Source organism: Chiloscyllium plagiosum, unplaced genomic scaffold (genome assembly GCF_037043375.1).
Source record: "Chiloscyllium plagiosum isolate Xiang-an unplaced genomic scaffold, Cpla_swu_hap1 HiC_scaffold_1, whole genome shotgun sequence".
Classification (NCBI taxonomy): domain Eukaryota; kingdom Metazoa; phylum Chordata; class Chondrichthyes; order Orectolobiformes; family Hemiscylliidae; genus Chiloscyllium; species Chiloscyllium plagiosum.
Genome location: NW_028270139.1, coordinates 15,708,522 through 15,780,610, shown reverse-complemented (window position 1 = coordinate 15,780,610; position 72,089 = coordinate 15,708,522). Strand labels below are relative to the sequence as shown.

The 72,089-nt window shown below is 41.3% G+C and overlaps 1 long non-coding RNA gene across 1 annotated transcript; it reads left to right on the top strand.

The window, feature by feature from the left end:
* Positions 1-38,809: 38,809 nt before the first annotated feature.
* On the top strand, positions 38,810-69,081 carry LOC148152076 (uncharacterized). Its single transcript, XR_015757168.1, has 3 exons — positions 38,810-38,911; positions 61,433-61,530; positions 68,956-69,081. It is a non-coding gene; the product is annotated as an uncharacterized LOC148152076 (long non-coding RNA).
* Positions 69,082-72,089: the final 3,008 nt, after the last annotated feature.

Sequence of the window (72,089 nt, the reverse complement as noted above, 5' to 3'; positions counted from 1 at the left end):
GAACCACACATTAGTTGATCTATTAGCCTTTCATCTTAGACTTACATTTTCTGGTTGGCATCTTCCAATTTTGTTACAAGATTGCCAATTGGCCCATCTGGGACACTAGCTGCTATTTTTGCAGCTAATTTTCTCTTCAGAAACTTTTCCTGGTGTCTGCACTCAGTATACACAACTCCTGCAAATGGCATCAGACGTGCCTGATTTCCAGCCTTTCGGCAGAGATACAGCCACTGAGTAACATAAGTAGAATATTAGGTGCTGTTTGGAGACCACTCGCAGGCATATGCAGTGCTTACCCTGGCATTTGGATGTCCACTTCTCTACATGATCAAATTTCTATGCCGATGTATTCCTGAAAGTGCCTTTACTATCAGGTTTAAACAACCTAAAGAAGTAAAAGGCGTCAACTTTGCAGTGCTCCTGAAAGAGCCAATTAATTAGAAATACTTATGACAAAGAAGGAGTTATCTATCAAGTTTCTTGATACATGAGGTTTCATTGACAGTTCAGACTTTGAAGTATTTACGAGAGCAGGATGCTTTTGGAGGCCACTGGTGAGGTAGGGATTAATCCACCATCAATCTGCTGGTTAAAATTACAATCACAGGATCCCCTCTGGGCAGCCATTAGGGAGGCACAGCAGAACCTTGCTGAAGTTAAAAAGAGTAAAAGCATTTCACCTTCAATTGTCAAGGGACCACTGCTAAGTGAAAATCTGATTTAAGCTTTATTAACAATCAACAGCATTCTCTCTACTCCATTTCCTTATGATTATATATGTTAAGTAGACCTGTAAAATACTTGGTTAAAAACTAAACATGCAAATATATATGTCAAACTGACTCTATGACAGGTATAGAATAGTCAGGTAATCCTATGAGAAACAGGACTAACTAGACAACACAACCCTTAGTAGCCAGACAGTCACCAGTAGAACTCTATAAACTCAATAAAATACCGACACAATGCAGGGAAAAACTTAATCTTGTGACACTCCCCTCAGACCCCTGAAATTAATCAAAACGTAATATAAAAAAGAATAGGAAGAAAGAGTTTCCCTGCATTCTGTATGCCTGCAGTGATGCCAGTTGAGTCATGGAACTTATCCAGACGCCTTGCGAAAATTCATAGCAAATTCACATGAACTGCAGAAGCCTCCTGACACCTAATCTACACCTTCATCAGTTTTTCTGTCAAGCCCCACATCCTCGCTAATGCATCCTCAATTCAAATAATCTGCCCAGGTTCACAAGGATCAATCTCTCCATCATTTCAACTGTTTCAGTTAAGTCTCCCCAAAGTCTACATTCTTCTGGTGTGAAAAGATCCAGCTTGTTGAGTCTGTCACAATAAGTTACGTTTTAAACCAATTAATTTAGGAGGGGTCAGGGTGGGTGGGGAACCAGTGGCATAGTGGTAGTGTCACTGGACTAATAATCCCAAGAGTTAGACTAATGCTTTGGGGGACATTGTTAAAATAATTGTTCATGGAGTATGGCATATCTGGCATATTTATGACCCATGCCTAATTGTCCAGGAGGAGATGGTATTGAACTGCATTTTTAAACCGCTGCAGTCCTTAGGGTGTAGGGACCTCCACAGTGCTGTTAGAGAGAGAGTTCAACCCAACAACAGTGAAGGAATGGCAAATATTTTCAGGTCAGGATAGTGTGTGGCTTGGAGGGGAACTTACATGAATTTGAATCCCTCCATGGCAGCTGATGGAATTTTCAGTTCAATTAATAAGTCTGGAATACAAAGTTAGTCCCAGAAAACTACCCATACAATGGAGGCCTGGCTGCTTTCTGTATTTTCTTACTAATGTGTTTTTTAAAAAGTGATTGAAAAGGCACCTCCTTGTTGGGGAGCCAATAGATTACCTTGTACAGCAGCTAAGTAAGTGCTCCTCTGAAGGCGTGAGGCCTCTGTGAGCCCAGCTGTGCTTAACTGGACAGGAAACCCACTCTAGGCCAATTAGTGGCACTGAAAAATGTTAACTTTAATCCATCTCTCATGGAAGTGAGATTCTGACCTGAAAGCAAACTTGTTCCTGTTTTCCAACACTGTGGCACAAATTCAGCTCCAAATGGATAGAGGCACAAATAGAGAAAGGGAGCATGTTGGGCAAAAAATAATGGGTCAAAGAGCAAAGACCTTTTGTTGGTTTTTGAAGGTCAGAGAGAGAGGTGATAAGAATGAGATACTGAAGGATGAAACATAGGAAGAACAGAGCAGAGTTCAACAGTATAGCCAGAAATGAAGCTTGTAGCTTCATTACTGCTGGTTATATAGTAAATTGGAACAATCTGAGATAAATCTCAGGTCAAGATTGGAGATCTTACGCCATCGAAGGTTAATAGTCATTGCTGATGCTACCTCTATCAGTGTAATACATGGATGGAGCTCCACTCTTCAACTGTCAAACCTTGAATAGTTTGAAAATGCAGGAAATAGTACCTGCCTTCCCAAAATGGGTGGCACGGTGGCTCAGTGGTTAGCACGGCTACCTCACAGCGCCAGGGACCAGATTCACTCAGGTGACTGTCTGTGTAGAGTGTGCACATTCTCCCTGTATCTGCTTGGGTTTGCTCTGGTTTCCTCCCACAATCAAATGATGTACAGGTTAGGTGAATTGGCCAAGCTAAATTGCCCATAGCATTCAGGGATGTGTAGGTTAGGTGCATTAGTCTGGGGTAAATGTAGGAGAATGGGTCTAGGTGGGTTACTCTTTGGAAGGTAGGTGTGGATGTGTTGGGCTGAAGGGCATGTTTCCACATGCTACAGGCATTCTATGATTTAAATAAACTATTGTTTCTGTTTCTGCCAAGAATGCAGTAAACCCCGAGCACTATCTAAACTCAGTTTGGTGCTGCTCGAGAGTTCTGACACCATCTAATGCAATACAAGTCCCTGCAGCACAAGACTTCCTTCTTCAGTAGAATCACATGAAGGTATATTTCAAAGTCAGATCAGAGAATATAACTATTTTAGGTTACATCTAAACCTCAGACCTGAAAATCCCTAGACCTCAGGGTTTGTGATTTCAGAAATGATTTGATGAGGGATAGTCAACATGGCTTTGTGCAGGGGAAATCATGTCTCACTAACTTGATTGAGTTTTTTGAGGAGATGACAAAAAGACTGATTAAAGCAGAACAGTTGACATTGTTTATATGGACTTCAGCAAAGTGTTTGGCAAAGTTCAGCATGGTAGACTGGTTAATAAGGTTAGACACATGGGATCCAGGGGAGCTAACCAATGGGATACAAAATTGGCTCGAAGGTAGGAGACAGAGGGTAATGGTGGAGGGTTGTTTATCAGGATGGACATATGTGACCAGCGGTGTGCCAGAAGGATCAGTGCTGGGCCCACTGCTTTTGGTCATTTATATAAATGATTTGGATGTGAATATGGGAAATATGGTCAGTAAGTTTGCAGATGATACCTAAATAGGTGGTGGCATGGACAGTGAAGAAGAATGTCTCAGGGTACAACAGTAATTTGATCAGATGGGCTAATGGATGGAGGAGTGGCATTTGGAGTTTAATTTAGATAAATATGAGGTATTTCATTTTGGTAAGGCAAACCAGGGCAGGGCTTATACACTTAAAGGTAGGGCATAGAGAGTGTTGCAAAACATAGAGATCTAGGGATATAGCTGCATAGTTCCTTGAAAGTGGGATACCCACCCTCCCCTCCCAGCACCTTCCTCTGCCACCGCAGGAATTGCAAACCTGTGCTCACACCTCCCCCCTCAACTCTGTCCAAGGCCCCAGAGGAGCTTTCCACATCCATCAAAATTTCACTGCACTTCCACACATGACATTAACTGTAATCATTGCTCCCGATGTAGTCTCCTCTACATTGGGGAGACAGGACGCCTACTCGCAGAGTGCTTCAGAGAACATCTCCTGGACACCCGCACCAACCAACCCCACTGCCCTGTGGCCCAACACTTCAACTCCCCCTCTCAATCCGCCAAGGACATGCAGGTCCTGGGCCTCCTCCATCGCCGCTCCCTAACCACCTGACATCTAGATGAAGAACACCTCATCTTCTGCCTCAGAATCCTTTAATCCCAGGGCTTCAATATGGATTTCACCAGCTTCCTCATTTCCCTTCCCCCTACCTTATCCCAGTTCCAACCTTCCAGCTCAGCACTGCCCTCATGACTTGTCCTACCTGTTCATCTTCCTTCTCACCTATCCCATCCACCCCCTTCTCCGACCAATCACCATTACCCCTTCCATTCACCTATCGCACACAGCTACCTCTCCCCCAGCCCCACACGCCCTCCCATTTATCTCTCCACCCACTAGGGTCCCAGCCTTATTCCTGATAAAGGGCATTTGCCTGAAACATCGATTTTCCTGCCTCTTGGATGCTGCCTGACCTGCTGTGCTCTTCCAGCACCGCACTCTTGACTCACAGGTCGACAGGGTGGTGAAGAAAATGTTTGGAATTGTGCCATCATTGGTCAGAAATTGAGTACAGGAGTTGGGATATCATGTTGCTGCTGTACAGGACATTGGTTAGGCCACTCTTGGAATACTGTGTACAATTCTGGTCACCCTTCTATAGGATAGATGTTGGGAAACTTGAAAGGGTTCAGAAAAAATTTACAAGGATATTGCCAGGGTTGGAGGGTTTGAACCATAGGGAGATGCTGAATAACCTGGGACTATTTTCCCTGGAGCATCGGAGGCTGAGGGGTGACTTTATAGAGGTTTATAAAATCATGAGGGGCATGGATAAGGTGAATAGCCAAGATACTCTTCCTAGGGTGGGGATGTCCAAAACTAAGGACATAGATTTACAGTGAGAGGGGCTGGATTTAAATAGGACATGAGGGGTAAAGTTTTCATGTAAAGAGTGGTGTGTGTGTATGGAGTGAGCTGTCAGAGGAAGTGGTGGAGGCTGGTACAATTACAACATTTAAAAGCCATTTGGATGGGTATGTGAATCGGAAAGGTTCAGAGTGATATGGGCCAAATGCTGGCAAAAAGACTCGGTTAGATTGGGATGGCAAGTCGGTGCAGATAAGATGTTGTATGACTGTATGACTCTCCTCGTGCTTTTTTGATTAAGGAAGGTTCCTCATTTAGTGGAATACTGGTGTGTGTGTCTGTATAGCTTAGGCATTTCTTATGTGTATCTTTGAGTTGTGGACAATAAAGCAAGTGTCTTACGACTAGATACCATCTGAAAAGATTTAGGAAAGGAATTAAAGCCATATGGGCCCTCTTCTTGCCATTTAATCTGGGGTCATGGAAGGATCCAAACCATGCCTTCTATCAGGCAGCTGGTCTGCATTTCATGTGATGGATTGGCTGCTGCTGGATGGGCTGAGTGAACTCCTTATGTGGGAGACATTTCCATTGGCTGGCCTTCAATGATTCAGGTTGACCAGGTTTGGAGCTGGCAAAGGTTCCACCCTGACCTAACTCCTTGAAAATTACCAGTTGAAACTGGACCTATCCAGTTTCTGGACTGTGGGGTGGCACAGTGGCTCAGTGGTTAGCACTGCTGTCTCACAGCACCAGGGTCTCAGGTCCAATTCCAGCCTCGGGAGACTGCCTGTGTGGAGTTTGCACATCCTCCCCGTGTCTGTGTGGGTTTCCTCCGGGTGCACTGGTTTCCTCCAAATATGTGCAGGTCAGGTGAATTGGCCATGCTAAATTGCCCAAAGTGTTAGGTGCATTTGTCAGAGGGAAATGGGTCTGGTGGTTTACTCTTCGGAGGGTTGGTGTAGACTTGTTGGGCCGAAGGGCCTATTTCCACACTAGCGAAACTAAATCTAAATCTAAATCTAAACAGGCACCAACTTAATTCTCCTGTCATCTTACGGTCTACTGCCCGAACTAGGTCAGAATGCATTGGAAGGTGCCTGAGTTCTGAAGCTTCTAATATCGAAGTCAATACCTTCACTACTGGTTATTATGTAAACCCATGGTGCTAATGTTTGACTTCCATACTGATCAATCCTGCTGTTCTGTGATTCAGTTGGGAGAAGAAGCACTGTCTATCAGCGATACTTACTTGCACAGGAATAACTTCTTGCAAACTTGGATATAATGATTTTGTTTGGCTTTCTGGTCCATTTACTGGAAGCAATTCACTTACATGCAAATATTGGACAGCTGCCCGATTGCATAGGAATTAAAGGGATAAGTGGTTGGTGCCAAAGCCGGAAGACATTATGAATGACCTGTGACATTCCTGAACAAGGATACACACAGCAGAAAATACAGGACTGGTGAATAGCCATTTCCAACTTTTGTTTTCAAATGGCTTTAACTTAGGAAATATAAAATGCAGAAGGCAAAATTATGAGAGAATGACGTGATATTTTGTCTGTTAAATTGAATGGCTAAAAGAATTGCGGGAGACATGCTTGCAATTTCCTTGAATATGCTCCAAGTGATGAAAATGACAGAAGCTTGAATCGATAAGTTTTACTCTCTTCCCACTGGGCATGGACTGGTGAATTGGACAAATCTTATTGAGGCATCAGAAATGTTGTGGTGCCTCATTGGCACAGTGCTTAGTACTCAGTAAAAAAGGACTATAAATTAAGTACTTTAAAGATACTTTGTATTCTCATTCTGGACTTTTTAAACACTGTATTCCCATGCTAGTTTGTTTTACTATATCAATTCTGTAACAACACTTAAAGTATCTGACCTCGGTATTCTGCACCTAAGATGGTACCGAGAGGCGACATTACAAATGTTTCACTGCACTCATTCGAGTGCATGTGATAATAAAGGCTATTCTATTCTGTTCTGTTCTATTTGACTGCCTCACAGAATAAGGGACCCAGGTTTGATTCCAGCCTTCAGCGACTGTGAGGAGTTTGCACATTCTGTCTGTGTCTGTGTGGGTTTCCTCCTACAGTCTGAAGATTAAGTGGATTGACCATTTCAAGTTGACCCGTAGTGTTCGGGGATGTGCAGGCTAGGTGGGTTAACTATGGTAAATGTGCGGTTACAGAGATTGAGTGGAATCCTCTTTGGAGGGTCGGTGTAGACTCAGTGAGCTGAATGGTCTCTATGTGCACTGTGGGGATTCTATGATTTCACCTACCAACTGGAAAGGTTGTGAAAGACCCCTCTTTGATGCCACTTTTAAGGTGGCACAGTGGCTCAGTGGTTAGCACTGCTGCCTCACAGCACCAGAGACCTGAGTTTGATTCCAGCCTTGAGTGACTGTCTGTGGAATTTGCACCTTCTCCCTGTGTCTGCGTGGGTTTCCTCTGGGTGCTCCAGTTTCCTCCCACAGTCCAAAGATGTACAGGCTAGGTGGATTAGACATTGTCCTTGGTGTGCAGGAATCTCCAGGCGAGGTAGAATGGCTATGGGAAATCGGGTTGAGAGTTGGATCTGTGGGACACTTCAGAGGGTTGGTGCAAACTTGATAGGCCCAATGGCCTGCTTCCACACTGTCGGGAGTCTGCGATTACATGTCTGGGAAGGCACAGCAAACCGTATGCCATTCAGGTGTAGCCATCGGGGGTTTCCCCTGGAATCCTGCCCTGGGAGGTGGTGGTGGAGATCAGGTGGCAGCTGAGGCAAAAGTCTTGCCTGCCAAGAATTATCAACAAATCAGAGGTCAAAAGCTCTTATGCTCAGAAAAATAAACTTCTGGGAAAGCTACGTATGCTGCCGAAACAACAGGTACCAGAATCGAGAAGCAACCTGAGCTCTTGAACGATGCAATCCATCCTGCTGTTCAGTGCCTTGATCAGGCACAAAGTGTTTTCAATGAAGTGGCATCCTCAGCCCTAGGGAGGTAAGCTGGCCACAGGTTTATACTGCAATGCCATGCTATCCATCAACAGGCCCACCGAGAGCTGGGTCAATTCCAGTAGTTGCTGGGGAAATAGTTCCTAAGGTGTTAATAATTAAGGCCTTCAATCAGAGGTTGACCTGGGCCTTCCTTTGCAGTATACTACCACCTACCAAAGTGAATGTTCTTCCCACATTCAATTTCACCATCAACTGCATAAAATCCTGAACAATGTCCTATATTCATGCCACAATCAGTTACATTGATTTAACTATTTAGATGTATTCTTTACAATTACTGCAAATATGTGCTGAAAGCAAGATTTAAATGCAAGATGGGAAACATATACTTTTCATGCAAGGAATACTTCAGGTCTGGAATACACTGCCTGGACATGTGGTGGAGGCAAATTGAAGATTTCAGGAGCTGATTATTTTTCTTTAAGTGATGTGCAAGGGTTGTGGGGAAAAGGCAGGACAATGGCACTAAGTGTTATGGTTAAGTGATGAGCTGGTGCAGACAAGATGGGCTGAATGACTTCCTTTGGCACTCTAACACTTCAATGATTATGTGAATGCATGCCGAGAGGCCTCAACTTTCAAGATAATATTCTGTGAAATACAGTTTACCAAGGAAATTATTCAGTTGCTCATTTTCCATAGGTTTCTGGGGTTACTGAAAGATACTAAGCTTTCAATGAGGCCTTCAGAGTGTCATTGAAATTTTTTACCATCCACCTTAAGATCGGTGCCATTATTAAACTGTGAAAAATGGATCAGCTTCGGCAGTCCATGATTCCTGGCATGTAGATGCAATGCCCAGACCAGCAGAGCTGATTTGGCCTGAACATGGTTGGCAGTGAGGATGTTGGAGTCAGTCTTTCCATTTGACTTTGAACATCCTGTGGAAATACTTTCAAGACCTCATTGAAAAGGGGACCAATTGACATTGGTGCACAGGAGCAGCTTGCTGTGTGGCATCACCTCATCTATCAAGTTGCAACCCAGTCAGAAAGTGATTGCGGTGGAGAAGAGATGAAAATAGAAGGAAAGGAAGCAGAATCGTGGCTCAAGCACATTGCTTTCCGGGAAGCCATCTTGTCACCTCCGCCCAAAGGCCAGGAGCTTATGGCTGCCCCAACAGATTCACCGTAAGCTACACAAATTATGAAGGCAATGATGTCATGCTCATTTTGAGAGACAGTAACAACAATAAAGACTTACCTTAATCTTCGTGAAAGCGAATGTTTTTCATGAGTTATGTAGGCAGCAGGGGGACTAAACTAAAAAGTGGCCTTTTTTGGGGGGGCACAGGGTGGCTCAGTGGTTAGTACTACTGTCACACAGTGCCAGGGACCCAGGTTCAATTCCATCCTGGGGTGACTGTCTGTATGGAGTTTGCACATTCTCACTGTGGCTGCATGGGTATACTCCCACAGTCCACAAGATGTGCAGGTTAGGTGGGCTGGCCATGGGAAATGCAGGGCTACAGGGATAGGGTGGAGGAGCTGGGTCTGGGTGGAGTGCTCTTCAGAAGGATGGTAAGGAATAAATGGGCCAAATGGCCTCATTCTGCACTGTAGTGATTCTATGATTCAGATAGCAGTTGGAGAATATTGATATTATTGGTGAAAAAAAAATCTGCTTACCTTTCAAATTAATACCTATTGATGGCAATAGCAGTTATTCTGATTTTCTGTATATTAGCTTGTTTATGTCATAAAGATACTTGTTGCATTGACTTTACACTTTAGTCATAGATTCATACAGTGCAGTAAGGGCGCTTTGGCCAATCGGGTCTGCACTGTATCCATATCCATGACTGTTGATATTCAAGTACTCATCCAAATTTTTTTTTACGGGTTGAAAGGTTACTGGCCTCCACTACCTTCCCAGGCAGTGCATTCCAGAATCCCAACATTCTCTGAGTGTAAAAGGTTTTTCTCAAATCCCCTCCATAATTTGGGAGATGCCGGTGTTGGACTGGGGTGTACAAAGTTAAAAACCATACAACACCAGGTTTTAGTCCAGCAGGTTTATTTAGAAGCACTAGCTTTCGGAGCGCTGCTCCTTCATCAGGTGGTTGTGGAGTATAAGATTGTAAGACACAGAATTATTAGCAAAAGTTTACAGTGTGATGCAACTGAAATTATATATTGAAAAAGACCTGGATTGTTTGTTAAGTCTCTCATCTTTTAGAATGACCATGTTGGTTTCAGTTCTTTCATATGCTTTTAGAATGACCATGTTGAACTGAAACTATCATGGTCATTCTAAAAGATGAGAGACTTGACAAACAATCCTGGTCTTTTTCAATAAATCATTTCAGTTGCATCACACTGTAACTTTTGCTAAAAATTCTGTGCCTTACGATCTTATACTCCATGATCATCTAATGAAGGAGCAGCGCTCCGAAAGCTAGTGCTTTCAAATAAACCTCTTGGACCATATCCTGGTATTGTGTGATTTTTAACTTTGTACCTTGATAGTGATGGATTGACCTGCAGCTCAGAGCAGATTATCACTTCTATTCACTATGATTCAGAATAACAAGTTTATATATGTTTACATATGTAAATTGTAAAATATCATAACTTAATGTCATAATATCTTTTTCCTTTGTTATGATAAACACATGAACTCTCCAATTCTCATAAGCTCAAAGCCATCTCTTTTCAAAAAATATAAGACCATACGATATAGAGGCAGCATTAGGCTATTTAGCCCATCGAGTCTGCTCCACCATTCAGCTGTGGCTGATATGTTTCTCAACCTCATTCTCCTGCCTTGTCCCTGTAACCATTTATCCCCTTACGAATCAAGAACTTATTTATCTCTGGCTTAATTACACTCAATGACTTGGCCTCCACAGCCCTCTGTGGCAATGAGTTTCACAGATTCACCACCCTCTGGCCGAAGAAATCTCTTCTCATCTCAGTTCTAGAGAGTCATCCCTTCACTCTGAGGTTGTGCACTCCTGTCCTAGTTTCTCCTGTGAGTGGAAAGATCTTCTCCACATCCACTCTATCCACGCCTCTCGGCATTCTATAAGTTTCAATCAGAGCTCCTCTTGTCCTTCTAAACACCACTGAGTACCCATTACAATATGCAGTGCCTTGCGTGCATGTGTAAAAGTAATCCTGAGCTGCAGTGGCTTTAACTGTTGAACAATTCAGTTTCTTGGTTTTAATTTTAGTTTCCAGAGTCTTTACATGTAACATATGAACATACAAAATGAACAGTATTTATTGTGTTAGCTATGAGTTGATGGTGAAACTGTTACCTTTTTTGTAGGTTCAAGTTCCACACCTTTATTGGCCAGAGTATTGAGTACAGGAGTTGGGAGGTCATGTTGCGACTTTACAGGACATTGGTTAGGCCACTGCTGGAGTATTGCGTGCAATTCTTGTCTCCATCCTATCGGAAAGATGTTGTGAAACTTGAAAGGGTTCAGGAAAGATTTACAAGGATTGGAGGATTGGAGGATTTGAGTTATTGGGAGAGGCTGAACAGGGTGGGGCTGGTTTCCCTGGAGTGTCGGAGGCTGAGGGGTGACCTTATAGAGGTTTATAAGACCATGAAGGGCATGGATAGGATAAATCGACAAAGTCTTTTCCCTGAGGTGGGGGAGTCCAGAACTAGAGGACATAGGTTTAGGGTGAGAGGAGAAAGATACAAAAGAGACCTAAGGGGCAACTTTTCTCATGCAGAGGGTGGTACATGTGTGGAATGAGTTGCCAGAGGACGTGGTGGAGGCTGGTACAATTGCACCATTTCAAAGGCATCTGAATGATTAGATTAGATTAGATTAGATTACAGTGTGGAAACAGGCCCTTCGGCCCAACAAGTCCACACCGACCCGCCGAAGCAAAACCCATCCATTTACCCCTTACCTAACACTACGGGCAATTTAGTATGGCCAATTCACCTGACCCTGCACATCTTTGGACTGTGGGAGGAAACCGGAGCACCCGGAGGAAACCCACGCAGACACGGGGAGAACGTGCAAACTCCACACAGTCAGTCGCCTGAGGCGGGAATTGAACCCGGGTCTCTGGCGCTGTGAGGCCGCAGTGCTAACCACTGTGCCACCGTGCCGCCCATGGGTACATGAAGAGGAAGGGTTTGGAGGGATATGGGTCAGGTGCTGGCAGGTGGGCCTAGATTGGGTTGGGATATCTGGTCGGCATGGCCAAGTTGGAGAAAAAAGGTCTGTTTCTGTGCTGTACATCTCTATGACTCTATGACTCTATGACCACAACATTAGCACAAAATTTTGGCTGACAATTCAATGCTGTACTTTTGGAGAAAATATCTTTCAATTGAGGTGTTAAACCAGTCTTTCCACTTAGTTTCACATGAAGGATCATGACTCTATTTTGAGGAAGAGCAGTTAGGTGCTCTCTAGTACCCCAGACAACTTGTACAACAGGACTAAAACAACGATTGCTACAATAACTTGCAGTTATATATTGCATTTAACATTGTAAATGGTCCCAAAGTGTTGAACAAGTGTGGTGCCGAAAGAGACTGATTTCTTTTCATACTGACCCATCGAAGAAGAAATGAGGAAAGATGACCCAATGCTTGGTGAATGAGAGACAAGGAGATGCAGAGATGTTTAAAGAGGGAATTCCAGAACTTAGGCAAAGATAGCTGAAAACATAGTGAAATGATTCAAATCAGGGATGCACAAATCCCCAGAGTTTGAGAAGCGCAGAAACTGTCGAAGGCTTTGAAGAGAGTTACAGAACATAGAACATAGAACAATACAGCACAGAACAGGCCCTTCGGCCCTCGATGTTACGCCGACCTGTAAACTATTCTAAGCTCATCCCCCTACACTATCCCATCATCATCCATGTGCTTATCCAAGGATTGTTTAAATCTCTCAAATGTGGCTGAGTTAACTACATTGGCAGGTCGGGCATTCCACACCCTTACCACTCTCTGAGTGAAGAACCCGCCTCTGACATCTGTCTTAAATTTATCACCCCTCAATTTGTAGTTATGCCCCCTAGTACAAGCTGACATCATCATGCTAGGAAAAAGACTTTCACTGTCTACCCTATCTAATCCTCTGATCATCTTGTATGTCTCTATCAAATCTCCTCTTAGCCTTCTTCTTTCCAATGAGAACAGACCTAAGTCTCTCAGCATTTCCTCATAAGACCTTCTCTCCAGACCAGGCAACATCCTGGTAAATCTCTTCTGCACCTTTTCCAATGCTTCCACATCGTTCCTGTAATGGGCGACCAGAACTGTACACTATATTCCAAGTGTGGTCGCACCAGCATTTTGTATAGTTGCAGCATGACATTGTGGCTCCAGAACTCAATCCCTCTACTAGCGAAACCTAACACACCGTATGCCTTCTTAACAACCTGGGTCGCAACTTTTGAGGGATCCATGTACATGGACACCAAGATCCCTCTGCACATCCACACGACCAAGAATCTTTCCATTGATCTAGTACTCTGCCTTCCTGTTATTCTTGCCAAAGTGAATTACCTCATATTTAGCTGCATTGAACTCCATTTGCCACTTCTCAGCCCAATTCTGCAGTTTATCCAACTCCCTCCTGCAACCTGCAACATTCGTCCACACTGTCCACTACTCCACCGATTTTAGTATCATTTGCAAGCTTACTAACCCGTCCACCTATGCCTGCGTCTAAGTCATTTATAAAAATGACAAACAGCAGTGGTCCCAAAACAAATCCTTGTGGCACACCACTAGTAACCAGACTCCGTGCTGAATATTTTCCATCAACCATCACTCGTTGCTTTCTTTCAGAAAGCCAGTTTCTAATCCAAACTGCAAAATCACACTCAATCCCATGCCTCTGCATTTTCTCCAACAGCCTACCACGTGGAACCTTATCAAAGGCTTTACTGAAGTCCATGTACACCATGTCAACTGCTCTACCCTCCTCCACATGCTTGGTCACCTTCTCAAAAAACTCAATGAGGTTTGTGAGACATGACCTGCCCTTGACGAAACCATGTTGCTTGCTTGCTAGATGATTATAAGTCCTATCTCTTTTAATCCTTGAGATCGAAAATGACCATAATGTGAAGGAAACTGAAACAAATTAGAAACATTATGAAATAGAGGTGTTGTTTGACAAGGAGCCAGTGAAACTCATCAAAAAGAGGGACAATGGGAGATTATAATTTGGAACAATTTACATATAGACAGTGGAGTTTTGGATGAGCACCCAACTGTGCGGCAATGAAAATAGTGTCAGAGGGCAAGCAGGAGCGCATTGGAATAACCCCATTTGATGTAACAGGGAAATGGACCAGGGTCTGAGCAGCTTATGAGCTGAGAGTAAGTTAGTATCTGACTATGAAGAACAGGTTGGCTTCCTTGTGCGTACATCTTAATGTAATCACCAGCTCAGACATACTGTAATCAACAAATAAGCTAATCGTTTACTTCACTCTACTGCTGCCTGTGAGAGCTTGCTGTGCACAATGTGGCTGCTGCATTTCCTATCTTACAACATTGATGACATTTTAAAAGTATTTAATTGGCTGCATCGTACTTAGAATTGAAAGAGGGAATGAAAATGCAAGACTTCTTTTTCAAATCGGCTCCTTTTATCATTCCCAATGACTATGTGTAAGGCTCCTCAAATTGTGGGAACGCTGGTTGAACCCTTTCTCCATATCTTTTGATGCTGAGGAAAACATCTGCAAAACTGTGTAAACTGAAATTTATACTTGATTTTGTTGGATGGACATTTAATCCATCTATATGAGATTCCTCAGTTTACTAATTATTTTAGTTGATGTATTAAACATTAAAATTATATGAGTTGACAGCAGAGTTAAATTAACAGACAGAGAAGTCTATATGTCATTAAAGTCAGTAAGAACAGACCAGACTTTTCTGATTGGTGTTTTTCTGATAATGTGTTGCCATGGAGAAAGCTACAAGGAAATATAGACTCTACAAGCCCCAAGCAGCTTGAATTATTCAGGTTACTGCATCTTAGAGACTAAGATGGCGGAAAAACCTGCCCTGGGAATTGTGTCCAATGTGCAGGGAGAAGGGATAGGGCTAGTACCAGTGGAGTTCAATGAAGATGTTGATGGCTCAGGTACAGAAGAAAACTGTTATAGTCACAACCAAAGACGTGGTACACCAGAAAGACTGTCAGAACCTGCACTTTCAAAGTGTTTGAAATTGTCCAAAACCAAATTGTTATGGGGTTGAATAATGAACACATCTTTTCCAACATGGTATCAATAGCCACTTCCATCATGTACTTGTGGAACGCATCAAGTTACAGTCCAATGTCCAATGTCAGAGCATTCATTTTAACACAGTTTCTAATGCAGCACTCAAAACTTGGAGTGCTGCAGTGGAAGCTCAAATTTCAACAATTAGGAACACGGATGATACTGTTAGCAGGAGTTTCCAGGTCCCATCAGCAATTTATCAGCAAACTGTTAAGTTTGTTGGAGTTCTGCCCTACAGGAATGGCACAGGTTTCCATGGATCACAAGCCTATTGTACTCACTCAGGATGACAACATTCTTGCTCCCACCACGCCACTTCTGCAGACCCTCATTTTTGCCTGTCAATGCAATGGTCAATGATAGAGGGAGAGGAAGGTGTATAAAACTATTGGTGAATAGGGAGGTGAGTTTGAGATTAAGCATATCGCTCATGAATTGTTTGATAACATAGATGCAACTTGACATAAAGTAATTTCAAATGTTACATCCAATTTTCCTGGTTGTGTTCTTCCATTTGCTTTTGCACCTCTTCTTCAATTCCTCTTCTTCCTTTCCTTCAAGGGACAATCCCTCATAATGGCCAGACTGAGCAGCCTGCAGCATTGACCACAAATCTTGATGCCCATTCAGCCAAATATCACAGGGCTCCTGCAGTCCATCCAGGCATGTAAGCCTTTGCTCCAGATCACAGAGTGCGTGTTCTATAATGTTACTTGTGACAGCACAGGGTGCAGTCCTGCTGAGCATGTTGAAGTAGGGCATGAGTGGGTAACTCTTGCCAAGATTAGAGTGGGACTGGAAAAGCACAGCAGGACAGGCAGCATCCGAGGAGCAGGAAAATTGACGTTTCGGGCAAAAGCCCTTCATCAGGAAACTCTTGCCCCAATGTAGGCAGCGATTGATTGGCCTCAGTGGTTCAAATGGCACAGAGGACTGTTGTATAAAAGAGGAAGCACGTTTATTGGCAAGATGCTAATCATTCACTTACCAGTGACATTCGCTGCCAGTGATCGTGCACCAACTGCACATTGATGGAGTAGAGTACCTTTCGATTTAGAAAAATGATCCAGTTCAGATGAGGCATGTTCAAGGCAAAATCATTGGTAGCCCACACCAAGGGAAAACCTGCCATGTTTGAAACCCCAGGGTTTGCTCTGCCTGCTTGGCTCTTGCCTTAACAAATGATATGAAGCAGTCTCTCTGAATATAGGAAGCCTCGGTGACTTCCCTTCAGCAGAGGTGCTAACTATGACGTGTTGCTTACATCTCCAATGCAGCCCTGTAAAAGCTGGATCAACGAAATGTAACCTTGACATCCACAGAATGCAGTTCCTGTCCTGCTCGGAGGTAGCAATGTTCTTTGCAACATTTAGCCAGCCACTCTTGGTCACAACCTCCTTCGTGAAGCAAAGGCATTTCGAGCATTGATTCTTGCTGGAGTAGAGGTAAGAAAACTGCTTCGTAAAGACCCTCTGTGGATATGGCCTCTGTTGAGAGCTCTTCTCCCCATTCTCGTCCTCCTTATTCTAGCAGTTTGTGGAGCCTCCCTTCATTTGCTTGGTCAACCATATCTGGGAGCGATTGTGTCAACACAAGATTTTAAATCAACAAAAATGTATTTCAGCACCAACGAGCACTTTGGTCATCAAACAAGTCTAATACAGCTCTAAAGATATGGGTCTGTTTCCATGCTGTACATCTCTATGACTCTATATGTACATTTACAGTAGCAGCTGGAAGAAAGAAGGCAGCAACTAATCAATAAGTAGTTCACAAATTTTTAAATAATCTGACAGGAGACTTCTTAAAATTATTCATTCGCAGGACATAGACTTTCCTGCCAATGCCTTTAACTGAATAGCTTGTGAGGTCATTTCAGAAGGCAGTTATTAGTCAGCCACATGTACATCTGCAGTTATGTATGGACCAGATTGGGTAGGGACTGAAAATTCCCTTCCCTTTACTGAAGCAGATGGGGTTTTATAGTATTCAAGTGGTTTCACGGTCACCATGACATAATGAGCTTTTCATTGCTAACTTACTTATTAAATGAATTTTAATTCCACAGCTGCTCTGGTGGAATTTGAATTAATGTCCCTGCATTATTAGCTCAGGACTCTCAATTGCTTGTCTAATGATATAACTGTTATTAAATCACCAGTTAGCAACTTGTCCAATCTGTTGGAAGTTAACACAGGGCTAGAGCATTGTGTTTGTAAATGACAGCACTGATTTTAAAGCACTGTACACTTATTCGCCTTTGCAATTTGCAAACTCAGCTTCTGTTGGCAGTCACTGGCTGTAAGTGCAGGCAAACTACCTTTGCCAAGTTTTCAATTGGAGCATTTGCCACCATTTTTATTAGACAGCACACAACGCCTTAAAAATGGATAGCAAATAGTATAATTTCCCTCTGCACTTCATGTCTCATCAGAATATTTCGCTGGTTGGTAAAACAGATAGACAGTTGTTTGCCATATTTGCACAGGTCCCAGACTTCCTGTAAAAGACATGGTGCCCAAATAGTTTATGATCATTTTGAGTTCTTTTCCAGAAGCCTTCAGAAAAAATACCTGTCGGCAATATACATGTAGCAAACGGGTGCTCTACGTTCACTGCTGACTTCCAAACCCAAGTGAATAACTTTTGCATTCAGGTGTGGGGGCATTAACTGGGAGGTAACGACTAACTCCCAGTGAATTAAGACAGAAAACGTATTGTAGGTCAACATCTGGAAAGAGGAAGATCGCTCAAAATGCATAACCATTCATCAGACCACAACATTAAATTCAAATTGCAAACTTTTAGCTTCACTTCAGCAACTTGCTAACTAATGCTCAGTTTGGGTTCCATCAATGCCACTTAGCTCCTGAACTAATTACAGTGTCACAGACAATATGATATATTTTGTAATGAAAGCTAATGTGCTTTTAACACATATCATACATGACTTCTGTTGTGGATACCACTGCAGCTAAAATCAGGCAATCGCATTATGTGAATGAAAGGCATACACAACAGATCATTATATAATTCAAGGATTCATTGTAATTTAAAATAATAAGGGGAATCTTATAGAAACATATACAATTATGAAAGGAATAGCTAAAATCGAAGCAGGGAAGTTGTTTCCACTGATGGGTTAAAATAGAACCAGGAACATAATCTCAAAATAAGGGGCATCAGATTCAGGACTGAGTTGAGGAGGAAATTCTTCATCCAAAGGGTTCTGAATTTATGGAATCTCCTGCCCAGTGAAGCAGTTGAGGCTACCTTGTTAATGTTTTTAAGGCAAAGTTAGAGAGAACACTGAATGAATTAAGCAATATGGTAGGACAGTCCATTTCACCCTCAAAACGTGTGAAGAGGAAAGGGGAGGGCTGTCATAATTGTCGTTGCTTTGTGGAGCAATTATTCATCAATGTTAAACATTTTCAGTCATTGTGTCTGACTGTTCTAAATTGTGTGGGAATAGTGATTCTGTAAGAATTACAAATTTGCTGGTCACACATGGGCCAATCAGCTGAGGAGTGGCAGATGGAGTTTAATTTAGATAAATGTGAGGTGTTGCATTTTGGAAAGGCAAATCAGTCCAGGACTGATATGCTTAATGGTAAGGTCCTGGGTGTGTTGCTGAACAAAGAAACCTTGGAGTGCAGGTTCATAGTTCCTTGAAAGTGGAGTCGCAGGTAGATAGGATAGTGAAGAAGGTGCTTGGTATGCTTTCCTTTATTGGTCAGAGCATCGGGTTTAAGAGTTGGGAGGTCATGCTGAAGCTGTACAAGACATTGGTTAGGCCACTTTTGGAATATTGTCTGCAGTTCTGGTATTCCTCCTGTAGGAAGGATATTATGAAACTTGACAGGGTTCAGAGAAGAGTTACAATGATGTTGCCAGAATTGAAGTGTTTGAGAGATAGGGAGAGGCAGAATTGTTGGGAGCTGTTATCACTGGAATGTCAGAGGCTGAGGTGTGACCTTATAGAGGTTTATAAAATTGTGAAGAGCCTGGACAGGGTAAATAGACAAAAACATTTCACTGGAGTGGGGAGTCCAGAACTAGAGGGCATAGGTTTAGGGTGAGAGGGGAAAGATTTAAAGGGGCAATGTTTTCATGCAGAGGGTGGTGCATGCATGGAATGAGCTGCCAGAGAAGTGGTGGCGTTGATACAGTTACAACATTTAAAAGGCATCTGGATGGGCATATGAATAGGTAAGGTTTAGAGGGATATGGGCCAAATACTGGCAAATGGGAATAGATTAGGTTGGGATATTTGGTCAGCACGGACAAATTGGACCGAAGGGTCTGTTTCTGTGCTGTACATCTCTATGACTCTACATAACTCTTTCTCAACAGGGACTCAAGGAACACGTTCAGTATTGCCACACTAAAAAAAGACTACAGAGAGATAAACCAGGCATGTATTTACCTCAATTCTATTCAAAAGCTACTTGATGAAGGAGAAGCACTCTGAAAGCTTTTTTGTTCAAATAAATCTCTTGGACTATAACCTGGTGTCGTGTGATTTTCAACTGTATTCAAAAGGTAGAAGAGGTTCAACAGCAGAAGCCAGAAAGAATACTTTGAGAGAACATTATAGTGGCTCAGTGGTTAGCACTGCTGCCTCACAGCACCAGGATCCTAGGTTTGATTCTAGCCTTGGCGACTGTCTGTGTGGAGTTTGCACATTCTCCCCGTGTCTGCATGGGTTTCCTCTGGGTGCTCCGGTTTCCTCCCACGGTCCAAAGATGTGCAGGTTAGATCAATTGACCATGTTAAATTGCCCATAGTGTTAGGTGCATTAGTCAGAGGGAAATGGATCGGGGTGGGATACTCTTCGGAGGGTCGGGGTGGACTTGGTGGGCCGAAGGGCCTGTTTCCACACTGTAGGGAATCTAATCAAATGTTTAGGAAAGCTTAGGACAGAACACAACATTATATTTTGAAAAGGTACTAAACCCTTTAGCCTTCAAACATCCAAGAATATACTTCATGAAAATAGATGAGAACCAACCAATAGTGGTGACATGATTGGGAGTCATTTCCCTAGTTACGTAAACAATAGAGTGGTGTTTGATTATTGCACTGAAGTCTAACAATACTATTCATAGTTGCATTGTTCTTAACAGCCCAACAGGCAGTCATGAGAGAAATTCACCTTTTCTCCATTGTTACTGAGAATCTATCTAACCCATCTAAGAGCAGAGTTTTTGCAAAATTTGACAGAAATAAAGGATTCTGGCAAGTGCCATTGGATCAGCAATCAAGATTGCTTACCACATCTATAACTCAATTTGGAAGTTTTTCTTTTAACAGTTTGGAATTGCAGCTTTTCCAATGGACAATGTAAAACATCTAATAGGGAATCATCTGCCACATGGACACTATAGTGATCTATGGGGGAACAGTTGAAGAGCAAGTTCAGAGAGTGTGCATGTGTTAAAAGGCTTACAGAAAGAAGATCTCGCACTTAATAACATAGTATGAATTCTCCAATTAATTTATTCTGTGAAACATTGCCAACAATTAATGTAAGTCCCTCAGAAAACTAAAATCATCACAGAATTCTCAACTTAAAAATGAGTCCAGGATCTTAAAGATTATTGAATGTTCTGAATTGGTGGAATAATGTTTTCCTAACCAAGCAAATATTAGCGAGTCTTTGAGCTAACTGATCAAGACATAATTATGACATTAGAATTTGCATCTAGAGAATGTTTTTCAAATGATTAAATAAATCTTGATGTCTTAGCACATTATAATCTCATTTCCAACAACAACAGTGAATGATGCTTCAGCCAAAAGCCTCCAATCAGTACTTGTCCATGAAAGCCAGTTGAGTTGCAAACCAGTCTGTTATACAGTAAGAGCATTATCCGATACAAAAACACGATCTTGTTGTGTTTGCAAGAGATTTTCAGTCTACGCCTTTGGTCTGAAAGTTCACATTGAAATGAATCAAAAACCTTAAATTTCTACTGGAGACAAGGAACTTGCAAGAATGCCTCCTAGAATGTAAAAAATTTGATATTGCTTGATGATATTTCATCACAAAGTAGTCCACATACAGGGTAAACTGTGAATAATGTATTCTCTGGAACAATTGATGTCAGCCTTACCAATCTTAATTGAATCTTTACCCAAGAAATTGACATACACAAGTCACAATTGCTCAGCCAAATTTGACAAGAACAAATGAGAGACCAGGAATGTCTCAATATACCCCGATATTGCACTGAGAATTAGCCTCAACATAGGCCCAGTCATGAGGCCATGAAAACTTATTTCAAACACAAGAATGATGTCACTGCTGCTGATGTCATACTGATGTAGGATAAACAACTGGTCATCCCAGCTTCACTCATAAAGGCACCTTGGAGAAGTAACACCCAGAACTCTTGGGAATCAGTCAGTGTTGGGTTAGAGTTCAGTCATCAGTATAGTAGCCAGGGATCTCCAGGGCCTTTGAGGAGCGTATTGTCAATTGTTAAAATGTGTCACCATAAACCAGAACAAAGAGAAATTTTAATACCTAAAAAATCTCATACTAGACCCTGGGAGCAGATAGGGATGAATTCATTTATTTTCAATGGAAAGTCTGACTTCATTATAATTGATTAGTTCTCTCAGTAACAAAGTTGCAAATAACAACTATGGAAGTAATCATGAGGTTTTTGAAAAACATGGCATCCTTAATAATTTTGGACAATAGGCCGTAATTTATGAATGAGAGCTTCAGCCACTTTTCTGCTAGTTCTGGATATGAGCATGTTATATGCTCACCATGATACCCGCAACAGAGGAGCTGGGCACATGGGGTCAGGGTGCCAAAGTCAATCTTGCATGGATTTATGAATGAATAATCATGTTTGACAAACTTGTATGTTACTTATAAATGACACTGTTGAATTATTGGTCCATCCCAATCAGTGGGGTTCAACACTGTCAGATTTACTGATGAACAGCAAGTTGAAGATTCAATCCCTATCCTAGAAATTGATTCCATAGTCATGATTACTGAGTGGAGCAGCATAAAAAGCAACCCTATCATATACAACAAGTCACATGTTACAATAATCACTGCCATTTGAGAAAGCTAACAAAGCTAATAGTGGGGTAACCAAGTTGATTAAGGATTTAAGCAGAAAAGGCATGATCATTCCCTATAAAAGGCGATCAATGGAGATCACACGTAGTAAGCGCTGCTGAAGGGAATGTGCAAAGGAAGAGCAGGAGCAACATGCCATTTGGGTCAACCTATCCATAGATTATTTATTGTGATGAGCTGAATGGAAAATCTGGGAAAAGAGGAGGTATACATTGTCAGATTGTCAGTATCACAGTCCAAGCTCACTATGTTCTAGTCAACAACCTACCATTCTTTTAAGTCTGAAGAGAAAATGTTTTAGGAGAACTCGAAACTCTGGGCAATCTGATTTTAATAAAGTCAAAGACCTGGTGGAAGATTAGGTAGTAGTAGATGCAAATATATACGCAAATGTAGAACAATAATAGCATAAGAGAAAAGCAATCTGGGGGGTGGTTTTGAGTTTGAAAGGGTCTACTTGACTGCAGTAACCACCAAATACTTTGCTGATGTCACAAGAATTTGGTGAGAATAAGGCAGGAGAATCTAATATTTGATTTGATTTGATTTATTATTATCACATGTACTGAGGTACAGTGAAAAGTATTGTTTTACATGCTATCCAGATAAATCATGATTTGGAGGTGCCGGCAGATAAATCATACCTTACATAAGAACACAGCACAGGGTTATAGTCCAACAGGTTTATCTGCACCTGCAAGCTGTTGGAGCCCCTAGTCCTTCCTCAGGCAGCTAGTGAGAGAGAATACATCGGACACAGCATTTACTATATAGTAAAAGATCAAAGAGTCATATAACTTATGCAAAAGTTAAAACCTAGATGGCTTTTAAATCTTTAATCAGTTAGAGTGGAAGTGCAGGTTTGATTGATTAATATGTAAATTCCTGCCCCAAGAGAACATCAAGTTTTATCAAGTTTTATAAAGGTGACACCTTAGGTTAGACAATGTATTTTAGGTGTGAGGCCATGTTTCACGTTTGTCTGTATCTCATCCTGGAGACAAACCGATTTTGTTTCCAAAGAAGGAATTTATAAAATGCCATATTGACTGATTGGCTACAGATTGTGTGCTTTTTGAACAAAATAGAACACACTTGAAAATTCAAGATTTGGAGATGCCTGTGTTGGATTGGGGTGTACAAAGTTAAAAATCATACAACACCAGGTTATAGTCCAACAGGTTTAATTGGAAGCACACTAGCTTTCAAATTCAAATCTGCAAATGCAACCTTTTACTATAAATTCTGTGTCCGATATATTCCCTCTCATCAGCTGCCTGAGGAAGGAACGGGGTCTCTGAAAGCTTAAGTTTTCAAATAAACCTGTTGGACTAGAAAACTTTTGTATGATTTTTGACTTTGTCACACCGGCACCTCCACATCATTACACAAGCACATTAGGGTAATAAAACAGAATTCAAAATATAGGGAAGATGACAGACTGAAGGCTGGTGTATATGGGATTGTGTTCAAATAACGACCGAAATCGGTGAGGGTGAAAATAGCCTACATTATTCAGCAACTGCAGCAGCACAAGTCTGGGGTGGCAATAGAATCCCAAAATACAGTTCATACAGTAGCCTCTTAATTCACAGTTCTTAGAGATATTAAAATTCCATCACTAAGATAATACATTGTTTTATGTATAGTACACAAAGGTTTGAGGAAACAGGAGCTGGTGTAAACATATGCTAAATGCTAGCTGTTACTCCTGATAGGATTAATTAAGAGGTCTGTCTGGTCTGCTTACATACTTAAGAGGTGTTTGTCCTTTTGTTTCTTAAGTTAGTAAATGTTCATAAAATAATACTAGGCCTACATACTCTAAACAAATTAGAAATTATACCTGTACTTAATAAAAGAATAGAGGATATTAAACTAATTACTGCAACTGGGTAGTAAGATTTGTTTACCACTTGCCATGTGAGTTTCATTCATTTATGCACTTTCACTTTGACAACTAGTTTCTTAAAGGGATAGTGGCCTAGTGAAAAGGTACATACTAACTGGGGAAGCTGTTTGGTCTTGTGCAATCTATTTAGATATGAGATACAGTTGGTAAGGGCTGATTAACACTATGATGTTTTGTGGAGACTTGATGGGGATGGTATTGTTTATAATACTGACACCTATTCAGAGGCAGCATTTGATGTAGAAGTAGGTCTGATAAGGGCCTACAAATGTGATGCTGGAAAAGCATAGCCGGTCAGGCAGCATCCAAGGAGCAGGGGAGTGGACATTTTGAGCATAAGCACTTCCTCAGGAATGTGGGGTTGATAGCCAAAGAGGCTGGAGATAAATGGGAAGGGGTTGGGGCTGGAGGGAAGGTAGCTAGGAATGTGATAAGTAGATGAAGGTGGAGGATGATGGTGATAGGTCAGAGTGGAGGGTGGGAGAGAGGTGCGAAGAAGCAGTAATGGGTTTGAAAATAATGTTGCAATAGTAAAATGTACTACAAAACCACGGTTTTATGAATGAATGAATGAATGAAGCCATGTTGTAGTAAGGAGTTATGAATGAATGAAATGGGAAAACAGTGTTCGCTTGTGAGTGGGGCAGTAAAGGAGTTATGAATGAGTAAATGTAAAGTGCTTGTGAGTGGGGTGGCAAACAAACCTGTAATACAATATGTACTTTCAATAATCTCACATGTACTTTCAATAATCTTTGTGAGAACGTGGGTCACATTTATATGTAATTTGTAAATAGTTCCAAAAGGTTTATATTATTCACTCAACAAGACTATTCTAGTTAGACCATAAAGACCCGAGTAAAATTGAGCTTGAAGAAACTTACAACTTACATCAATAATATAGATATTGCTAGAATCTATCATACAAGACATGATAAATAGACACTTCGATAAAAATAAAGTCTGATTTAGCCATAACATACCATGGATTTGTGAATGGACAATCATGTTTGACAAACTTGTTGGAGGTTTTTTGAGAATGTTACAAATAAAATTGGTTTAAGGGGAGTCGATGGATGTAGTGTCTTTGAATTTTCAGAAGGCTTTTGATAATGTTCTCCACAGGTGTTTGGTTAGCAAAATTAAAGCACAAGGTGTAAATACACAACAAACTGGCATGGATTAATGATTGGCTGACAGAAAGCAGAGGGTAGGAACCACTTAGTTATTCTTACATTGGCAGGCTGGGACTAATGGGGTATTTCAAGGATCATGACTTGGGCTTCAACAACATATATCAATGAATGGGACCTGGGGAGCAAATGTAATATTGACAAATTTACAGATGATAGATAGCATGGTGGTTCAGTGGTTAGGACTGTTGCCTCACTCTGTCAGGTACTTGGGTTCGATTCCAGCCTCGGGCGACTGTCTGTGTAGAGTTTTCACATTCTCCCCGTGTCTGCATAGGTTTCCTTTGGGTGCTCTGGTTTCCTCCCACAGTCTAAAGATGTGCAGGTTAGGTCAATTGACTGTGCTAATTTGCACATAGGAATATGTAGGTTAGGTGCATTAGTCAGGGGCAAAAATAGGATAGGCGAGTGGGTCTGGGTGGGCTACTCTTCAGAGGGTCAGCGTGGACTTGTTGGGCCGAAGGGCCTGTTTCCACACTGTTGGGATTCTATCATGTAGATACAAACTAACTGTTGCAAAACATTTTTGAGAGGATTTGGACAGACTTCATGATTACGTAGGGGCATGGAATACAGATAACATGCAAATTCTATGCAATATCACGTGAAAACAAATGAGTGTATCTGTTTTGCAAGGAAGAAACAAATGTCGAGAGTATTTCTTAAATGGTGAAAGGGATTAGATTGCCTACAGTATGGGGACAGGCTCTATCAGCCTAACAGTCCACATTGACCCTCTGAAGATTAACCCACCCAGAACCATTCCCCTGCTCTATATTTACTCCTGACTAATGTACCTATCACTATGGGTAATTTAAGCATGGCCAATTCACCTGACCTGCACTTCTTTGGATTGTGGGAGGAAACCCATGCAGACACGGGGAGAACGTGCATAATCCATGCAGACAGTCACCTGAGGTGAGAATCAAACCCAGGTCCCTGGCACTGTGAGGCAGCAGTGCTAACCACTGTGCCGCCCCTAAGTGCTTTTGCTAATAAGACATTGAAAACTAACATGCAGGTGCAGCAAGCTATTAGGAACACTCATGGATTGTTGACCTTTCCCTCAAGAGGATTTGAGTACAGAAGTGGTGAAGATCTTCTGTAATTGTATATGGACTTGGTTAGACTGGACCTGAAGTACTGTGTGCTGTTTTGGTCTCCTGAGCTCAAGAAACATATTATTGTCACAGAAGAAGTGCAAGAACTTGTTTCAGATGTCTTCCAGACTTGTTCTTGGGATGGGAGGACTGTCCCATGAAGAGAGATTGGTCAAACTCTTCTTGTATTCTCTAGAGTTCAGAAGAATAACAGGTGATCTCATTGAATCCTATTAATTACTTAAAGAGATGGACAGAATAGATGCAGGTAAAATATTTCTCCTGGTTGGGGAGTCGGGCAGAGTTTGAAAATGAGGGGGCTGCCAGTTAGGACTGAGATGAGGAGAATTTGTTTTACTTTAAAGTGGTGAATCTTTGAAATTCTCTAATCCATTGACTATAGAAGTTCAGTCTTTAAGTGTGTTCGGAAGCTGGTACATTTTTGATAATAAGCAGCATAAAAGGTAATGTTGATAGGGTGGGAAAAAGGCACTGAAATGTTTGATCATTTAATACATGATTGTATTAAATAGCAGGGGTAGGCTTGACAGGCAGAATGGCCTATTCCTGTTCCTATGTGACAACATTCAAATGTTCCTACAACACAACAGTGACACCAAGCAGTCAGTTTCTGATTCATTATGGTAGTTTAAAAGACAGCAGTGGAGTACCCTACTACCTCAGGATGAGGGCCATGTGGCTGCAGTAAGGATACCATATGTTTATTGATAGCATAATCACTGTCCGTTTACTGTTCCTGTAACTCATCCCTTTTACATCTGGGCCTCACTGAATCATGTGTGTGCAGTTAATAACTCACTGCACAATTGGACATCATGTTAATTTGGCAAACTAGGTGAGGAAATGGCTTAGTGATACTATTGCTCGATTATTAATCCAGAAACTCAGCTCATGATGTAGGGACCCATGTTCAAATTCTGTCCTGGCAGATGCTGAAACTTGAATTTAATAAAGAATCTGGAATTAAGAATCTACTAATGACCATGAAACTATTGTCAATTGTTGGAAAAACCCACTTGGTTCACTGAAGTCCTTTATGGTAGTTTAAAAGACAGCAGTGGAGTACCCTACTACCTCAGGATGAGGGCCATGTGGCTGCAGTAAGGATACCATATGTTTATTGATAGCATAATCACTGTCTGTTTACTGTTCCTGTAACTCATCCCTTTTACATCCCGTGGAAGTAAATAGGTGACACAGTTCTGTGGACACGTCCATGGTAAAAATCACAGGCATCTCAGGCATTGTGCCTGGGTGAGGTGGAGATAGGAGAGCTACCTAGAAGTTCTTGTAGAATCTTCCATGCAGAACTCTCTTTCTCCCTTTTAACACTGGCCCACAACTCCTGCAGCTTCAGCTCCCTCTCCCTGTTGTGTTGCAGACCAAGACATGAAAACTGTAGTTCTCCTAACAATCTTCCTGCGGTAAGGATATAAACCTCCTCTGACCTCCCCACCATGTATCTTTGAAAATCTAGCAAGTTGCCATAACTCCTCCAAACTCTGCAAAGGTGTATTCACATCAAAGCACCTCACTTTCAAGTTGGATGGTTGATCCTTTAAGAGAGTTCCTTGTCCAGCTAAATAGGTTGTTGAGCTGCAAGTGACTACAAAAGAGTGTGAACTTGACCTACCCATTCTGGTTTGGTAGGATGATGCATCAAATCAGCTTTAAGGCAGCATAATCTGCCTATTATGAATGCTTTCTGCAAATGCCCATGCTAGGAGCCTTCAAACCAAGGTGTCATGCTGGTCACACTGAAAAAGTCGAGAAGCAATGCCCCTGCTGTTTTGTGGGCTTGTGAACCTCTGTAGTGTCAGCTCCTGCCATGCAGTTGACCATATTTTGTATTCCAAGAGTGATCAAGTGGAAACATTATTCAAGTTAACCTTGCACTTGTGAAAAGGGGATCTTGAAAGAGATAGGTAGGTAGGATAATAGCAGAAGCTATTCGGGCCATAGTATTTAAACACTTAAAAAATATTGACCAAATATCCATCAGATAATGTTCAGACCTTTGCGGAATGAAATCTTACACTAGAAGGTGTGGCCTTCATAGCACAGATTGGTGACTGACATTTAGTGCGTGTCTGTGATAGTTTGTGTGTGAGTGAATGTGTAAGAGCGTTACCCGCATTAAGGAAGGGATGTACTTGTTCCCGAAAGGTTCAAAAAGTGTGTAAGTGAACAATGAAAGTAGTTTAATAAAAACGAATGTTCCCTTTTTCCTCCGTTACTGAAAAGTTTCCACAGTCACTTTACAATCATAAAATCCATCAGGCTGCATGACAGAGCAATACTAATGTATCTGATAGGTTCGTTACTCTCAATCTGAGTTAAGAGAAAAGCTGATGAAAAACTTTGTAACCTATAAATAAAATGATTTCCTTTGGCTTCACAACCCATCCAACACGAGACATTTCTGACAAATAAATTTTAGATTGCCATTTACATTAATTAGTGTTGTAGCGACATCAGAACTGCCACAAAATGACATTTCTATTGACTTGATTCATGTCATTGACTTGATATATGAAGACAGGATGGTCTGGTTATTCTGACAATAGTGACTCCATACACAATCAATTGGAGATACATTCTTAATTGAAATTGATATTTCATTGAAACAGAGTTTCCTGATTAAAGTTTCAGTATTTAGTGTTTAATTGTCCTCAGGCAGAATTTTGGAGGAGTGATAATTATAGTCAAATTGCCATCCCATTGCCTGGACCTCAGCATGGCCTGGACATCAAGCTTTTTGAGAAATGTGGGGTACATCTGTCTCTAGGAGCCTTACTTTGCAGTACAGGATCAGCATTGCAGACAGGCCTTATGTCATTTTAAAGCACTATCATACCGTGGGAAATTTTTAAGATCCCAAAGGCACATTGACAAGCTACAGAGAAAAAGGAAGTGGGTGAGGGAGTACAGTGGTAGGTAAATGTAATGTAATTTGATATTTAATAAGATAATAAAAACAGAAATTGCTGTAGAAAATCAATGGGTCTGGTAGCATCTATGTTAAGAAAGTTAACACTTTGAATCTAATATGATTCTTCAGAACTGAAGGATCTGGAAAATGAAAGTATTTATGCTGCTGACTGATGAGGAAGAAGAATCACTGGATAAGATGATGACATTGCCCAAAGTAAAAGACAAAGGGATAGAGGAGATTTATAGATGCAAAATAGGTGTTTATAGTAGTTGCAAATAGTAGAACATAGATCAGTTTTGCAAAGAGCAAGCCCACACAAACAAAGGACAACAGAGGCAATGGAAGTGTATAATCAAAATAGAGAGTGGGGTTCATACTCTGAAACTGTTGAACTCAATGTTGAGTCCTGAAGGCTGTGAAATGCCTAAGTAGAAAATGAATTGCTGTTTCTTCAGATTGCGATGGACTTTGCTGGAGCACAGCGGCAGGCCCAGGACAGAAATGTTAGCATGGGTACAAGTTTGTACTAGAGTTGAGAAGCAACTGGAAAGTCAAGGTCATTCTTATGGACAGAATGGAGTTGTTCTTCAAAGTGGTCACCCACTCTGCATTTAGTCTTGCCATCGTAGATGAGGCAGTGAATACAGTAGGTAATGTCCATTCTTCTGAACCAGATAGTCTGGGTTCAAGATGCACCTGCCTTGGATGTGTGTCATAACATGTCCTAGGTCAGAACACTGAGTATAGAAGTTAGGAGGTCATGTTACAGCTCTACAGGACATTGGTTAGGCCACTTTTGGAATATTGTGTGTAATTGTGATCTGCTTCCTATCGGAAGGATGTTGTGAAACTTAAAAAGGTTCAGAGAAGATTTACAAGGATGTTGCCAGCATTGGAAGATTTGAGCTATAGGGAGAGGCTGAATAGGCTGGGGCTGTTTTACTGGAGCATCAGAGGTTGAGGGGTGACCTTATAGAGGTTTATAAAATGATGAGGGGCATGGATAGGGTAAATAGATAAAGTCTTTTCCCTTGGGTGGAGGAGTCCAGAACTAGAGGGCATAGATTTAGGGTGAGAGGGGAAAGATATAAAAGAGATCTAAGGGGCAACTTTTTCACGCAGAGGGTGGTACATGTATGAAATGAGTTGCTAGAGGAAGTGGCAACGTTTAAAAGGCATGTGGAAGGGTATATGAATAGGAAGGTTTTAGAGGGATATGGGCCAAGTACTGGCAAATGGGACTAGGTTAGGTTAGGATATCTGGTTGGCATGGACCATTTGGACCAAAGGGACGGTTTTCGTGGTGTATTTATCTATGACTGTACGACTCTATGACTTCAGAACAAAAGAACCCCATGAAACAGTGACCATAACATTGTAACATTCAGAATTCAGTCATTGGGAGAATCTTGGATTGGAAACAATTATGCTAAATTTAACCAAGTGCAATTACAAAGGAATGAGTGCAGAGCTGGCTGATCTGGACATGGTGAAGCCTTTAGGAGCATAGACAATTCAGGAACAATGGCAGATGTTTGAAAAAACTGTTTCAAAATAAGAATATATAAGAATATATAAAACTTGTAAGCTAGAAAGAGGATACACCAACCATGAACAACCAGGAAAGTTAAGGATAACATCAAATTGAAAAAGAGAAAAAAAAACATACAATGTGGCAAAAATAAGTGATAAGGCAAAGGACTGGAAATGTTTTAAATATGAACAAAAGAATTACCAAAAAATGAAAGGTAGAGAAAATAAACTTTGAGTGTAAATTTGCAGGTCTATTTACCCTATCCATGCCCTTCATGATTTTATAAACCTCTATAAGGTCACCCCTCAGTCTCCGATGCTCCAGGGAATACAGCCCCAGCCTAATCACCTTCTCCCTATCGCTCAAATTCTACAACCCTGGCAACATCCTTGTAAATCTTTTCTGATCCCTTTCAAGTTTCACAACATCCTTCATTAAATAAACCTGACTCATTGAACACCAGATCCCAAATAGCCTGAGCCCTGGTAGGATCCACAACATATTGTGAAATATGTAAATTTGACAGAAGTCATCTGTGTAAATTGTTATCCAACCAAATGTGCGTTTGTTACTGGTGTTGACATTACAGTTATCTCGATGGTACCCTATGGTTAGCTAATGTGAACACATCACCATGTGATTTAAAACTGCATGCAGCCAGAATTACTATGGCTTCAGTCAAAGTGATTCTGCATGTTGTACTTTCATTCAAAGATCAAGTGAGGAGGAAGCACTAATCATCAATAAGCAGCAGTCTTCAATAGACAATAATAGACAATAGGTGCAGGAGTAGGCCATTCTGCCCTTCGAGCCTGCACCACCATTCAATATGATCATGGCTGATCATCCTTAATCAGTATCGTGTTCCTGCCTTATCTCCATAACCCTTGATTCCACAATCCTTGAGAGCTCTATCCAATTCTTTCTTAAATGAATCCAGAGACTGGGCCTCCACTGCCCTCTGGGGCAGAGCATTCCACACAGCCACCACTCTCTGGGTGAAGAAGTTTCTCCTCATCTCTGTCCTAAATGGTCTACCCCGTATTTTTAAGCTGTGTCCTCTGGTTCGGCACTCACCCATCAGCGGAAACATGTTTCCTGCCTCCAGAGTGTCCAATCCTTTAATAATCTTATGTGTCTCAATCAGATCCCCTCTCAGTCTTCTAAACTCAAGGGTATACAAGCCCAGTCGCTCCAGTCTTTCAGAGTAAGGTAATCACGCCATTCCAGGAATTGACCTCATGAACCTACGCTGCATGCCCTCAATAGCCAGAATGTCTTTCCTCAAATTTGGAGACCAGAACTCCAGGTGTGGTCTCACCAGGGCCCTGTACAGCTGCAGAAGAACCTATTTGCTTCTATACTCAATCCCTCTTGTTATGAAGGTCAGCATGCTATTAGCCTTCTTCACTAGCTGCTGTACCTGCATGCTTACCTTCATTGAGTGGTGTACAAGAACACCCAGATCTCGCTGTACTGCCCCTTTACCTAAATTGATTCCATTTAGGTAGTAATCTGCCTTCCTGTTCTTGCCATCAAAGTGGATAACCATACAATTATCCACATTAAACTGCATCTGCCATGCATCTGACCACTCACCTAACTTGTCCAGGTCACCCTGTAATCTCCTAACATCCTCCTCACATTTCATCCTGCCACCCAGCTTAGTATCATCAGCAAATTTGCTAATGTTATTGCTAATACCATCTTTTATATCATTAACATATATTGTAAAAAGCTGCGGTCCCAGTACTGATTCACTGCTGAGTTTAAAGGTATGCTGTTTTCCTCAACCTCCAACATGCACTTAAAAACACAGCAAGAAGGTCTTTGAAAGTCAGTCTCCCAAATTGTTTACAGACTAGAAAAACTTGAAATGCCTTCCAAAGTTTCATTCGAAGCTGGCGCCAGACCAAATGTTTCAATAAACAGCGAATGACTCACATCCACTAATAGAAAGCACAAAAGCAACTGGATGACTTTGTTCATATGGGGGTAATCTCTTTGGTGACTGATCCTACAGAATGATGCTCAGCAATGGTCATTGTTCCCAAAATCAGTATTGGGTTGAATCTCATTGAACTCATTAAAGTAATGGCAGAAGAAAGTCACCCAATCTCTGCATTTGGTAAAAGTTTGGATTAGTTTTCTGCTCGTAGGACATTTATGAAGTTGAATGCCATTAATAGGTTTAGTAGATGCCTTTGGATGAGATGTTTCAATTTATACTGTTTTGATAGACTACATAGACTACATGATGTCCAACATTCTGCAGGGCCTAGATGGCATTATTTATCATATGGATGATATCATGATACATGCTGAAACTAACCATCTCTATAAAAGGAGATTATATAATGGTCCTGAAGTCGAGACTGTGGTGCTGGAAAAGCACAGCGGGTCAGGCAGCATCCGAGGAGCAGGAGAATCGACGTTTTGGGCATAAGCCCTTTATCAGGAATGAGGCTTATGGGTCAGGGTTGAGAGATAAATAGGAGTGGGATGGAGTTGGGGAGAGGTAGCTGGAAAAGCAATAGGTGGATGAAGTTGGGGAAGAAGGTGATAGGTCAGAGGGGGCAGTGATCGATGGGTCCGAAGGGTGGTGCTAAGTTGGAGACTTGAGACTGCAATAATGTAGGGGGAGGGGAAATGAGGAAGCTGTTGAAATCCATGTTTATCAAGGGTGGTTGCGGGGTCCCAAGGCGGAATATGAGACGTTCCCCCTCCAGGTGTCGGGTGGTAACGGTTTCTCCTAATGTCCTGAAGTGTTTATATTCAGCAAGTCTTACATTTAATGTCATATTAACCATCACATCAGACAATTATTGCAGCTAATACCTAAAGTATAGGCATTGGGGTGACTCACTTCCAAGACCAGTTGAAAGGGTTCACAAACCTACATATTCTGCTTCTGTTTCCTCATCCTGATCAATTATTACTCAAGTTGGTTTGAGATCAATGAAATGACATTTACCCTTACTGACACGGTTGTGAGATCTCTCAAGGGATGTTTGCTACCCACCATACCCCAAATGTTGTTGTTTCCAACAATGGTCCAGTTTGCTAAGGAGATGTGCAAAATCTTTACAAAGGCTTTCAACATGTCACAGGTTTGCTTAGATACTCTCAGTCTATTGGAGTGGCAGAACCAACATTTCAGATAGTAATAAAATCAACTGAAGAATAATCCAGATTATTTTAGTCTTCTGCTCATGTACCACTCCACCTTCTCTTTCCCTCAAGGCTGTGCCCCCAAGAACTGTTGATGGGGCATAGATTGAAACCTCAATTTCCTATGTTGCCAACAACTTGATTTCAAGGGACAATGTTAGGACATTAAGATCATTTTCTAGAAGGGAAACCAACTCTGGAGGAGATAGAAAAGTGGAATAAAGGGCTTTGGGGAGCAGGCAGGAAAGTGGAGTTGAGACCAGGATAAGATCAGCCATGATCATGTTAAGTGATCCTAATTCCTATGCCTAATTCCTATATTTAGTAATAATAATTGCTACCACACCAAACGTTACCTACTTAGGAACAATGAACAGTCAGTCTGGATAAGAGACCTTCACTGGAAGTGTATTGTCAGAGACAAGCTATTATGGACAACCCTTGTCATAATGTTTCAATACAATTGAATATCTTATTTGTTACAACTGCTGTCACCTCATTTCACTGTTCTACAAAGTTACCTTCCCCACTGGAGGACTCACCTTCTCCCAATGATCAGACACAACAACCAAAGTGCCACAAAGTACTACTGCCTTGGCCTGATCCCTTGGCTTGGGCTATTTGTCCAAGATATGGGGGGCAGACTGTCAGACTGAATATCTGTCTTATTCAACAGAAGTGAGCATTAACAAATAAATGTGCACAAACTGGAGTTATGAATCCAAAACTGATATCTCCAAACCAGATCATTAAGGGTTAATTGGACATGGAAATAAGCAATTGATGAGAGTGGAACATTATGAGAGAACAGGCTATTTTGCAAGAAGATGGACTTGGCATGATAACAGGCTGTTTTGCAGCAATATCTGGACTTTTGTTTTTGACTACCAAGTGCAGAGGAAAGTTTGAGAAAGATACTCATAACATCAAATCTAGTTTTTTAAAATTCATTCACAGGATGAGAGAGTTGCTGGCAGGGCCAGCATTTATGGCCAATCCCTAATTGCCCAGAGGGCAGTTGCGAGTCAACCATGTTCCTGTGGGCCTGAAGTCAGATGTAGGCCAGACCATGTAAGGATTGCAGATTTCCTTCCTTAAAGGACATTAGTGAACAAGATGGGTTTTTCTGACAACTGATAATGGACTCATGGTCATCATTAGACTCTTAATTCCAGATATTGATTAAATTCAAATTCCATAATCTGCTGCAGTGGGATTCAAACCTGGGTCCTCAGAACATTAACTGGGTCTCTGGATTAATAGTTTAGCAATGATGTCATTATACCATGCCTCCCCAGTGTTGGGGAATTCTCCCAATTTGTTGGAGTTCATCATTGGACAAGGTGCACAAATGTGCCATGGAAATTGAGATCGAATTCCAAGTACCAGCCATTGCTGAGGGGCCCCTGATAAGCGAATATGTTGGAAGTAATTTAAGCTAACAGATTCATTCATTAGTTTGCATATGTCAAATGTAGTTTAAGCTAATAGGTTTGCTTTATATCAGAGTATACATGACCTCTTGTATTCATTTTGGTCAGACATTAAAGACCCAGTTAAGACACTTTAGCCCAATGTTACACCAACTTTACCACAAGTGATTATGTACACTGTTACAAATCGTTCTTACCTGCCTTTCAATACAGATGAATCAAGTGAAAGTTGTGGAGAAGAGTTGGGGGGTGGATAAGGAATAAATTGTTCAGTAAATGTTGTAAAAGGGACAAATCCAAGTGAGTTACGTCAAAACGTATATAAGTATTAATCAATTTTACGATAGGGAAATAAAGCTTGTGGAGAGATGTTGTGCAAAAACTTTAAGACCTTGGAGCTGCCTTGGAACTGATCCTCACTGGGCATAATTACTACAGTGTGGATGTGATCTCGTCCACATCGGGGAGACAGGATGCCAATTTGCAGAGTGTTTCAAGGAACATCTCTGGGACACACGCACCAAACAACCTTACCGACCTGTGGCTGACCACTCCAACTCTCCCTCCCACTACCGCAAGGGCATGCAAGTCCTGGGCCTCCTCCACTGCCAAATGCAAGCTTCCTGACAACTGGGGGAAGAATATTTCATCTTCCATCTTGGGACCCTCCAACCAAACGGCATCAACATCGGCTTCACTAGTATTCATTTCTCCACTCCCTCCACCTCATCCCAGATCCAACCCTCCAACTCAGCATCGCAATCTTGAATCTGTCCTACCTGTCCATCTTCCTTCCCACCCATCCACTCCATGCTCCCCACGGACCAAGCACTCCCCAACCTGGATCCACCTATTGCCTTCCCAGCTACAACCCCTCACGCCCCCACCCCACCCTCCGATTTATCTCTCAACCCCCCCCCCCCGACCCAACATTCCTGATGTAGAGCCTATACCCAAAACGTCGACTCTCCTGCTCCTCGGATGCTGCCTGACCTGCTGAGCTTTTCCAGTACCACACTTTTCGACTGTGTGGACAAGCTTGTGTTAGAATGAAGTAAGGTGCACATAAAGAAAATAATATTTCAATTATGTGATGTAAGATTAGAGTATGGTATAGGAGAAAGTGAGGTCTGCAGATGCTGGAGATCAGAGCTGAAAATGTGTTGCTGGAAAAGTGCAGCAGGTCAGGCAGCATCCAGGGAACAGGAGAATTGACGTTTCGGGCATAAGCCCTTCTTCAGAGTATGGTATACCTCAGATTATCATGTTTAAAAATATAAGGATAAATATGCAGTGTTCAGATTTATAATGAAACTAAGGCTGGAGACAATTAATGCCCTTGCCTTCTGTCTCAAATCCAAGCTCATGTTTGTGGACAGAAAACCTCCTGACAAAAGACTTTGTATACAAGAAATACAATTGGGATACTTTCCAAATGTGGAGAAACTTGGAATAGTAGAAATTTAAGCATCCAGGCACAGAAATCATTAAAATCTATTGGGCAACTATAAATAACAATTAATAAATATTGTACAAAGTTGGTTTTTAGTACAAGGAACCTTGAGATCAAACGGGAAGTGGAATAGAACCTTAGTCAGAACCCATTAGCACTGCACCTCAAACTACATTTGGAGACGGTGCAGGATAGGCTCACTAAAATGATAAGGAGAGATAAAGGATTAAAATATGAAGTGATATTTCATAACTTTGGCTTGCAATTTTTTACTTGATTTAAAGTGCGAAAAAGATTTGATAAGATAAATACAGGAAAGCTTTTTTCTCTTCTGGGGGTGTCTGGAAGAAGAAGAAAAATCTTCAAATTAGAAGAAAATCATTTAGCAGCAAAATCATGAAGAAATCTGAAAAATAAATCAGAAACTGCTGGAGAAACTCAGCAGGTCTCGTAACATCTTTGGGGAGAAAGCCATTTAATGCTTTGGGTCCAGTGGCCCTTCTTCAGAATTATTAGCATCAAGGAAAAGGTGATACTGACGACATGGTGTGGGCAGGGGGTGTGGTGAGGGGAGTGGAAGGACTAAGACAAGAGATGAACACAGAGCCTAGAGAGAGAGAGAGAGAGGCAGTTAGGCACACAAAAGAGTGGATAATGAGAAGCCAGGGAGAAAGAAAAGCTGATGATAGGGATGATGGTGATAATGGGTTGGCTGTGCCGAAAGCAGCCCAGGAATGACAGGTGAGGGTGGGTGAAGGATGTAAAGGAAGGTTTAAAATTATTGAATGCAATATACAGTCATGAAGCAACCTGTACAGGATTGTAAAAATCTGAATTTTTCTCTTCCAAAAGCTCATTGTCATGTCAATTCAAGGTTTTATGACTACAATTGATGGCTTTAATTAGTAAAATTATGAAGGGGTGTGAAGCAAAAGAGGGTACATGGAGTTCATGAGCAGCCATTTATGTTTCATTAGACTGGAAGAGTTACTCATAAATTCCAATCCTGTCTGGACTGCTGTCTTCCTACCCCACTCAAAATTCTACAATGATTATACAGTTGCTCAGTTAGAATTTTTCTTTCAGTTCTACTAACCCTGAATAGACAAAAGATTGAGCTTTTCTGGAGGATAAGACCAGACATAGATCAATTTAAACAAAATTGTGAAGCACTTCTTTTAAGTAACTTGTTCAAGTCACTCATCTATGACTGATCTTGTTTATGCAAAAAACACACCCTGGGGGAATGGGGGGAGGTGTTAACGCGATATTAAGTGAAGGATTAGTTGAAGACATCAACCTCTTAAACCGACATTCCAGGCTGCAGGTTAGGACTGAGCAAACTGTCTGGAGCAATTTGTCAAAAAAACTGCACATTTTTGTAATACAATGTGGAGAAGTCTTATTATTTTCAGATGACTACCTCATTTATCACTGGCAGATCTTGCATTTACATTTTTTTTGATACTTATAAAGTCAATCATTTAATAACTTGCTCTCTAATAAATTCAGCAACAGTTAATCTGAATTTAAATATTGCAAAAACCATTATACTTGCATTTTTCTTAACTATAGCATAGAGCATTTCCACTGATTAATCATATGATACCATGTACTTTAATTAACGAACTATGGATGTTTTATTGCAAGAGAACAGTAAGGTTTTGAATCACATTCCTGGGCCTCATAATGTTTGACAACAATATAAAAGCTGTCAAGGGCCGAGATTGGTTCACACTGTGTCACGATCACTGACTGAGAATTAAAAGCTTTAAATGGAATTAAATGGGATTTTTGATTGTCAGTGTGGATACATCTGTCAGCAAACTGAGCAATTATTACTTTGCACCATTTATCTTCAGTGAAGCACATCAGGCAAAAGTGAAGCAGACAGCATTAATCTGGCAAGTTCACCTCTGCTGAAGAAAATCGGAAATCATAACTCAAGCCTGAAACCTGCCCTAGGGTGCATTCATAACGTATTATGTGATCATGGTCACTGATTTGGTTGTAAGTATTTTTTAATTTAAGACACTTTCCTGGATTTGATTCTCTTCAATAAGTCTTTGGCAAGGGCACACCCCTCTACAAGTGTCCAGATGCAGCATCTGGTGACCTCTGACTCTGACCTTGCTTCACTTTGTTTGGTGAGGGGGAGTTTGCCCCATGATTGGACAGATTACTGTGACCTTGAGAATGCCAGAAACTCTGGGACTGCTTTAGGACCTAGTGGGAAGGTGTGCTGAGTCATCAACACCTGGAAAAAATAAAAACCGCGCTGGCAGAACCCTTCTTTATAAGTGGACTGCATTTTAAAACAAAAACAAAATTGACCCATTTTTTCTTTGTGTCCAGGCTATTATCTGAGCTGGACCCCAGATGGGGTGTATGTGCGCTTTTGGCAGACAATGATGCATTTTCTCACCGGATATGCCAGCTGGCATGCCTGATCAGATCAATCTGTTCCTGGGCCACACTTGTGGAGGCTACACATGTGAAAGGATGTCCCGGGAGTGCCTCGAATCTCGCCTCCACCTTCATTGTTAGTCTCATAAGGGGCAGGCTGGGATTCAACGCATTTGATTCCTGGTCTTTGACCAGCCTTTCTGCCCAAGTTCTAGTGGAAGTTAATCAGAAAGGCCCAACATTTTCAGACAGTACTACAGCAGTGCTGCCCATTCCACAACTGCTTCCTGCTGGGAAGGCAGCAGATGAAAGTGCAGCCTCTTCTAATGTTTGACATTAGTTCAATAGCTCAGCAAAGAGGCAACTAATATGACGAAAAAAAACTTCCTCCCTGACTCTCCTGAGTGGTCAAAAGAGGGCAGGAAATCATATTGTCCATGTTTGCATTAGCTATTAAATGTTATTGTGTCACTGTACAAAAAAAAATCCATATCTCTTTTAAAGACTTGCAGGGTGTTCATCTAGTATACAACAGGTAAAAGCAACTTTACCATATGCCTGCTTTCTCATTAGAAGGAGAGAGAAATGGATGATTGGTGATGATTTAACTTGAGGGTCCCCACACCTAAGGTGAGGGGAGAGGCTGAGAGTCCTTTGTGGTAACTGCACCATTGAACCCATGCTGCAGGAGCTACTCTGCATTTCAAACCAGCCGTTTGACTAATTGAACTACCTGACCCCAATTATACAATAGCAATGACAATCACAACATTGGATCATAGGAACAGTAGTTGTTCATTGAGCCCAACACACTATTCAATATGTTCATGGCTGATGAAACATTTCACTGCCAGACAAATAACCTTTTACATCTTGTACTTTAATATAGCAAATCATTCTCAGGTACTTTACAGAAACAAAATATGACAACTAGCTACGTAAGGAGATATCAGGACAAGTGGCATAAAGCTTGTTCAAAGAGATGGATTTAAAGATTGTCATAAAGCAGATCAGAGAAGTTGGGAGGCTGAGGGAGAGGTAGCTGCAGACAAAAACACACTATTTGTAGCAAATGGACTGATGAAGTTTGTTGATGGATTTCCATTATTTATCAGGCCTTGCGGTTTGGACCTGCATTGGTTGGTCCAGAACAGGTCCGACTCCAGAGAAGTCAAGGGAACGTGATTCAACTTTATAAGATGCAAGAAGAAATGTCATGGGTAAATCACGAGCAATTTAGGGGAGAAATTTGACACATTTTGGTTTATATTCACTCATGGGATATTGGTTGTCACTAATTTCACAGAGAGCAGTAAGAGTCAACCATTTTGCATCACATGTCAACCAGACCAGGTAAGGTTGGCAGATTTCTAGGATTTTAGTGAACCAGATGGGTTTTGCTTAGCAATCAGCAATGATTTCATTGTCATCAATTGACTCTTATTTTCATATTATTATTGAATTCAAATTCAATCTGCCAACTTTACCTGGTCTGGCTGACATGCGATGCAATTTGCTGTAGCAGGATTTAAACCCAGAGCATTATCTGGGTCTCTAGATTAACAGTCCACTGCTGATACCACTAGGCCACTGTCTACCGCAAGAGTTTAAAGTATGAAAATGGAGAATTGGTTTTGATGTTAAGATGTCTTTAATCATCATGGATAGTATTGGGATTCTAAAAGGAGTTGGACAAGTTTCTGGCAATGGGAGACAGTTCCAATGAGTGGCATTAGGTGTTGCAGCTAGAATTGAATTAAGGTATGTGGACAAATTTCCCAGAAGTTGTTTCTTGAAATTCACTTTTTTTTTGTGAAAGCCATTCCTCATGGGCGTGCCAATGTGTTTTGAAAAGTTTGAACCAAGAGGTCTTATGGCTTGAAATTCCCACTCGTGGCTATACAATCTTTGACACAAATGACCTTGCAATGGGTGGACAGAAGTCTTAACTGTTACTGTATTCAAAGCATACTGGTAACAAAGGCTAGGACCTGATGTATGTATGTCCTGGTCTGTGTGTGAACCCTATTGTAATACCTGAAAGAACAACGGAATTTGGGCCCATTTATTTCCCGGTCGAGAGTGTGGTGCTGGAAAAAACACAGCAGGTCAGGCAGCATCTGAGGAGCAGGAGAATCAATGTTTTGGGCATACGCCCATCATCAGGAATCAGAATTTCTCCTGCTCCTCAGATGCTGCCTGTCCTGCTGTGCTTTTCCAGCACCACACTCTCGACTCTGATCTCCAGCATCGGCAGTCCTCACTTTCTCCCATTTATTTCTTCTCGTGATTAACTTGAAATGTATGTACAGGGTAAAACTTCAGAATATACTAAAAGGGGTGGCTCAGTGGTTAACACTGCTACCTCACAGCACCAGGGTCCCAGGTTCAATTCCAGCCTTGGGCGACTGTGTAGAGTTTGCACATTCTCACTGTGCCTGTGTGGGTTTGCTCTGGTTTCCTCCCACAGTCCAAAGATGTGCAGATTAGGTAAATTGCCCATAATGTTAGGTGCATTAGTCAGAGGGAAATGGGTCTGGGTGGGTTACTCTTCAGAGGGTTGGTGTGGACTGCTTGGGCCAAAGGGCCTGTTTCCACACTGTAGGGGTATCAAATCTAATCTATTGACCGGGAAGATTGAAATGTTTCACTGAAATGAATTCCATTTGTTTTGCCCTACTTTGTCTCCTGCAAAACATTTTCAGTGCATACAATTTTTAAATGCTATCATAATGACATATTTCGAATGAATGAATTGTTTTTGTTATCATGTGTATTTTACAGTGGAAAATATAGTGGAAAATACAATGAAAAGGTTCCACTGTTGCAATGAGCCAGCACCATTTTGAATGGATTAAGAATAATAAAAAAAGGAAAATAAACAATTTCAAGAGAGTCCATAACCCTTCCACCACTGCCTTGCCGTTGTCAGTGCTGGAACCAAACCAGGTGCAGCTCCTGAGCCACCATCTTCCGCTTCTGGGCCTACCCCGTTGACAGCGCCTCCGCCGATGTAGCAGCTGATCCCGTGTCCCATACCTGCCCCTCCGCTAGCTGCCAGAGTCCCACTCCGGCTCACCAGATGCCACCTCGCTCTGGCTCACCAGCTGCCACCTCGCTCCGGCTCACCAGCTGCCACCTCGCTCCGGCTCACCAGCTGCCACCTCGCTCTGGCTCACCAGCTGCCACCTCGCTCCGGCTCACCAGCTGCCACCTCGCTCTGGCTCACCAGCTGCCACCTCGCTCTGGCTCACCAGCTGCCACCTCGCTCTGGACCCCGACGAACCCAACTTCCTATCGCCTTTCTTCTTCTGTCTTCGTTGTCGATGCCATCACCGCCGATGCCGCCAGGCCCGATTTCTCCCCAGAATGTAGAAGCAAAAATTAAAAAAAGAAAGAAAGAAATGAGAAAAGAAAAGAAAGAAGGAAAGGAAAGTGGTGGAGTAGATGGGCGGGCCCTGGGTGCAGGTGTCCGCACTGTACGCTGCCTGCTGTGCTGCTGCCATCTTCTATTGGCTTCTCAGTTGGGAATTGTTTGGGAATTTTCTGAATTGTTTGCATTTTCTCAACACCATTGAAACCTCGTTAACTGTTCATGTAATGATTAACCAATTCTTTTTTTTTAATGTAACTCATTTAGCTGCACTAAACACGTTTCACACATGATTCCTTAGCTGTTGTTTTTGCCCTTTGATGGTACAAACATGATAACACACACACATATGTCTCTCTCTCTCTCTCTCTCTCTCTCTCTCTATATATATATATATATATATATAAAACTTTTCAGGTTAACTTGTTGAAATCTACTTTTGGAAGAAAAACTTGAACATTTTCGAAACAACCTGTTTGGAGATGTTCTGATATACCTCTGGATTTGGTGCAATGTGAACATAGGCCTCCTGGCTCAGGGAGAGGGAGATTATCACTGGGCCACAAGAACCCTCAGAGACAGTTTATCCTATCCTAAGCTGGATACAATAGGTTAGAATATGTAATACTTCTGGTACAAGTATGTGATTGTTATTGAAAAACTGTGCGCAGTCCCTTTCCATGACAATCTGAATATCTTCCCTTTTATCTCCTATCTGCAGTGCTTGAATATTCTTGTCTTTTATTTTCCTGCAACTACTTTCCACACTTTTGGCTGTCACTTACAATTAAATTTGTTTCCCTCAAAGCTAAGCAGATATATCTCACATGGTTCAGATTACAATTGGCAAAGGCCCAAGTTTCACTTCACTCTTCTACAGCTTCCGATGTGTTGTTGGATCATCCATCTCTGTAATGAGAAACAACAAAGCCAAAACCATCGATGTTTTTCCTGTCACCTTGATTACTGAAATTGGCCTTTTCATGAATATCTTTGCATATATGCTATAACCAGCTTTGTGTCAAATGTTGCAAATATTTACTTAACTCCTTGTCGAGTTATGACTTTGCTCAAGTTTTTAAAAGGGGCAAGTTATAATGGCACTAACATTTCCCTTTTCTATTGTAAAAAAATGGGCCGATAAATTTCCTAACTGTTCAATCAAAAACTGTAGGTTTCGAATTGGTCAAAATTACCCAATTAAGTTCCTAGTTCATGACAATGAGTCATACAATGTGAATGTTGTTTATTTCAAATCATTTTTGGAAATTTACCCTGGAGAAAACAGGACCCGATAAGATGAGAACTTGTCTTTCAATTAGTATATCCAATTCAAGAAATATGAAACTACTTGGCTTTGAATTGATACAGTCAAGTATAACAATATGAACAATGTGTCATCTACTGCTCATGACTTTTAAAGCTGACTGTTCAGTGTGAGGATAATTAATGGCCCATTATGTTCAGTTAGAGATTGATAATCCCCACAGTCTCTGTGATTTTAGATTGATGACCCTTTCTTTGTCCACAATTACACTTTGCTAATTTGTCACATGTGTACTTCTGAACAAGCATACTTTAAAAGAGATGAAATCAATGCCAGTACAAGCTGTACCTTGGAAGACTGAAGCAACAGAAGCAATTTTTTTCCATCTCAGATATGCCTTCTGAAAATATTGTGGATATTTGATCCTGAATCTAAAATCAAAAGCCAAAAAAAAAGTGTGCCTCACTTCATCGCTATGCTTTACCCTTCACTGAATCAGCAACATTTACTTAGAATTAACCTATGTACCTCTGACTGAATAAAATGTAACATATAATGGGGTGCAACTTCTGTGGAGTTGCCCTCATCATCTGTTACACGTTTGGCATAAAATGATTAGAAGTTCACTACATGGGTGTGAAGAACCACTTGCCCCACTTATAGTCATAGAGTCATAGTCATAGAGATGTACAGCACGGAAACAACCCGTCCATGCCGACCAGATATCCCAACCCAATCTAGTCCCACCTGCCGGCACCTGGCCCATTTCCCTCCAAACCCTTCCTATTCATATGCCTTTTAAATGTTGCAATTTGACCAGCCCCCACCACTTCCTCTGGCAGCTCATTCCATACATGTACACCACTCTCTGCATGAACACGTTGCCCCTTAGGTCTCTTTTATATCTTTCCCCTCTCACCCTAAACCTATGCCCTCTAATTCTGCACTCTCTCACCCCACAGAAAAGACTTTGTCTATTTACCCTATCCGCGACCCTCATGGTTTTGTAAACATCTATAAGGTCACCTCTCAGCCTCTGACGCTCCAGGGAAAACAGACCTAGCCTATTCAACCTCTCCCTATAGCTCAAATCCTCCAACCCTGGCAATATCCCTGCAAATCCCCCTCAACCCTTTCAAGTCTCACAACACCCTCCCGATAGGAAGACCAGAATTGCATGCAATACCCCAACCATTGTCCTGTACAGCCGCAACATGACCCCTCAGCTTTACTTCTTGAGTCTTCTACTACAGTCTTGCCAATGGGTGGCGAAAGTATCAAAGAACTTAATGGCACAGAAGCTTCTGATGTCAGGATGCAAAAAATGGATAACAAGTACAATTAGTTCTTGGAATGTGACATACAAAGGAGTTTGATTAGACTCCCCACAGTGTGGCAACAGGCCCTTCGGCCCAACAAGTCCACACCGACCCTCCGAAGAGTAACCCACACAGACCCATTTCCCTCTGAATGATGCACCTAACAATATAGGCATTTTAGCATGCCCAATTCAGCTGACCTGCACATCTTTGGACTATGGGAGGAAACTGGAGCACCCATAGGAAACCCCCACAGACACTGGGAGAATGTGAAAACTCCACACAAACAGTCGCCCGAGGCTGGAAACAAAGTTGTTTCTTTGATTGGAAGCTGCAGGGATTACTGCCTAAACATACCTGGTTCATCGACACCCGGAAAGATCAGTGATGTGCTGACTGATTGGATATGTATTTTTCGACAAAAGATATCTCAGACTTTCAGAATTTGCAATTTGTCATCTTGAGATGGATTTTCCGACTGGAAGCTATTTGAATCATAAAATGATAGCATGGGTGCAGCACAGAAAAATACCATTTGGCCATGTAAGTTCAACTCAGCTCAAAACTGCCCCTGCCTCTTAGTCTAGAATTTCCTTTTCTCATCAGGTGCTTATCTAATTCCCCTTTGAGAGCTCCAATTGCATCTGTCTCCACCACTCTGTCATATAATGCAGTCCAGATGCTATGCATTCGGTACTGAGAGACCTTGTCTTTATGTCGTCATCGGTTTCTTGGCCAATCATTTTAAATTGATGTCATCTGTTTTTCAGCCTTTCTGCTAATAGGAATGGTTTTTCACTCTCTGCACTACAGATTTCTCAACTTAAACACATCTATCAAATTTCCTCTCAATCTCCACTTCTCTAAGGAGAACAGCCCCAACTTCTCCAATATCCCACAGAATCGAAGACACTTATCCCTGAAGCCCTACTCATAAATCTTTTCTGCACATTCTCCATCATTTTCACTTCCTTCCAAAAGTGTGGTGCCCAGAATCAGACTCACAACACTGTCTGAGATTGAACCAGGTTTATAGGAAAGTTCATTGTAACCTCCTTGTTTTGTATGCTAGGCTTAAGTTTATAAAGTCCAGAATTCCACATGGCTTTTTCACCATTTCCTCAATCAGCACCACCACCTTCAGTGATTTAGAGACTCAGATGTTATAGAACAAAAGGAGGCCATTTGGCCTATCATGCCTTTGCCACCATGGCAACAAATATCTGACTGTGCTAAACCTATTGAGTTGTTGGCCCTTAGCCTTGGAGGCTATAACAACACAAGTGAATATCTAAGTATTGCTTAAATGTTAAGGATAGTTCCTGGCTTGACCATCCTTTCATGAAGTTTCAGAATTTCACCATCCTCACCCTGAGTGAATAATATTCTCAAACTCTACTCTTACTTTCTGCCTCTAACTTTAAATCTACATGCTTTGTAAGTGCCTTTATATCAACCATCTCTATACGTCATAATCTTTTTAAATATCCTCTGTATCCTCTCTAATGCGATCACATCCTTTGAGCTGCCAAGGGAAGTGGTGAAGGCTGTTACAATTACAGCATTTAAAAAGCAGCTGGACGGGTATATGAATAGGAAGGATTTAGAGGGATATGGGCCTAGTGCTGGCAAATGGGGCTAGCTTGGGTTGGGATATCTAGTTAGCATGGACAAGTTGGACTGAAGGGTCTGTTTCTGTGCTGTACATTTCTATGATGTATGACTCTACGACTGTAACTGCACACATGTGGCCCAACCAGCATTTTAGTTAGTTTCAGCCTCATTTCTGTGCTCTGATATTCTATGATTCAGCTTACAAGGTATCCCATTTACCTTCTTAACTGCCTTAGCCAACAGCACTGCTATCTTCAGGGATCAGTAGATATGTTAACAAAGTTCCTTCCCAGCCTCAGTACTTTTCAGGGTCTAACCATTCATAGTATAATTTCTTGCCTTGTTTACTCTCTCCAAGTGTATTATCTCATAATTTTACATTTTAAATTCCGTTTGCTACTGCCCTGCCTAGCTGACCAGTCTGTGGATATCCTCCTGCAGTTAACAGCTAGTTCCCTCACTATTGACCACCCTTCCAATTTTTGTGTCATCCATGAACTTCTTAACCCTACCTCTTACACTTAAGTCCAAATCACTAATGGGCACCACAAAATGCAAGAGTCCCAGCACTGAGCGGCCCAGAACCCAAAGAGAATTTCGGTCACAATGACATCCCTCTTTTATTGCACTCTGCTTCCAGCCTCTCAGATAATTTTGGATGCAGCCTGCTACTTTGCCTCGGGTCCCATTGGATCCTACTTTCTTGACTGGTTTACCATGAAAGATCTTATCTTCATGCTAAAGTCGATGAAGATCCCATCAAATACATTACCCTCATCAAACACTTCTGGTTATCTCCTCAAAAATATTGAATACATTTATCAAACATAACAGGCCTTGCAGACTATCGCCAATTAATTCCTATCTCTCCAAGAGCAGATATATTCTGCCCCTCAGAGCTTTTCTAATACCTTCCCACCACTGAAGTTAGACTAACTGGGCTATAAATTCTTGATCTTTATTTTTGCTCCCTTTTTTGGAAATTGGAACAATGTTAGCAATCTTCCAGACCCCTGGCTCCTCATATATGGCCGGAGATGATTTGAAAGTTACTGGTAAGCCCTTGAAATCTCCTCCCTTTCCTCCCTCAACAGTCCAAGTTACACCTTTTCCAGATCTGATGACTTCATCCACTTTTCAGGCTAATGAGCTCTCAAGCATCTCCATTCTCTCTATGTTAATGTTTTCTAATATTTCACAGCCATCCAAACTGATGTTGAGTTCTCCATTGTGTTTTTCCACTAATCTTTCCCTAGTTATTCTTTTACCCTTCATATTTTAAAATAAACTTAGGGTTTTCCTTTATTCAACTTGCCATTGCTTTATTATGCTCTTCCTTTGCTTTGTTTATTAAGATCCTCCATTTGCACTTCTTACCCAGCCTTTGGGACTCTGCGGTACTGAGCCCGAGATATCTGCCATAAACTTGCCTTTTTTTCCTTAATCCCAACCTTTGTTCCCCTGAACATCCAGGGTTCTCAAGTTTTGGTCCCACCCTTTGTCTTTTCAAGAATATATTTGCCCCATACTTTAGTTATTTCCTCTTTTGAATGCCTCACACACAGTTTTAGCTATAAATAGTCCATTTGGGCCAAATAATTTTTTATCTTAGTAAAATTAGCCATTTTACCCATTTTGGAATTATTTATTCCTAGCCCACCCTTATTCTTTTCCATAATTATTCTAAATCTAATTGCGTTATGGTCACTATCGCAGAATCACAGTCCAGCGACAATGTAGAAGAAGGCCATTTGGCCCATCATGCCTACACTGTTTCTACTACTTAGTGCCAATCTCCTGCCTTTTCCCCATACTCTTGCACACCAGTACTTTCCAAATCCTCATATAAAGCCCTCTTGAATGCCTCAATTGAACCTGCCTCCACCACATTTCCAGGCAGTTCATTTCATATTTTAACTACTTTGCTGTGTGAAAAAAGATTTTTCTTACATCATCCTTGCTTTGTTTGCGCATCACTTTAAGTCTATACCCTCTTGTTCTTGCGCTGTTACAAACAGAAACAGCTTCACCCTATCTACTCTGCCCAGCCTACTCATCATTTTGAAAATCTTTATTAAATATTCTCTCAGCCTTCTTCTCTTCAAGATGAACAGTTTGATTTCTTCATCTAACCTCTTAACTAAAGTTTTCCATTTCTGGACCAATTCTTGTAATTTGTTTCTGCACTCTCTCCAATGCATTCATGTCATTCCTATGATGTGGAGCTCACAATTCTCTAGTTGATGTTTAAACAAGTGCTTTGTACAAGTTCAACATCACCTACTTGCTCTTGTACTCGATGTCCTTATAAATAAAGCTGAGAACGCTGCGTGTTTTATTAAGTATTCTCTCCACTTGTTGTGCTACCTAAAATGATGTATCTGGCCCCTCAGTTACTGCATCCCTTTTAGAATTACACCCCTTTTTAAGTTGTCTTTCATTGTTCTTTTTGCCAAAGTACATCACCTCACACTTCTCTAGATTGAACCTCGTCTGCCATCTATCCACCCACTCCTCCAACTTGTCAATGGTGTTTTGGAGTTCCACACCATCTTCATAGTTGACAAGTCTTCCAAGTTTTGTGGTCATCTGAAAACTCTGAAATTACAAACCTACCTCCAAGCTGAAAAATATCCACTGATCATTACTGTCAGCTAACTTTATATCTGCCTTGCAACCGTCTCTTTTATACTCTGACCTCATACTTTCCTCATAAGTCTGTTGTGTAGCACTGTATCAACTCCATGTACACCACATCAACAGTATTAACCACATCGACCATTCCTTTACCTCTTCGAAAACTTCCAGGAACCTAACTAAATTACCCTCAAAGTGCTTCACTGCTGACACATCTTCCACCTTCCTGAGCTTATTTTCGAATGTAAGGTCCAGAAATTGGCCCTCCTATTTTTAGACCTTCTACATACTAGCTTATAAAGGTTTCTTGGATGCACTATAAGAATTTTGTTTCCTCCTTACCTTGCACATTAAAACTATTTTGGTTAGTATTTGGGTAGTTAAAATTCCCGACTGTATCTGCCTTATTATTCTCAAACTTTTCTGAAATTTAATTACATATTTGATTCCCTATCTCTCCCGGACCAGGGGCATACAGTACACGTACGTGTTTATCCCTTTTGTGCTTTTTATTCCAACCACATGTCCTCATTTGATGATCCTGCCAAGATATTATCCCTCCAATAAGTTTTGCAACATCCCCCTACCCTCATCTTCTACCCCACCCCAGTCTTAACCTTAATAGTGATCTGCCCACTCTGTCTATCTTTCAATAAGGTCTTGTCTAGAGCCATGGTATTATATTCCCACATACCTATCTGTGCCCTCAGTTTGTCTGTCTTTATCCTCAGGCTCCTCACAGTCAAATATATTTCATTTAGCCCTGCTAAGCACACTCCTTTCTTAGGTATCTTCTGTTCCCTTTGCCTTCCAGACTTACTTACTCATATTTTAACAGAATCTGAGCTGCTCCAGCCAGAAGCACAACTTGCACACATAGTCTTGCAGATTGCTTGGAGTGTCTAGGATTTCCTATATAGTGCAGGATGTGTAAATCCTATTCACTGACTGTAGCTCTGACTTCAACACGATTATCCCCTCCACACTGATCTCACAACTCCAAGACCTAGTCTCAGCTCCACCCTCTGCAACCAGATCCTCAGCTTCCTGACTCACAGACCATGATCAGTGAAGGTAGACAACTGCACCTCTTCCATAACAACCCTCAACATTGGAGCCCCACTGAGATGCATTCTCAGTCCCCTACTGTACTCCCTGCCCACCCACGACTGTGTTGCCAAATTTCGAATGAACGCCATCTCCAAGTTTGCTGATGACACTGCCATGGTAGGGCAGGTATCTAACAACAATGAGTCAGATTATAGCAAAGAGATAGAGGGTTTGGTGACATAGTGCAATTATAATTTTTCTCTCAATGATGGCAAAACTAGAAAACTGATCATTGACTTCAGAAAGAAAGGAGGAGAACATGCCCCCATCCTAATCAATGGAGCTGAGGTTAGACAATAGACAATAGACAATAGGTGCAGGAGTAGGCCATTCTGCCCTTCAAGACTGCACCACTATTCATTATGACCATGGTTGATCATCCTCAATCAGTATCCTGTTCCTGCCTTATCTCCATAACCCTTGATTCCATTATCCTTGAGAGCTCTATCCAACTCTTTCTTAAACGAATCCAGAAACTGGGCCTCCACTGCCTTCTGGGGCAGAGCATTCCACACACCCACCACTCTCTGGGTGAAGAAGTTTCTCCTCATCTCTGTCCTAAATGGCCGACCCCTTATTTTGAAACTGTGTCCTCTGGTTCGGCATTCACCCATCAACGCAAACATGTTTCCTGCCTCCAGAGTGTCCAACCCTTTAATAATCTTATGTGTCTCAATCAGATCCCCTCTCAGTCTTCTAAACTCAAGGGTATACAAGCCCAGTCGCTCCAGTCTTTTAACATAAGATAGTCCCGCCATTCCAGGAATTGATCTCATGAACCTACGCTGCACTCCCTCAATAGCCAGAATGTCTTTCCTCAAATTTGGAGACCAGAACTGCACACAATATTCCAGGTTCGGTCTCACCAGGGCCCTGTACAGCTGCAGAAGGACCTCTTTGCTTCTATACTCAATCCCCCTTGTTATGAAGGCCAGCATGCTATTAGCTTTCTTCACTAACTGCTGTACCTGCATGCTTGCTTTCATTGACTGATGTACAAGAACACCCAGATCTCTTTGTATTGCCCCTTTACCTAACTTGACTCCATTTAGGTAGTAATCTGCCTTTCTGTTCTTGCCACCAAAGTGGATAACCATACATTTATCCACATTAAACTGCATCTGCCATGCACCTGTCCACTCACCTAACCTGTCCAGGTCATCCTGTAATCTCCTAACATCCTCCTCACATTTCACCCTACCACCGAGCTTTGTATCATCAGCAAATTTGCTAATGTTACTATTAATACCATCTTTTATAACATTAATATATATTGTAAAAAGCTGCGGTCCCAGCACTGATCCCTGCGGTACCCCACTGGTCACCGTCTGCCATTCCGAAAGGGACCCATTTATCACTACTCTTTGTTTCCTGTCACCCAACCAATTTTCAATCCAATACCCCCAATACTATGCACTCTAATTTTGCTCACTAACCTTCTATGTGGGACTTTATCAAAAGCTTTCTGAAAGTCCAGGTACACTACATCCACTGGATCTCCCATGTCCATCTTCAGAGTTCATTCCTCAAAAAATTCCAGAAGATTAGTCAAGCATGATTTCCCCTTCATAAATCCATGCTGACTCTGACCTATCCTGTTACTGCTATCCAGATGTGTCGTAATTTCATCCTTTATAATTGACTCCAGCATCTTTCCCACCACTGAGATCAGACTAACTGGTCTATAATTTCCTGCTTTCTCTCCCGCTCCTTTCTTAAAAAGTGGTACAACATTAGCCTCTCTCCAATCTGCAGGAACTGATCCTGAATCTATCGAACTCTGGAAAATAATCACCAACGCATCCACGATTTCTCGAGCCACCTCCTTCAGTACCCTGGGATGTAAACCATCAGGCCCCGGGGACTTATCAGCCTTCAGACCTAACAGTCTCTCCAACACCAATTCCTGGCAAATATAAATTCCCTTAAGTTCAGGTCCTTCAGCCACTGTTACCTCTGGGAGATTGCTTGTGTCTTCCCCAGTGAACACAGATGTGAAGTACCAATTCAACTCTTCTGCCATTTCTTTGTTCCCTGTAGTATATTCCCCTGTTTCTGTCTTCAAGGGCCCAATTTTAGTCTTAACCATTTTTTCCCCTTTCACATATCTAAAAAAGCTTTTACTATCCTCCTTTATATTTTTGGCCAGTTTACTTTTGTACCTCATTTTTTCTCTGCGTATTTCCTTCTTAGTAATCCTCTGTTGTTCTGTAAAAGCTTCCCAGTCCTCTGTTTTCCCACTCATCTTTGCTATATTATACTTTTTCTCTTTTGACTTTATATGTTTCTTAACTTCCCTCATCAGCCACTGCTACCCCTGCCTCCTCATAGGATCTTTCTTCCTTTTTGGAATGAACTGATCCTGCATCTTCTGCATTATACACAGAAATATCCGCCATTGTTCCTCCACTGTCATCCCTGCTAAGGTATTGCACCATTGAACTTTGGCCAGTCCTCCCTCATAGTTCCATAGTTCCCTTTATTCAACTGAAATATTGTCACTTCCGATTGTACCCTCTCCCTCTCAAATTGCAGATTGAAGCTTATTGTATTATGGTCACTACTTCCCAATGGCTCCTTCACTTCGAGGTCCCTGATCAATTCTGGTTCGTTGCACATACCAGATCCAGAATTGCCTTCTCCCTGGTTGGCTCCAGCACCATCTAAGAATCCATCTCGGAGGCACTCCACAAAGTCTCTTTCATGAGGTCCAGTACCATCCTGATTCTCCCAGACTACCTGCATGTTGAAATCCCCCATAACAACTGTAGTAACACCTTTGCGATAGGCCAATTTCAGCTCCTTATTCAACTTACACCCTACATCCATACTACTGTTTGGGGGCCTGTAGATAACTCCCAAGAGGGTCTTTCTACCCTTAGACTTTCTCAGCTCTATCCGTACTGACTCTACATCCCCTGATTCTAGGTCCCCCCGCGCAAGGGACTGAATATCATCCCTTACCAACAGGGCCACCCCACCCCCTCTGCCCATCAGTCTATCCTTACGATAACACGTATAGCCTTGAATATTCATTTCCCAGGCCCTGTCCACTTGAAGCCACGTCTCAGTTATCCCCACAATACCGTATCTGCCAATTTCCAAAAGAGCATCAAGCTCATCCATCTTATTTCTAATACTTCATGCATTCATATATAGTATTTTTAATTTGTTACTGCCTTCATCCTTCCTATCAAGCCCTATTTCACTCAACCTTACGGCGTGATCCCTTTTTGAGTTTTCTGCTTCATTGATACCGTTGTCTTTCTTGACTTCCCTTGTCCTAACTTTCCCATCAATTTCCTTCTTAAACTCCCAGTTTGTCCCCTGCTCCTCTTTATTTAGTTTAAACGTAGCTGTGTTGCAGTAGCAAACCTGCCTGCCAGAATGCTGGGTCCCCAACCTATTAAGGTGCAAACTGTCTCTTTTGTGTAATTTATGCTTACCACAAAACATACCTCACTGATCCAAGAATTTAAATCCTTCCTTCCTGCACCAGTTCCCCAGTCCATTATTTCTCTGTTGCTCTCCAGCCTGAGGAACTGGAAGCAAACTAGAGATAACCACCCTGGATGTCCTGCTTTTCAGCCTTCTTCCTAGTTCTCTGAAGTCCCGCTATAGTATGTTCCTCCTCTTCTTCCCGACATCATTTGTGCCGACATGTACCACCACCTCTGGCTCTTCACCTTTGCCCTTGAGGATTTCCTGCACTCTGTCTGCGATGTCCTTAATCCTGGCACCAGGAAGGCAACACACCATCCTTAAATCCTGCCTGTTGCCACAGAAACCCTGTTCAGTTCCTCTCACTATGGAGTCCCCTATTACCACGGCTCTGTGCGATGTCTGACTCCTCCGCTCTGCCTCCACGGCAACTTTTGATTGACAGACCTGACTGCCTCGCGGACTGGCAGTGTCATCTGTCTCTACTGTTTCCAAAAGATTCAACTTGTTCCTGACAGGTACTTCCCCCGCGGTCTCTTGGACCTGTCTCCTCTCTGCCTTTCTCATCGTCTTCTCTCTTCTGCTCTCTTTTGGTATGAGAGGTTTGGGTGCATTGAGTTCCTGGGAGTGACAATAACCGATAATCTGTCCTGGAATTCCCATGTAGATTCGGTGGTCAAGAAGGCACACAGGTGGCTTAGGAAATTTGGCATGTTCATAAGGGCCCTCACCAATTTTTACAGATGCACCATAGAAACCATTTTGTCCAGGTGCATCATGGCCTGGTATAGCTTCTGATCTGCCCAGGACTATAGGAAACTACAGAAGTTTGTGTGCACAGCCCAGACCATCACGGAAGTCACCTCCCATCCATGGAGTCCATTTACACTTCTCACTGTTGTGCCATTATCAAAGACCCCTCCCACCCTGAAATTGCTCTCCTAAAACCTCTTCCATCATTCAGAAGACACAGAAGCTTGAATACATGTGCCAACAGGCTCAAGAACAGCTCTACCCTGCCAGTATTAGACAGATGAATGGACTCTCTAACTTCAAATAGTGTTATGATTTGGAGATGCTAGTGTTGGACTGGGGTGTATAAAGTTAAAAATCACACAACACCAGATTATAGTCCAACGGGTTTATTTGGAAGCACTAGCTTTCAGAGCACTGCTCCTTCATCAGGTGGTTGCCACTTGTCAAATAATGTTGACTTTGTTAATGTTGATCTTGCCCTAGGGCACCTCCTATGCAATGCATGCCTCACTCTGTCTAAGCACCCTATGATCTGTACATCCTTGCTTAGTATGATCTGCCTGTACTGCTTGCAAACAAAGCTTTTCACTGTACTTTGCACATGTGACAACAACAAATCAAACCAAATCTCATCAAATCAGGTGGCTGAGATCCTCCGATATATCTCAACTGAATCAGACATGAAACCTTGCTTCTTTTCTTACGCCTACTTAAATATAGAATAGAACAACCTTATTCTTATGTATGTCCTGAACCCCACTCAGGTTTGTCGCCGATATTTCTGCTTCTCTGCAAAGGCTCTCACCAGTCCCGCTCCACTGAGTGATGCCGACTGTCATAACATCCTCACCTTGCTCACTTCCCTCCATCCTGTTCACAGATCTCTCTGCTCTTACACCCACATTATAATTGTGGTTTTATATTATGTCTCTTCACCGTCCCTACCAAAATGCATGACTTCATGAGTTAATCTATTCCTGTCCACCCATTCCACCAGACTGCCTGTTTCCTCTTGAAGTCTATCACTTTTTTTTTCACAGTTCACAATGCTTCCAAGTTTTGTATCTTCTGCAGATTTTGAAATTATGACCAAGTCTAGGTCATTAATATATATAGAAATAAAATATATATAAATAACTATAAACATATACGTGTGCATATATATCATATATAAATATATATATATAAAAACAAAAATTCTAACACAGTCTCTTCGCAAACCCCACTGTATAACATCCTCTAACATGAAAAACAAATGACATCATATGCATCCAAACGTTTCTTGTCTTTTTTCATGGGCTTCAACTTTGTTGGCAAGTCTTTCTTGAAGCACAATGTCAACTATCTTTTGGAAGTCTACAGACACTATACTAACCATATGGCCCTCACCGACTGTCACTGTTAATTGAACAAAGTACTCAACAAGTTAATGAAACACAAGCTGTCAGCTGGCTTTTCCTAATTAATCAGCTCAGGTCCAAGGAATTGTTGCTTTTGTCTTATGTAATTGTCTCCAGCAGCTTTCCCACCACCATTGACAAATACTTGCAGCTGCTGGGTTTATCCTTAAATACATTTTGAGATGGATGTAATGGTTTTATAGATTTTTGTCATCACTCCATATCTAAGGAGGACTGGAAAACTGCAGCCAAGCCCTATACAATTTCCACTTTTCCTTCCCTTGGCTTCCTCACATACATCTTTTTTGATCCCGATGAATGATCAACTTTTAAGTTCAGCCACCCTGTCTAATATTTCCTCTTTTTCAATTTTTAGCTGTTCTACTACCTCTGCTCACTCCTCTTCTTATTGGTAAAGGCAGGTGTGTAGGACTTATTCAGTTGCTCTCTATGTCTTCTACACAAGTGGCACCATAATTAACCCATACCTGATCTCCTTTTGCTATTGGCAATGTCTCAAATCTGGCTCTCTGTCAACTCTGAGGAATGAATTTTAATTATTGTAGGTTGTGGAAGAAATCTTTTTTGTTATTTATTGCTCTTGTCTCACACTTGTGTGATGGCATGCCGACCAGATACTGGCATTAGTGCCTGTATTTTCCCATGGTCTGAATGACCCTTTGACTCTTGACCCAACCGACCTGGCTCTGCCTGATCTGCCCTGGTCTGAAATGCCTGTGCCGAAAACAGACAAGAATTCCAGCTTGGACTCAGTCCTAAAGCTGCAGAGACACACTGTACCTATTCACATTCATTATTTATAATTGTAGAAAACTTTTGGATTCCTTTTCACATTGGTTGCCAATTTTTTTCTTATTCCCTTTGTCCATCTGAGTTCCATTTTTATTGCCCTTCTGCACCTTGTATAATCTGCCTGACCCTGTCAAATGAGCCTTTTTTCTGTCTTTATTCTTATTCTCTAATTATCAAGAGAATTCGTGCTTTGGTTCCTTACCTTTTGTTTTGGAATGTTCCTGGACTGTACTCAAAGTTCAATATTTCTTTACAGTTTTGCTTACCAAAGACGGTGCAATTTACCAGGGACAAATCAGTTCTAAAATCAATGAAAACGACTATCTCCCAACTTCATCTTTTTAATTGCAACTGTTTCTTTTCCTTTACCAGGGCTAACTTAAACCTTATGACACTGTAATTACTGTTCCCTAATAGTTCCAAGATTTTCACCTGTTTCACCTCATTTCCAAGAATGAGATCCAGTAGCACCTCCTCCCTGATTGAACTGGACAAATACTGATGAGCGTTCATCCAAACACACTTTAGAAATTTTCCCGTACAAAACTGAAGTCTCATAGTAGCTTCCTGGCACAGTCTTTGATTTGTCAGCTCACAGTTCCATCAGTTTGTTTAGTACCATTTCCTGCATGACTGTCATTTCACTAAGTTCCTCTCTCCATTTCACCTCCTGACCTACAGCTAAACTTGGAATGATTTTTGTCTCCTCTTTGCAGGTGTAGTTGTAGTCCCAGAAGACATTCGTGAGATACAAATGAAGGTGACTCTAACCTGAAAGCCTCCACCTCAGGCAAGGGGCAAATTTAAGAAGGTAGATCCTTAATAGTGGCCTCAGCCTGTTTGGGCTTTGAAACCACACTGTTGGTGTCAATCTATATTCTAAGTCAGTGGCCTAGTGGTATCATTGCTCGACTGTTAATCCAAAGACCCAGGGAATTATTACCATGAGCATGAGTTTGAATCCCACTGTCGTAGGCGGTGAAGTTTGAATTCAATAAAAATCTGGAATTAAGGATCAAATGATGATTGTAAATGGACTTTTGGGGAAAAATTGTTTGGTTTACCTTTGTTAAGAAACTACCGTCCTTACCTGATCTGGTGGCCTTGTGACACCAGACCCACAGCAACATGGGTGATTCTTAACTGCCCTTTATGGATAAGCAATAAATGCTGGTCTTACCAATGATGCCCACATCCCAAATGAATAAGGAAAAGCCAGTTGAGCTGACTGCCCTGTATCTTCTACAGTGACAACAGAAGCAAAACATTTATTCATTACCTTATTATCTATTATCACCTGCACATTTTTACAGCCTTAAGGACCAATACTCACTTTACTTATTCTTTTCCTTTTTAAATATAAGTAGAAACTTGGGCTATTCATGTTTACATTCCTAGCTAGTTTCCTCAGATATTCTAATTTCTTCCCCCGATTAACCTATCGTCATTCTCTGACATTCATTACTTTCTGACCAACTAACTGATGTACCATTCATCTTTGTGCAATTGTAAACTTTTACCTGAAGCCTGTTGTATTCCCTAACTTCTTTATTTAATCAGAAGAGTGGGTCTTCTCTTTGGAATTTTTCTTTATAGTGGGAATATATTTCTGAGTATTCTGAAATATTCCATTAAATGTCTGTCAATGTGTCTTTATTGTTCAATCCTAAAGACTCAGCTGCCACTTCACATCAGCTAGTTCAGTTTTTACACCCACAGAGTTGTTTTTATTTAGGTTTAAAATGCTAGTCTTAGAACCAAACTTGTCCCTTTCAAACCTGATGGAAAGTTCAATTACATTGTGTATGCTGCTACCCAGAGGTGCCTTACTTTTGTGGTCATTAATTTAGTCTTGACGGATTACAAAATAATAAGTTTATATAACCTGCTGTCTGGATGGTTCCAAAATGTGCTTCTCTAAGAAACTATCTCAGAAGTATTCTGTAGAATCTTTATCCATGCCACTGTTATCAATCTGATTTTGACAGTTTACATGCAGATTAAAGTCACTATCTCCTTTCTCATACAATCATAGAGTTATAGAGATATACAACACAGAAACAGACTCTTCGGTCCAACTCCTCCATGACGACCAGATATCCTATATTAATCTACTCCCATTTGCCAGCATTTGGCCCATATCCCTCTAAACCCTTCTTATTCACATACCCCTCCAGGTGCTGAATCCTGCTCCCGTCTTCACAGTGAAATAGTTCCCAACAGCATTAGCAAACTGTTCCAAGAGGATATGAGGCTGGTTCTGTCCCATTGCAGCTGGATAATCCTGCACAGCTCCCCAAAATCAATCTCGATATCCTAGAAATCTAAAGCCCTCCTTCCTGCACTATCTCTTGAACCTTGTGTTCATCTGCTCCATCCTGTGTTTTCTATATTCACCTGCCCATGGTACTCTGGAGTAACCTGGAAAGTATTATCTTTGACACTGTGTTTGCTACTCTCTAAAAACCTGCCTGCAGGACCTTATCCCTCCTCCATCTGTGACATTTGTACTGGCGTATACCACAACATCTGACTGTTCACCATCCTCTCGCAGAATGCTCAGTGAGCTTATCGCCTTGGTTGCGGGTCAGGGTGTGACCCATCGCTGATGTCAAGGATGTTACAGCAATCCCCTCATGGGGCAAAATAGAATTAAAGCTCATAGTTTAGGCTAAAGGGTGGCAGATTTAAAACTAAGGTGAGGAGCAATTACTTCTCTGAAAGGGTCACGATTCTGTGGAATTCACTACCCCAGAGTGCGGTGGAGCCTGCAACACTTACTAAATTTCAGCAGGACACAGACAGAATTTTAATTAGTAATAGGTCAAAGGGTTATGAGGAGTGTGCAGGAAAGAGGAGTTAAGGCCTAGGTAAGATCAGCCATGATTGTATTGAATGGTGGAACAGGCTCAAGGGGTGAATTGCCTACTCCTCTTCCTGCTCCTTGTTCTTATTAGATTAGATTACATTACAGTGTGGAAACAGGCCCTTCGGCCCAACAAGTCCACACCGACCCGCCGAAGCGAAACCCACCCATACCCCGACATTTACCCCTTACCTAACACTACGGGCAATTTAGCATGGCCAATTCACCTGACCCTGCACATCTTTGGACTGTGGGAGGAAACCGGAGCACCCGGAGGAAACCCACGCAGACACGGGGAGAACGTGCAAACTCCACACAGTCAGTCGCCTGAGGTGGGAATTGAACCCGGGTCTCAGGCGCTGTGAGGCAGCAGTGCTAACCACTGTGCCACCGTGCCGCCCATGTTAAGACAAGTTTCAGTGTGATCTTTGTGGAATGGAGGAAGCCAGTGCTGTCAGCTTGGAAAATACATTGAAGCTGAACAGGAAGGATAATGAAGGGGATTTTAAGCAGACAGTTCCTGAAGACTGTAGTAACTTTGTTTCAGGATGACTTTCAGTGAGCTTTCATGTTGAATCACAGCATGACCAAAACCATGAAGATTAAAAATGATGCATTATTTGAGTTAATAAAACAATTGCCTTGCTGATCAGCTTCAGTAAATTACTAGGAGAATGTGAAGACTACAGAGTTGAGAATGTGGCGCTGGAAAAGCACAGCAGGTCAGGCAGCACCCAAGGAGCAGAAGAATCAACGTTTTGGGCTAAAGCCCTTCATCCTGATGAAGAGCTTTTGCCCGAAATGTTGATTCTCCTGCTCCTCGGATGCTGCCTGACCTTTAGTAAATTACTGCCTCTTTCTATATGTTTTACTTGGGGTAATAGGTAGGCAGGGAGGTTGGTTAAGTAAAGCACCCTGAGCACACCATCATTTAAATATAACAGCATAGATTAGCAGAGATTAGTTTATTTCCTGGGTGGCATTCAGCTAATGAACCCCCTCTCTACCAGATTTCCCTTGATCTATCATCATTAAAGCACTTGATATCAGGTTTGGATGAATGAAGGAAATTGCAGTTCTCCATTTATGAACAGTGTATAGTGGACAATATCCCTAAGTGAAAGGGTCCTTTGCTTGTCACAGTTCTTCAACATTTCCTAATTCATGCAATAGTCTCACATTCTGGCTTCAACACAAGAGGATTCTTTTGGAACAGAAAAGGCAGACGGAGCTCTGATAGACAGCAACTTAGGATCAAGCAGTGAATTATCAGTATTTTAGCTACCAGTATACTAGCGGCACTTCAGCAGTTTTCCTCTCAGTCTGATCAATGATTTCCAATGCCGCTTTTGCGAATTCAGGAGAAGCAAAAGAGCAGCACGCCATGGCCATACACTCCACTCTGCAGCCATCACTAATGGGTTTGCCTCGCCCTTCAAGTCTGGGTAATGCCTGTTTATATATACCATTAACCTTAATGCATTTAGTTGGCTTCAATAATGTCTGCTCTTCTTCCAACATCATTTCAGAATTTGATTTGATGCTCATATTGACTCGGGACATTGCTGATGTGACTCTGACACGTACTGCCAAATATGGTGCTTCGCATGTGCCCTAATGCGCAAAGGTAATTAATTCCATGACATTAAAACAAAATGATGTGGTCGGAAGTTAGATTTGTTAAGAAACAGCAGTTTGCATTTATGTAAAATTTACATGTGAAGAAATGTTGCATAGCGTTGCAAAGACACAAATGGAATGTATGGACCTAAATTATGTCCAATCATATCTTTCTAATGCTTTTCATTTCAGCAACATCCTTGATATTTTAAAGATTAAAAAATAATCTGACTTTCGGTGTTTAATGTGCTTCAGGTGCTCACAGATATGAAAAAAGAAAAAGAGGTGTTGAGAAAATTACTTTAATTTAAAATAAAAAATTCTGGAGATGACATCAGGTCAGGAGAGAAAGCAAGCAAACATTTTGAGTCTACATGACTCTTCATCAGGAGCTTCACCCACAAACATTGTATATTCCCACCCACCCTAGCCACACTAGCTCCTTAATTATTTTAACACATGCCTACTCTCAATTGCTGTCAACATGATTTCAGGATATAAATGGTTGAAGAAAGTGCTTTCAACATCAATCCATTCTGGCCACATGGACTCCTGCATTTGACTCAGTTACTTCAGATGGGAAGGCTCTTGTCTGAGATAGTGCATTGGAACTCAAACCCAGCTATTCCCGAAGTCATTTAAAAAGTTAAAGATTTTATAAGTACACAGAATTCCCAATTTATTTATTGTCAAGAATCAGGTTGACAGGTAGCATTTATATATACCATTAACCTTAATGAACTTAGTTTCCGTACTTATATAACTTTAGTGGTGTATACACACACATACACACACACAGTTTGACAGATGTGAAGCTCATTGATCTGCAGATTCCTGCTTTTGGGCTCTAACCATCTTTAAATAAGAGGTTGTATTTGTTACCTTCCAGTCTATTAGAACACTCCCCAAATCAAGGGATGTTTGGAAAATTAAGACCCAATGCAACAATGATCTTGCTCCTTTGAAATCCAATAATGAAATCTATTAGCACTTGGACATTTGCCAGCTTGCAGTTTAGTATCACTTCTCTGATGATTATGATTTTCCTGAATTCCTGCCTCTCTTCCGTTTCATGTTTAAAGTTGCTTCTGGTATGTTACCTGGTAACCTTTATGGTGAAGGCCAAGGCAAAATATCTGTTCAATTCACCTGCTTTCTATTTGGGTTCCAATAGTAATTTGACAATCTCACTTTCTACAGGACAGCTATTTGATTTGTTAACTCTTTTCTTTTTAAATTATTTCTCAAATCTTTTCCTGTCTGTGTTTATATTTCTTACTAGCTTTCTCTTGTACTTAGGTGTTTCACTCCTTGTTAATTATTAGATTAGATTAGATTAGATTAGATTACATTACAGTGTGGAAACAGGCCTTTCGGCCCAACAAGTCCACACCGCCCCACCAAAGCGCAACCCACCCATACCCCTACATTTACCCCTTACCTAACACTACGGGCAATTTAGCATGGCCAATTCACCTGACCTGCACATCTTTGGACTGTGGGAGGAAACCGGAGCACCCGGAGGAAACCCACGCAGACACGGGGAGAACGTGCAAACTCCACACAGTCAGTCGCCTGAGGCGGGAATTGAACCCGGGTCTCCGGCGCTGTGAGGCAGCAGTGCTAACCACTGTGCCACCGTGCCACCCACATGAATTATTTTCTTCATTCATTTCTGTTTTATTTATATTGTGTCCAATCTTCTGATATGTGGCCTTTATACAATGATACACTTTTGCACAGTGGTATGCTCTATTGACCTATCCTTTAACCTAATTTGCCAATTCATTTTTGCAAGCTCTGCTTTCGTACTGTCATAATTGCCCTTATTTATATTTTAAGTTAGTCTCAGACCCACCACTCTCTTCATCAGATAGCATGTAATATTCAATCATGTTATGGTCACCGTTACCCAGGGATGCCTTCACCAGGAGATCATTAATTAAAACAATTTCATTGCACAGGACCAGATCCAATATAACCTATTCTCTAGTCAGCTCCAGAACTTGATTTTCTAAGAAATTGTCTGGAAACATTCTATGAATTTCATATCTCGACTTCCTTTGCTCAAGTGACTTTTCCAGTCCATATGTCGATTGAAATATCCCATGATTATTGTTGTACCTTTCTGACAAGTTACAATTTTTTTATACTTCACCTTATATTTGATTACTCTTAAGGGGCCTTTATCCCACTCTCACATGCGAAATGAAGCCAAAACATTTTCACATCTGGGTTTCCTTAATTTGTGTCTTCCCTCTGTGCTGATATCATCATTAACTAACAAAGCCAACCCTCCACCTTTCCTAGCTTCCTGTTCTTCCTTACTGTCCTGTATCCTTCAAGATTCAAGTTACAATCCATGTTATCCTGCAGACATATCTCTGTGGATGCAAGCAGATCATGCTTATTTATTTCTACTTGTGCTCTGAGTTCATTTATTTTGTTTCTGATGTAATGTGCATTCAGTATAGAGTGTTTTTTTTAAAATCCTTTCATGCTTTTTCTAAATTCTAATCTTATTTGTTGTTTATTCCTAAATGTATACTTTCTATCCATGCCATGGTTTGTTTCCCATTTCCCATATTAATATCTTTCTCCTTGGCCCTTTACTTTGATATACCACATCTTCCCAAATTGATTCCTTACCCTCACAGTTTAAAGGCTTCTCTGCTTCCCTAGTTTTGCAGCTGGCCAGAATATTGCTGCAGCATGGAAACCATCCCATCAGTACTGATCCCTCCTTCGTCAGTACTGGTGCCCACGGTTCATGCATTAGAACCTACTTCTTCAACACTGTTATTTTGTGAATAACGTGTGACAATGATTCATAAGAACATTGGAGCTGGAGATAACCATTCAGCCCTCCAAACCTATTTCAGCATTCAATTAACCATGACTGATCACCCACTTCAATGCCTTTTCTCGCACTTTTCCCATATCAGCTGATCATTTAGAAACTGGTCAAATTGAATAATGAAAAGCTTGAAAGACAGAGATTCACCACTTTCTGGCTGGGGAAATTGCAAACATAGAAGAAAGTGAGGACTGCAGATGCTGACGATCAGTCGAGAGTATGGTGCTGGAACAGCACAGCAGGTCAGATAGCATCTGAGGAATAGGAGGACCGATGTTTCAGGCATAAGCCTTTCATCAGGAATGGGCTTATGCCTGAAACGTTGATTCTCCCGGATGCTGCCTGACCTGTTGTGCTTTTCCAGCACCACACACTCGAATTCCAAAGATACACAAGTGTCTGAAATAATCAAAAATCCCCTCTTGGTCCCAAATGATTTCCCCCTTAATCTGAAATTGTGGCTCCTTGCTGTAGACACCTAAATAGGGAAAACACCTTACCTGCATCTCCCTATTTATCCTTTTAAATATTTTGAAGATTTCAATGAGGTCATCCTTCATTCTCCGAAACTCAAGAGAATATAGGTTGGGTTTTCCTTATCTCCCTTTATGGAACAGTTCTGGCACCCTGGAGACAAGTTTGTTCAAGATGTGATGCACTTCCTCGATGGCAATAAGATCCTTCATAAATTAAGAGAAAAAAGTATTGCACACATCATTACAGCTGTGGTCTAAACTATATTTCGTATAATTGCAGCAACCCTTTTCTTTTCCTGTGCTCAAATCATCTCATGATAAAAGCTAACATTTCATTAGCCTTTCTAATAGCTTGCTGCACCTGCATGTTAGCCTTCAGTGACATCATTGATAGGACACCTTTGTTTGGCCATATCACCTAACCCCTTATCATTTAAGAAATACGCTCTATATCTGTCCCAACTACCAAGTGGATTACCTCAAGTTGTTACATGTTATATTCCATCTGCCACTCACTCAGTCTGTCTAACTGCTTTTGAAGCCACCTTGCAGCTAGATCCACCAATTGCTATTAAACAACTCTGTTAGTAACATGCTCAAAAAGTCAACTACAGGTTAATCAAATATGATTTTATTTTTAGAAATCCATGATGGCTATGCCCAATCAGAACAATATCATCAAAATAATTGCATCCTTTAACATAGTTTCTTGCATTTTCCCTACTCCATCTTTGCAACAGTCCCTAGAACCAAGAATGACTTTCTTCCACTCCAGTGTTGTGGAATACTCCCACTTATCTGAATGAACTTGAACAAAACTCAAGAAGCTTGATACCATTCAAGACAAAAGCAGCCTGCTTGATGGGAACACACCCACAAACATCCCTTTCCTTCATCACTGGCACTCAGTCGCAACTGTGTGTACTATCTACAGAATGTACTGCAGAAATTCACCAAAGATCCTGAGACAGCACCTTTCAAACCAATGACCATTTCCATCTAAAAGGACTGGGGCAATGGATACATGGGAAGAACGCCTCCTGCAAGTTCCTCTCTAACACACACACACACTATCCTCTTAGAAATATATCACCATTTCTTCACTGTTGCTGTGTCAAAAGTCAGGATCTCCCTCTGAATGGCATTGTGGGTCTACCGACAGCACACATACTGCAGCGGTTCAAGAAGGTAGCTCACTACCACCTTCTCAAGGGCAACTAGGGATGGACAATAAATGCCCAGGTCCCATGAGTGAATAAAAAAGAAACATCTGGTGGAAGAACAGTATACCATGGGACATTTAGGATGCCTTAATTACGATCAGTTTCCAAATGGTGATAAGAAAATTTTTGTAACTACAGATTTGTTGCAGACATTGTAAAACTCCTCCTCGATTGTCTCTTCCCAGTGGCTGAAGATCTCCTTCCAGATGCATAAAGCAGGTTCTGGCCATCAAGAGGCATGGTACACATGGCCTTCACACCAAGATTTGTTCACAACAGTACAGAAAGCAGCAGAAATCTCTTTCCCCATTACTGCTGGAAGACTGACAGGGCTGTGGTTCCCATGTTCACCTTCTATTCTCTCTCCACCTTCTGAAATATTCCAGAATCCGTAGAATGTTTGATAGACATCACAATGCACCCACTTTCCCCATGGTTAACTCTTGCGATGTAAACTATCATGTCCCTTAACACAATCTTCTTTTCATAATCATTTCTTACAATTCTCCCAAATTCTTTTGATTTCTGATTTTGGGAGATTTTTGGTATCTTCCTCAGTGAAAGTGGATGCAAAGTAATCATCTAGCTTCTTTGCTATTTCTCTACTCCCCTTTATAAATTCTCCATATGTTGCATCCACACTTCTGTGAACCAAGTATTTCATTATTACATCATATAGAACATCCTACATTCACATTTTATTCCATTTTTTAAATTGGTTTTTGGTTCACCATTACTATATATATTCTAAAAATTCCCCAATCTTCAGAATTAATATTGATTCTGGCAACTTTATGAGCTTTTTCTTTCAATCTTATACAATACTTAATTTCCTTTGTTAGTCACGGCTCACTATTTTTTTCTAGCCATGAAGTAATGTATAGTTACTGTAAAATTGATGATAATTCTTTAAGAGTATTTATTACCCATGTGCTAAGATGGGTATTTTAATGTATTTTCCCAATCCATCGCAACAATTTGCCCCTCATTCAAATATATTACCCTAGCTTTAGATTATCCCTCTCACTTTTACCATACTTTGGTCACTCATCCCCAAAAGGTTCTTTTGTAACAAGATCATTAATTAGCCCATTTTAGTTACAAAAATCTACATCTAAAATAGCCTGCTGACCAGTTGATTCCTCAACATACTGCTCTAGAAAACTAATCCTAACACACTCCAGAAATATCTCATCATCTGCAGCATTAGTGCTCATTAAATTTATTCAGTCTAAATGCAGATTGTGGTCACCATGGTTATTATCTTACACATTGTTCGTTGTTCTCTGATCTTTTGATAAATACCATGACCTACACGATGACTACTGATTGATGGCCTGTAAACAAACCTACCGATGATGGCTGCCCTTCGTTGTTTAGTAGCTCAATCCAGGCAGATTCTAAATCCTAATCCTGCCTCACTAATGTACTGATCCCATCCCTTCCTATCAGCACAACACCACCTCCTTTTCCTTTTTGTCTATTCTTCCTAATGTCAAATAGCCATGAATATTCAGTTCCCAGTCAGATTCATCAATGTGAGATAGTCTAACTCAGAAATATGGGAGGCTTGCTGTGGTGCAGTTACTGGAATATTAGTCTCATTCAATCTTGAATGTCAAATGCAGATGAATATGTTTATTCTGACATTATTGCTCAATAATAAACTTTGATTAATTAATTTCTCTGTCAGAGTGATGTATTAGCCAGCACCTTATTTGCATATCAATACTTTATTAGAGCTGTCCTGCCTTGCACAAAGTTTAGTTTGAAGTGATAGATCTTGTTTTCATTATGATGATAATAATGCCCATTACAATCTATTGCAGTATCTTCCTTTGTTAAATTAGGAAGAATGGGGTCATATTTAGGGACTCAAATCTCAGCAGTTTATTGATTGTGTGGGGGAAGAATACAGGTTTACTTTTGCTGAAGTGATTTTGTAACTCCATTACTGGCCAATATAAGGTGTCCCACATCCTTCCCTAGGGGCATTAACCATCAGTTGATATGATCCAGTCTAAGCCATTGAGCTCACACTTACCATATTGATCTAAAATAAGGAAGGCATTCCACTTAAATATTCAAGATAAACATTCTGGCAGAAATTAATTAAGGAGTTAGATTTTGAAATTGTATAATAGTTTAAAAGATGTGAGAGTAAATTGGCATGATTTGATCTTAGAAATAAAAATTGAAAGAAATTCATATGAGATCATGATCTACTCCAATGCCTCATGAAGAAGTAGATTTTGATCCAATATTTATTTAAAGCGTGTAATGAGTATTGCCATGTTTTGTGTTGATTGTTTAATTTTCCAATTACAAAATTATGCGATACTGATGTCTTTAAGATTTGAAAAAAGAACGTGTGAGCATTAAAGCATACCATGACATGTTCAACAAACATTGAAAATAAATAATATTTTATTGGACAGCTTATTGTATATTTTTATTAATAATAGGAAAGTCATAAAGATTATAAAAGAGCAGTTTTGATATTCAATCTTGCACATAAATTTTTGATAAATGTTAAGAGTTTTCGAGAAATGCTTCATATTTCTTTCCCTCCACAGGACTCATTGGATGAGCAAATGGTTTTTTATGTCATTTGTGCATACACAGCACGCAATTAATTTTTAATTCCAAAACATTTGACTTTAATATCTTTGTACAAATATATTAATAAGATTAATATATCTGCAAAAGTTTGCTTCATGTAGAAAACATTAATTCTTCATGAAGTGCTATTTTGAGAAATCTTGTAGTTTGAGAGACACTTTCTTTCCTAAAGATTAATTTTTTCATCCTCTTTTCTAAACACAGTTTTAAACATAGTGTTTCTCTTGCATTTTACATGATTCTGGGGTTTGCAGCCCTTGCCTGTCAAGTCACTTCAAATCACTCGAATTCATTGGAACAGTTCTGTGCTGCAGGTTTCATGACCCAGGATGTGAAATTTCTGCATGAAGTATTCCTGAAGAGACAGAAGGCAGCAGTGTGTGCTGTAGGTTAATTAAATGAAAACACAAAATGCATTGTTTCTTTTATCTAACGTGCACTTAGACATTTCTGTGGACACTTAAATGAATTATTATTTGAACTTTGATGTCTATTCCTCTGTGCACAGCCCTGTGAATCGGTTTTATTTAGGTTGGCAAATCAATTATTTTAAAAACTAATTATTCTTGATGTGGGATTCAGCAAAAATAAAAGCTGTGATTATGGTCACATGATGAAACACAAACTATTGTAACAAACCACTACTTGGTTGAGTGAAGAAATGATGAATCACAATTTCGAAGAAGTAATGCCTTCACAGGTTGTTTTCACTGTTGGTTAGCCAATGGTATATTTGGTATACCCTTGTTAGTTTAGTTTGCTGCCTGTACCCCTTGGGGCAGCTCAAGTCAAACCAAAGCAATTCAGAAATTAAACAATTCGAAGCATATTCAGAGATTACAGTCATATAGTGTCAGGTTTGGCTCAGATGTACTGAAACAATATTCTGTCGGATATAAATAAACAATTAATTTTGTTGCAATCATTAGTTTTCTTGGGCCATTTGCAATGGTATGTTGGCCATAGATTATATATTTATTGTGTTTCTAGCTAGATAACATTTGGATTGGATGTTGAATCAAATTTATTATATCTAATTTAGTAGATGGTTGCCCTGAAAGGGAAGGAGGTATTTCACAAAATCCATTGTATTGATAGAGTCATAGAGTTATGCAGCATGGAAACAGACCCTGTGGCCCAACATTCCCATGTCAATCAAGGTTCCCAAGCTAAACTAGCCCTATTTTCCTGTAATCCAATTTCACTATACCTTTTCAATCAGTGGTGTATCTCCTAAATCTTCCGAGCCAGTTATTCCGGCCCTAATTTGCACCTAATTTTCCACCCAGTCTTTTTACAGACTTCAGGATTCAACTTGAACACTCTCCTTCATTTTGATTATACTCCTTTCCCATCTCCTGTTGTCTTGATGGCTTGGGTTTGTTTTCAGCAGAGCTGACCTATCTTTGATTATTCACACCAATCATTTACAAGTATTTTATATCTGGCTTTGTCCGATATTACCATTTGCATTCCCTTTGTCTTATCCACTGGGCACCTTTGGCATCTACTCTTCTTACTTCTCTGTGGGGTACTGGGCAGATTCAGCTTGCCACTTGCTCCAAAATACTTCCATGTTGCACACTTCCAAACCACAGCCCAGCATACGACCCATGGGCATCAGCTACCGTCATGTCTCACCACAGACATTGACATTTGGCACCTGCCAATCTATTGTGAGCATCCTGGTGCTTTTGCAATGCATTTGCAGTTTTGATTAGACAGGCTAGCATGGCAAGATGCACTGACAGATAGCAGTGAAAAGCTACAGCATGCAGACAGGCAGGAAGACAGCCCATAGACTGGACCAGACTGCATCTCAGAACTAATCACCTACGCTTTCAGAGTTGATTCACTTAGCATGTACCTGCATTCTTGGAGCATCCATGCCAGCCCATGTCTTGCCAAGCCAATTAGTGCAGTCACCCATCTAGGAAGTTTGCTTTGCTGGTCAGCAGTCTTTGTCCAGGAGGCATACATCTTGCTGTATGGCAGTGTGTTCTGTCAATCTCACACCCACATCAAATAGGAGCAGCTTATGAGACAAATACACTGCAAGGGCAGCAAGCAGGCAGCCTTGCCAAAGAGATGTCCAAATCTTAGGGATATAGTCTCAATGAAGTCCATGGACGTACATGTCATTCAGAGGTCCTAGCTCAGGTCCTCGCTCAAAGGCAGCCTCCGATACCAGTCTGGGGATTGGCTGCAGTCAGGGCTCAGGGCATTGTGGTCTCAGCCAGGGTCCACGGGAATGGTTCATGGTCAATCCTGTTGTTCCATATTGGCCAGTCTGGGGTTGGGCTAGTGCAGCTGGGGGAAGGTAAAGCAATTACTCAGGGATTTGGGTGGTCCTACGCTGGAGCTGTCTTGTTTGGTCATTGAAGTGGGAGGGCCATGATCTGTCGATCAGATCCAGAATGTAAAGGCAAAGTGGGTGTGCAGGTTTGAAGATCAAGAGTACACAATGAGGAAGAAGAACTGTTGCAACCAGACTCGGAATGGGTGAGGCAAGTAAGGGAGGGGGCTACAGCACACACTCATGTTAAGGTTTATAAAGGAAAAGAACATTACACACAACCCATTTACTGTATCTGACACAGACCTGTTGTGGCCCTTTTTGCTGGCACTCCAAATCAATGCCTCTGTCTCTGCATTACACCTTCCTGACAAAGACGTTGTGGGCCAAACTCATTGGAATTTACACTATTGAGCACAGTGGCTGTATAAGAAGAGGGATGTTGGAAGATGAGGGACCAAAGGCTCAGAATGATCTAATATCATATTACACACATTGACTGTCTTGAATCCATATGATGCAGGAGTGCAGACCTCCATTCAAGGCACCACATCTGCCACCAAGAAGTGATATGGAGATATAATAATGTCTTTTGGCCCTACACAAAGAGACTAGCAACTAGACATACAGTGAAAGCACATTAATTTCCACAGAAATATTCAGGATCATTAACAATTCAATGCCACCCATAACACCATACAGCACACAATAGGTCTTCCCCTTCCGCCAACTACTCTTAGTGTACTCCCTGGTTCTGTAGGTGGGGTGGAGGGAGCTGTTCAGCAGTGGAGTCCAGTGGCTATGGACATCTAAGCAGAATCCCCTGGGAATACTTGTGACCGGATGTGCCGAGGATCTTCTTGCCACAGGTAGGTGGTAACACTACTCGGAGTGAATGTTTAAGGGTGACAGGGGTCCAGGCAAGGACCTGGACATCCCTGGCTGGGAGGGGACCAGGCAATGACCTGGCCATCCCAGGTGTATCCTGAGTGTTGACTTCTGATATGCCTGTGTGTGATTTCTTTACTAGCTGGGGACCTCCTGGCACCGCCCTGTCTCCTCGTGAGGAAAGGCACTAGTAGTCTGTGCCAG